We start from the raw sequence: 72,089 nt of genomic DNA on the forward strand, positions 1-72,089 counted from the left end.
CTGGGATCTGGAGATTTGCATTTCTAACATGCGCCAGGTGATACTGATAGGACTGGTCTAGGGACCGCTTTTTGAGAACCACTGACATAATCCATGGGGTTTGGAAAAGAGACCACAGACAGGGAGGCCAATGCAAAGCTTGTCCTTTACTAGAGATTTTACTAACACTGAAGGTCTAGAAAAGGGAATGATTTGTCAGCCATTTCTAGAGTAGGACGAACATTTCTTGGTGACCAACTGAATGTGAGGAATAAGGGAGATGGGATGGACAGTTGGAAGATGACTCTGAGGTTTGAATGTAATTGAGGATATGGGTGGTGAAGCCACGAACTGAGATATAGAATACAGGAAGAGAAATCATTTTAAGGAAGAATCAAGGACAGTGCCAAGGTAGGAGAGATGAGGGCAGCAAGGTGAGGCACCGACCAAGTTCATTCTGAACATGTTGAGTGTAAGGCAGGGGTGTCCAGGGAAACAGTCAACAGGAAATGGGAAAATCATGAGGCAAACCAGGACAGAGCTATAGATTAGGGAGTTAGCCCTACGCAGAGCGTGAGTAACGCCATGGGAATGGTTGGAGTTTTGAGGGATGAAATTTATAGTGAGAAGAGAAGAGGGGCATGGATAGATCCTTGGGGGATGTTATGGAGTGAACTGTGTTCCTCCCCAAAAGATATTCCATGCCCTAACCTTAAGCCCCATGACCTTATCTGGAAATAGGATGTTGGCAGATGTAAATCAAATTAAGATGAGGTCATACTGGGTTAGGATGGGCCCTGAATCCGATGCTTGATGTCTTTATAAGAGAAAGGAAAGCAATATTTGAATACAGACACAGAGAAGAAGGCCATGTAATGATGGAGGCAGAGATGGGAGTGACATAGCTATAAGCCATGCCTTGCCAGGAATGCCGGAGATTGCCAGGAGGCACAAGAAGCTGGAGAGAGGCATGGGACAGATTCTCCTTCAGAGAAGCATGGCCCTGCTGACCCCTTGATTTAGGACTTTCAGCTTCCAGAACTGTGAGACAAATTCCTATTGTACTAAGCTACCCAGTTTGTGGCACTTTGTTCCAGCAGTCCCTGGAAGCTAATGGAGGCAGCAGCAATGTCTCAGGGGTGGAGGAAGAGGAGCTGCAGGAAAACGAGAGGGGGAGGGGCAGCTGAGTCAAGGGCAAAGAGTCTATCAAAGTTCGGCAAGTAGATTTTTGCAGTGGACAGGTAGGAGAGGAAACTAGATTTCTAGGAGTTGGAGAATACATAAAAGACAAGGATGTTGTAAAAGTTAATGCAGACTACTCTATCAAAAAGTTCTAAAGGAAAAAATTGAGCCCTCTCAATGTGAGGAGGGAAAGCACCCCCAGCCTGGGCACCGGCACCAGTTGAGTATTGTAGGGAGCCTGCTGGACTAAAGGTACTGCCCCAGATGAGAACAGTTTAGACAGGGGTGGCCTTACACTTACTCTCCAAAGAGTTCATGACATTGTCCAGTCAATTAGTACTGAAATTGATAGAATGTTCTATGTATCTCCTTCCTATTTTTCCCATGCTCCCATTTAGAAGTTTCTTTGTTCAAACTTCTGAACATTTTCAAATTGATGTTTCCGTGAGAACTTCCCAGAATCCTTATCTCATGCAGAAAGACTGTCCTATGTCACAGAAAGGGTCTTCTTCCATCAAGCAAGTCAGAAACAGTAGTACAATGTCAGCGTAACTTGTGTGGCCAACACGGGGACCCTTGCCAGAGTCCCGGCCGCAAGCAGACCTTATCGGTGGGGGCCGTTCAGCACGAAGGGTTTTTGCTGGCATGCATCCCCGTCTACCACCAGTTTTGTGGTCTCCAACATGACCCATCACCTTACTTCATGTTCCCAGTTCTGTTGTGGCTGCTACTGTGGCATGTTTTGGTGGCAGGAATAAAATCTTGAGAAGGAAGAAAGCCATTCACGGTGAAGATCTGGCAGGTAAAGAGGACAAGCCCAAGGGAGTCCAATGTGGACCTCAGCCTCACCAAACACTAAACTACCTGCATGAGTTGTCCACAGAGGACAACATCTGAAAGGCTGAAACGGTGGCTCATAGCGGGCTGATTGTGCTCGTCCTCCTGACCGTGGCCTAGTCTGGCCATGGAGCTCACAGTAGCTGCTGTCTCGAATTCCCTGAGGAGAAAAAAGCCAACATTTCCCCCTTTACTGGGCAGTGTCTTAGGCTCCGAGCTCCCCCCGTCCACCCGCCCCGGAAAAGGCTCTTGCAAACTCCAGGGCCCTGTGGAAGCCAGGTGAGTTTGAACTCTGGCAATCCTTATTACCAAGCCTGGTGGGATTAACCTGGATCTTTGCAAATAAGCATGGCACCAAGCTGTGAAAATATTTGCTAAATTAAGCTTTAGTTAGCCTGTATTGACCTCCTTTGCTCTCTACTCTTTTTTAAAATACCAAAAACAGGAGCGCCTGGGTGGCTCAGTCGGTTAAGCATCTGCCTTCAGCTCAGGTCATGATCCCGGGGTCCTGGGATCGAGCCCCACACTGGACTCCCTGCTCAGCGGGGAACCTACTTCTCCCTTTCCCTCTTCCTCTCTCTCCGGCTTGTGCTCTCTCTCTCTCTCCCTCTCTCAAATAAATAAAATCTTAAAAAATAAGTAAGTAAATAAATAAAACATCAAAAACAAGACCAATCAGTCCAAGTAACAAAATCCTTCATCCTATCTAAAATAGTCTAAAGATGATTATGTGAATTCTGAGCAGTGATAATTATTACAATAATCACAGAAGGGACTATTGATTCCTTAAGCAATGCACCGAGTGCTTCGCTGACTTATCTCCTTAGGTCCTCAAAGGAGTCCCAGTGAGGTAGCAACTGACAAGATCCCAGTGAAGTGCTTCTGTTGCCCCAATTCACACTAGCTCCTGAAAGGGTTTCCAAGTCACATTCCCATAAACAGTAACAGTTACGAAGGGCAACCAGCATTTACATAGATAAAATTGATACATTTGATTTCTATATTTGAATAGATACTTATTGAACAGTGGACTTTGGCAGTGGAGCTTGAAGCCAAAACCTTCCGCTGCAGAAAATGGTCAAAGGCGGTGGTGAAAGATGGTGTGAGCAGAGGAGGAAGAGAAGAGGCAGGTCTGCAGCAGGACAGAAGGGGACCAGTCTTGCACAATTCACAGAGGAGTAGCAGATGCTGGGCAAGACCCCTTGGACCAGGAGCCCTTGGTCCTGACTAGCGAGGGCCCCCCGTTCATCCCTGGAAGACGCAGCTGGATCAGAAGGCCTGCCATAGGGGGGCCCTGAGGTCGTTGTCTCTTTGGCCTTACCATAAATGCCCCCCACCTCTCTTTCTTGAATAATTTTTGTGGGTTTTTGGCCCCTTAAAATCAATAGGCCTTGACAAAAATACCTAAAGTACCATAAAATCTGAAAAAATTATATATGTCTGAAAAATACCTTCAAGACTGTCCATTCCAACCTGTTTATTTTAGGATGAGACCTGAGGCCCAGAGATGATAAGTGATGTCCTCAGGCCACAAAGCTCGTATTTAGTCTAGATTCCTCTGGTGTGGCACTCTTTCTAAGATGTCACAATGCCTCTCACTTGGAACAGTGTTGTTAAACACACAGAAGGACCGAGAGTTGTAAAACTACACTGGTATCACTTTTCTAGACTAGAGAACAGAGTAGCTCTATGTCTCTATATTCCATTTGGATCTCATGAATTAGGAATTGATAACCTTTTCTCATTGTTCTAAACTGTATTTTTTAGAATGCCAGATGGCTTAGAAAAAAGAGATGGTTTTCTACCACTCTGTACCCTTTTTAAATTTTATTTTGTTATGTTAATCACCATACATCGTTAGTTTTTGATGTAGTGTTCCATGATTCTTTGTTTGCATGTAACACCCAGTGCTCCATTCAATACGTGCCCTCTTCAATACCCATCACCAGGCTAACCCATCCCCCCACTCCCCTCCCCTCTAGAACCCTCAGTTTGTTTCTCAGAGTCCATAGTCTATCATGGTTCGTCTCCCCGTCCGATTCCCCCCCTTCATTTTTCCCTTCCTACTATCTTCTTCTTCTTCTTCTTCTTTTTTTTTTTTAACATATAATGTATTATTTGTTTCAGAGGTACAGGTCTGTGATTCAACAGTCTTGCACAATTCACAGCGCTCACCATAGCACATACCCTCCCCAATGTCTATCACCCAGCCACCCCATCCCTCCCACCACCCACCATTCCAGCAACCCTCAGTTTGTTTCCTGAGATTAAGAATTCCTCATATCAGTGAGATCATACGATACATTTTGTACCCATTTTTATCTAAAGAAAATAATGTTGCTAATTACCTGTAATTCTAGTCTGTTTATCTAAATGGAATCTCTATCTTATAAATCGTGTTAACTAATATATACTGTTAGTAACTATTTGTAAGAGAAAATGATGAAATACCACCCTAATGTTTGGATTTTGTGTGGGTGCGCAAGCATGCATGTACACATGCTGGGTATTTTTAAGTTTTATTGTTGTTGGTTTAACTTTTGCTATTTCAATTTGGTCTTCCCCTCAACACATGTAAATAATAGCCTCAAACTGGGAAAAATAAAAAATGGATAAACAGGGGCACCTGGGTGGCTCAGTCAGTTAAGTGGCTGCCTTCGGCTCAGGTCATAATACCGGGGTCCTGGGATCTAGATCCGCATCGGGCTCCTTCCTCAGCGGGGAGCCTGCTTCTCCCTCTCCCTCTGTCTGCTGCTCTGCCTACTTGTGTTCTCTATCTTTGTCAAATAAATAAATAAAATCTTTTAAAAAAATGGATAAACAAGCTGAGGCATATTCAAACAAGAGAATACAACTCAGCAATAAAAAGAAAGGAACCACAGACATGGATCTGCCAACCATTGTACTGAGAGAAAGAAGCTTTACATGAAAAAGCACAAATGATGTTGTTCAACTCACGTGACTTTTTAGGAGAGGAAAAACTAATCTGTAGTGGAAACAAATCAGAAAGGAGTTCTTCTGGGGGTTGAGTGGAGGCCAGAATTGACTGGGAAGGGGCACAGAGCAAACTCTGGGGGTGAAGGTAAAAGTTGTCTATATTGCTGGGGATTTGGGTTACAAGTGTGTGTGCACAGCCCAAAACTCAGCCAGTGCACACGGAAGATTCGTGCATTTCATTGTACATAAACTCTACATCAAAAACAAAACAAAACAAAACAAAACAAAACAAAAAACCCTGCAAACAAATATTGAACTCTCATTCATGATATGCATGCTGGAATACTTAGGAGATAGTGTCCTGATGACCGTAATTTACTTCACAAAGCATCATAAAAAATAAGATAGATTGGTGAGTAGATAGGGAGATGAAAGGTACGCCATTTCAACACAGTGAAATGTTGATGGCAGAATGTTGTGGAAGGTGTCCATTATAAAATTCTTTCAAGTTTGGTGTACATTTGAACATTTTCATAACAAAACACTGGGGGAGGAAAAGCCATATAAGAAGAGGGCAGAAGAGAACAGGCATCCTCATGTCCCTTCTAGAAGGCCTTGGCATCGGTAAGCAGCAGGGGTGCTGGGCTTGGCACCAGGGGCCATTGTGGGTCATGTTTTGATACCCTAGAGTATTTCTATGGCAATGACAGACAGAAAGACTACTGGAGACAAAAGATCAGTTCCCTGTCCCAGCCTGGGGGAAAACAAAACAAACACCTGCAGAAAGGCAGCAGGAAAAACACAAACGTACCCCAAACCCCACACAAGATTAGTACACGTTATCAGCGGAGACAAGCCGTGTGAAGGAAAGATAGCGCCTGAGCCAGCATGCGGGCTAATCTCTCCAGGAATTAAAGCTTCGTTAATTTGTTTGCAGTATTTCTCAGCAAGAATCCACAGATTTTGAACTTTGACCATTTGCGTATTATTTCTTCATATTTCCAAGAAGAAAAAAAAAAAACCCAACATAATCTGCCCCACAGATTGGTAAGGAAGACATGATGCTATTTGGATCTTGTCACTTACTGGCAATGTCCTTCCTTTTCCCTCCGAGTCTGCCCCTATCCACACTTCAGGCAGAGACACTCACTGTCCCCCTTCCCCTCTTTCCTTTATTTGCTCCTTGAAGGGATCGTAGTGAAGGAAGGGTTGGCCAGGAAGCACCACTCTTTTTCTCCTCTCAGATTCTCTTGCCTGGGCTCACTGCCTCCCAGGAATGGGGCCATCGTCCCTCATGGAGGCGGAGGAGCACCTTGTCCCTCTGTCTGGGGGCACTGCCACCTCCTGAGACAGGCTGCTTTGGAACCACAGGAGGAAGACAGAGGCCAGAGGATCTTGGGAGCCTCTAAGCCCCTCCCAAAGGGAAAGCAAGTTTCCTGGAGCGTGCGTGTGTGTGTGTGTGTGTGTGTGTGTGTGTGTGCGTGTGTGTGTGTGTGTGTGTGTGTGTGTGTGTTCTGGGGAGGAGTGAGGTCAGATAAGGACCACAGAGAAGCAGAAACCATTCTTGGCACACCTGCCCCGTTCCAGGGACTTCCTGCGGCCAGGCCCCTTAGCTCATGGGTTCTTACGCTGCAGTGTAGTTTGTGGTTTGGGGGATGCCCCTCTATAACACTCAATCGAGATATCAAGCCTTTAAAAAACGCCTGCAATTGCACAGTGCACACAGCAGAAAGAGCCTGGAATTCTGAACCCAGTGTTAAGGCCTCAGGCAAGGGGGTCCCTCTAGGGGGTCAGTGTCAGTGACCTGTGGGCCCACATACAGGCAGGATCCCTGTGAGGCTTCCATGGGATTCCCAGTGCAGCACACCTGGCCATGAGGGTGGCCACAGAATGTTTGTGGTTTGCAAGAGGAGATGATGGTATAAAGGGGAGAAGACTGAAGGCATGTTCCTGTTCAGGGAAAAGTACTGCTCGGTTGTCCACCCTGAGGCAAGGGCCACTGTCTGGTGGGCACTTTCCTCCTCCCAACAGGCTGGGAGCTGTGATGGAGGGGAGGGGCTTATACCCCTGTTCCGTTGTGAAACTAATTACCACCAACAGTGGCCGAAAACAACACATGGTTTCCATCTCACAGTGCCTGGGGCTCGGGCATCCAGAGGTGGATCAGAGTCTCCCCAGGCTGGAATCAAGGTGTCCACAGGAGCTATGATCTCATCCAGGGCTCAGGGTCCCCTTCCAGGCTCTTGGGCTGTTGGCAGAATCCAGTTCCTTGCAGAGGTGGGACCGAGGTGCCATTTTCTTGTTGACTGACTGTTGGCAGGGTTCTCTCTCAGCTTCTAGAGGCCAGCCTTGGGTCCTGCCCTCATCTGCTCACCTACATGGATGCTTAAAGCTGCAGGAGAATGGCTCTCCCTTCGAATCTCCCTCCAGGCAGGTACAAGACGTCTTATACAATGCAACACATGTACCATGACCCAAGTACGCCATCTCTACCAATGTAATGTAACCTTATGCTGGAGTGGCTATCCCATAATATACACGCCCCACTCTTTTCAGCTGAAGGGTTATACAGGACGTGTACACCAGGGGTGGAATCTTGGGGTTCATCTTAGCATTCTTAGAATTTGGCCCCCACTGGGAGAAACTGTTCTGAGCCTGGGTGGCAGGGAGGGGCAAGGGCGGGACTGCCCACAGTTAGCAGGAGGCCTTGGTGCCTTCTTGGCTTCTAAAAAATACCACTAAAGTGACAGGACTTTGAGAGGGGTGGGGTAAAGCCAGAGCAGGCCCAGCCAGGTTTATTTCCTGAATTCCCTTTAGAATCATGGATGCTTTCGTCATTTTTTAAAATTCTTATTTATTTATTTATTTTAAAGATTTTATTTACTTGACAGAGAGACACAGCGAGAGAGGGAACACAAGCAGGGGGAGTGGGAGAGGGAGAAGCAGGCCTCCCGTGGAGCAGGGAGCCCGATGTGGGGCTCGATCCCACGACCCTGGGGTCATGACCTGAGCCGAAGGCAGACGCTTAACAACTGAGCCACCCAGGCGCCCCTTATTTTTTTAAAAAGATTTTTTTATTTGAGAGAGAGAGACAGCATGAGCAGGGCAGAGGGAGAGGGAGAAGCAGACGCCTGCTGAACAGGGAGCCCGATGAGGGACTCGATCCCAGGACCCTGGCAGATGCTTAAACGACTGAGCCACCCAGGTGCCCCGTTTTCGTCATTTTTAAAGAAAGAAAGGCTGTATATTGAGGAAGTACTGGTGAGGGTTGGGGGATGGGAGTGGAGCAGGTTGTTTTTAACGCTGTGTTTCTGAATAACATGGCCCAGATCTATTTCTGAGACACATGGCATTATCAGACAGAGAGGCGTCTAGAAGTTGCATGTGTACAGAAATCGTGCCAGCCAGCAGAGAAGTTATCTCCCCTTTAGAGACCTCCTTTAGAAGAGATACCTCCTTTTAAAGAGAGTCCTCGAGCTGCTTCAGGACCCTATGGCCCTAGTTCGTATCTCTAACTGGCAGGACTGTGTTTGACTGAAATCCTTCAAGCTAAACTTTCTTTTCGCAGCCTTGGTGAAGGCAGAGCAAATGATTCATAGATTCACAGATGAGAGGGAGAGGAAGAAACAAAGTTACAGAGAGGCAGAGAGAGGCAGAGACTTTTACATCATCCATCCCTCATCTTAAAGACTAAGAAAGCCTCAGTTTGGGGTTGGGTATCTCCAAAGACCAAGCTACAAAGCAGGCTAACTCTCTCAATGCCAGAGAACAACTGAGGCAGGGAAGCAGAAATTCAGGCTAGCAGTGAGGCCTCCTCTCTGAACACCCATGTGCTCCAGCCCTATCTTTGTACTCCTCCCTTGGGCTGTTCTAGGTCTTTCCCGTCCACTTTATGGTAGGGTTGCTTGGAGCAACAGCATTCCATAGGAGCTATTTATTGCATGCTTACAATGTGCTAGGCTCTGCGGGAGCTCAATAAAGAGGCAGACATAAATATGTGGAAAATTAAATGGCAGGGGTGAACGCAGACAAGACAAGAGATGCCAGGGGCTGGTGAGTGATTAATTGCCCGAGGGTGGGGATAAAAACCTTCAAGGAGTTCAGAAGAAGTAGTGATCGCCTCATGCTGGCGTGCTGAGTCCGAGACTGACTTGATGAAAAATTTTAGCATGGGCTCGGTCCAAACTTTTTTTCCCCCTTTCCTCACCCTCCATTCCCCTCTCCCCCAAGCTTCTGGATGTCTGGAAGTAGAGGTGTTTTCCAAGCAAAGTTTGAAGAACAGTTGTCAGTTGGGGGTTCAATCTAAACTGGCTTCCAAAGAACAGCAAGGAAACTCAAAGAAGTAGCAGGGTTTTTTTAAAGTAATAATTCTTTTTTACCTGATGCAGTGTCTTCGTTTCAGCAGGAGGTACAGAAAGGCACGGATTGCCACCTTTTCCTTTCATTAATGACTTCTATTCAAATAGAATCAAAACACTTAATCACTCTGTTTAATGTCAGCTGGTCACAGGTGGTCAGCAATGCTGTTGAGTCTGACCGAACCTGAGGGACTTAAGAAGTCATTCAAAAAGCGTTTAGTGAGCCCCTACTTAGAGAACAAAGCACACTCTGAACTTGTCTTTCTAGAACTTTAGTTTATTGGCAGAGAGGGAAATAACAGGTAATTACAAAGCAGTGTGTTCTGCTTATCTATTGCTGTGTAAAATCATCCTAAAACTCAGTGGCTGAAGAAAAACCAATGATTTTTCTTTCTCACAATTCCGTGGGTAGACGGGGCACAGCTGTAAGCAGCTGCTTTCAGCTGGGAGCTTGTTGGGGGCTGAAAGGTCCAAGATGGCCTCTCCAGGGTCATGCAGTAGCTTAGCTTGGGCTTCTTGACAGTGTGGTGGCTGGCTTCCAAGGGAGAGCATTCCAAGAGAATGAGCCCCAGTGTGCAAGTCGTAGCAATCATTTGCTTGTATCATTTTGACTAAGGTTCCAATGGCCAAAGCAAGTCACATGACCAGGCCCACAGTCAACGGGGGAGAGAACCACATAGGTTACGAAAATCAGGAGATGTGGTTCTTTTGGGAGCCACCAACATAATCCTTCACAGTGTGTGATAAATGCTACTAGAGTAGAACTAAAGGCACACCCGGGAGGGGGACCTAAACCAGATTTCCAGGTCAAGGGTGACTTCCTGGAAGAAGAGACATTAATTTGAGACATGAAGGATAGGTAGTTATGTCTGGGACATCCATAGTTTTTACCTGTTGAGCAACCCCACAATTTGTTCTTTCTTGGAACACTACTTGTAAGATTCGTATTAGGTATACCAAGCGTATAAAGTGATTATTTTTTCTAGTCACAAGAATTAATCAACAGGCAGAAGACAGAGCCATGAACATGCTTTTCACACGGCTGATTAGATTGTCACTATTTTTCTCCTACTTGCTCCATCTGGGTTCCCAGCAATACTGACCCTAACTTTTGATTCTACATAGCATTTCCAGCTCTCTCCTTCAACTTGGTTGCTTGGGGTTTCAACTCCTTCAAACTAGCTATGTCCTTATATTGACTGTTAAGGTTTAATTCTTGTAAAATTATGACTTCCTGATTTCTCAACTGATTTTTCTCGAGATTCTGAGAAACATGTAAATTCCACCAGGAATGGCTGAGAAGGGATTCTTGCATAGGTAAACACTACTATTGTGGCTGAAACTAAGAGGGGGAGTCAGTCAAATGAGGTAGGAGAGGTAGATATCATAGGAAGAGGGAGGGTCTCATAAGCCATTTTAATTTAGAGCTTTATCCTGAGATAAATAGGAAATCACTGAAAAGTTTTAAAAGGGGAGTGACACGATCAGAATTGTGTTTCAGAAAGACCTCCAAGGCTGAGGTGTGGACACTGAATTGAGACAGGGAGATCTGCTAGAAGGCTGATGAAACCATCCTAGAAGGAGGGCGTGGGGGTCTGAACTAGGTAGGGGCCAGGGAGATAAGGACAAGTAGACAGATTAAAGAAATACTTAGGAGGTGGAGGGCTCCTGGGTGGCTCAGTCCGTTAAGCATCTGACTCTTGATTTTGGCTCAGGTCCTGATCTCAGGGTCATGGGACTGAGACCCGTATCAGGCTCTGTGCTGGGCATGGAGCCTGCTCAGGATTCTCCCCCTTTCCCTCTGCTCCCTGCCCCCCACTGCTTGTGTGTGTGCTCTCTCTCCCTCTCTTAAAAAAAAAAAAAAAAGAAAGACTTAGGAGTAACACTTAACAAGGCTTCCTAATTGACTGGGCACAGGACATGGGGGACTGGGTTGAGTCTTTGCAGACTTTGGTCTCCTGCCTGATGACCTGCCCAAGATGATACCCTAGGTCTTAACTGTTCAGAGAGCAGAGATCAATATCATTTCCTTTTTTAAAAATCATTCATTCATTCATTCATTTAGGAATGAATATAACACCATTTCTTCTTATAACTACCCTTCTGCTCCCCTGGGTATTTCCTTTCATGGACTCTCTCCCTACCTCCTTATTCAGTATCTGCCTTAAACTTGGAGTATCTTAAACCAAAGTTGTCTTTAAAATTATGATTTTTCTATCATAATACTCAAAGGATCTCCCAGAGACAAATCTGTCCCATCATGTCTATTTTAAGTTTAAACTTAAACTTAAACTTTCTCTCCTTCTTCTGTCAAGACCGAGCCAAGACAAATTAGAGTGGAATTCCAAGATAGAGGAAGGCAGTAGAGAAGATGTCTTTTCACGGAGCCACTGCTAACCTATGTGAAGCCTCTGTGCTTCCGAAAAAGGCACCAATTCTGCTTGGCCCATGCAGTGCCCCGTGATTGAGTTTCTGGGGCTTACAGCTGAGAGTGCTGCCTGATTTGATGAGATAGGGCAATGAGAAGCACATTCATGACCTCTGCCTTCTGCAGGGAGACAGTCCTCCACGGGGTCTTGTGTTTCCGCACTTCTTGCCAGCAGAGGCTCAATCTTTTCAAGGATGTATATGCAGCAAATAGCCTGAAAGACAAAGATAGCATCTGTCCAGAGATAAAGGCAAGTTTGTTTACCATACAGTATAGCAAAGATGACTCCCTCCAAAGCCACAGGCAGGCAGGTTTGCTCACTTCTCATTAAAAAAGATGGGGGTTCCCTAAGCATGGGGTTCCTCAGCTGTGACGCCAACCTGCTGTGTGGGTGGCATCCACCTGGACGTCTCCATCGGGCACCCTCCATCCTTGAGGAGCCAAGGGAACTGAGAGGCAAGCACAGAGCTCATGCCGCCTCCTATGCTATAAACCCCTGTCCCTGACCAGGAGCCTCTTGCCTTCTGCCAGCATCCACTAACCGGTGGCAGGCTAGCTTGTTAGCTTGTTAGCAGAGTAGAACCTCAGATCCTTCAGATTTCTCATGGAGCTGATGTTCTCATTGGGGAAGAACAAACCAGTAAACAAATTAAGTAATTGTAAATTGTCCGAGCGGCAATTAGGGGTTAGATAGAGAGTAGGGGTTAAGATAGAGAACGTGGGGCGTGGCAGGGCACAGAGATGGGATGGTGAGGGAAGACCTCTCAGAAGCGGTGCCATTCCAACGTCTACAAGAGGAGTCAGGCAGAACCACCATGTGAACAGAGAGGCCCAAGGAGGCCAGGCAGAGGGAACAGCATGCACGTCCTAAGGCGTATGGGAGGAATGGAAAAAAGACCAATTTGGCCCCGGGATGGCAAATGAGAGCGAGCTGTGGTCTGAGAGGAGGTGGGAGATGGAGGCGTGGCACCATCTCGCACAGATCCTTGTGTGTCGTGGATGGAAGCTTGGCCTTTTGCCGGAGTTTTCAAGCACGGCGTGAACTGACCTGGTGGACCTCCTAGAAGGTCACTGTCTCGAGTGGTGCTCCGAGCGGCACGGGAGAGGAGTGGAGACAGGGATGGCCAAAGAAACACTTGGGAGAAAATGTAAACAGCACGTGGTAATGTGGGGAGGTGAACACCAAGGCCAGAGATCTGGCGGTCACACGCTGATGACGGGCTAGAGTGCTCTAGTTTTTAGAAATGAGCCCGAGCCTTTAGAAGAGGTTGAGGGTTGTAGTAAAACATCTATAGACACATTTTATAAAACTAACATTTCCCCGTCCCGCATCGGGCTTCCTGCTCCGTGGGGAGCCTGCTTCTCCCTCTCCCTGCCGCTCCCCCTGCTTGTGCTCTCTCTCTCTGTCAAATAAATAAAATAAAAATATTAAAAAAAACCCCCGCATTTCTCCAATGACTTATTTTCCCAATGGTTTTATCTCCAGTTTGAGCTTCCCCTGGCAATGTCTCTGAACACTTTTCTCTGACCACACTTACTAGTGGCCTATAGAGAATAACTTAACTGTGCTAGGGACGTTGCTAGGCACTTGCAAAATGAATTCCCTCTCCTTCCTTTGGTTTGCAAGCTCTGAGAGCCGTGTTCTTCAGGGGAGGGAGTGCACGTCACTCAGGTGAAGCCTGGCGGCAGCAGTGCTAAGTCTACACCGTGAGCCGTGCAGCCTGACAGGGCACCTGGCTCCACGCAGGCATTCAGGGCCTGGTGGGTGGCCGCACGGGCTCCCGCAGCTGCACCATCTCAAACACGTGCTCTCCAGCAAAGGGAACCGAGGAGATGAAGCCCCCTGGTTTTTAACTACCTCAGCTCAGAAATGGCACATATCACTTCCACTTACGGTCCGTTGGCCCAAAGGAGTGATCTGGCTTCCATGTACTGGCAAGAAAGCCTGAGAGATGTAGAAAGCACGTGTAGTGGCTGGGGAACACTGTTTCTGCCACAGTGTATCTATAACGCATTCAGGAACCAAAAGGGAGAGAGGCATGGAATGGACTAAGTAGTGCCTTCTCCATGTCAGGCACTTTGACTTTTGTCCCCATATTCATTTGCTGTTGCTGCACAACAAAGGTACCAGGTCGCCACAGTACCCTAGCACCCATTTATTTGCTCACAGTTCTACAGGTCAGAAGTCTGGGTGGGCTCAATTGCGTTCTCTGCTTGAGGTCTCCCACGAAGCTGCAATCAAGGTGCTGGCCAGGCTGGGCTGTTCCTTGGGGCCTCTGGAGAAGGATCCATCTCTGAGCTCATTCAGGTCATTGGCAGAATCCAGGGCCTTGCAGAGGGAGGGCGGAAGGGTGTCTCTCAAGCTCCCTGGCCCTTGCACATGAAATCCTCTTCATGCTTCAAACCTCTCTGACTTCTTCTGCTACCAGTCTGAGGAAACTCTGCTTTTATAGAGCGAGAGAGGAGACTTTATGAGATTCTTAGGCCCTGGCAGGTCTCAAAGAGCTGGGTGGGGTCCTGCCCCCCACTTCTTAGGCAGAGCGCTTGGAAACAGAGCCGCTAGTGTTGTAGCAGGTCAGGACCAGGGGCTCTGCCATGCTCTTAGAGCGTCTGAGCCCCAGCGTGGAGCAGAGGCGGCGACACTGTATCTGTGTCCCTGAGTGCTGGGGAAGGAACAGAACCACTACAACTCAGGGGGCGTGTGGGTGGAAACGAAGGGCCTCTCTGTGGCTACCTTCATGATCAAGGACAAAAGCCAGATGAGATGCCATAAATTTTAGGAGGTACCTGTATGAGCTGACGACAGGTTGGGCCACCCACTGGCTCCTTTGGTGTAACGTAAGCTCTCTGGAACTTGATATAAGCCACAACCTCAGGGAAAAGAAAGGGTGAGTTTCTATCATCCAGGATATAATCTGGAAACAAACCTACTTGAGATGTAGACAAATGGGATATGCTGTATTTCTTACACACCTTGATTTTTGCAAGGAGGTCAGTACGGATTTCATCACTGGCAGTCTTTAGGTTGTTGTCCACCTTGGAGACAGTGAGCTCCCAAGGTCATCCCAAATGCACAGTGCACTCAGTGTCAAGCCCAGACAGAAAAGGGGCTTTTACTTCAAGGGAGACAATTATTCAAGAACTATCTGTGCATCCACTTGGTACTATTCTAGGCAGTGGAGGTGTTGCAAGAAACATTCAGGTATGGAGGTTATAGTCTAATGGGGGGGTGACGCCCAATAAATAAGTAATAGACGTAAATGGTAGATTGTGTGAAGTGCTACAGAGGGAAATAAAGCAGGGCGAGGAGGTTGGGAATAGAGAAGTAGGTGTGCAATTTCAGACAGGTGGTTGGGGAGGCGTCACCTGGGAGGGGACATGTCTGTGTGACCTGAGGAAGTGTGGGAGGGAGCCTTGCAGATATCTGGGAGAAGGGCCTTCCTAGGAGGAGACACAAGAGCCAAGGCCGTGAGACAGGTGCACACCTGACATTCGGGAACAGCAGGGAGACTGACGGCCTAGAGCAGGGAGGACCACAAGGGTAACTGTAAAGATGTGGTCACAGAGGCACCAGGGACCCAGTACTGTGCGCCCACTATGAGGATTTTGGCATTTACTCTGAGTGATATGGGGAGCTCCATCGGGATTTGATCTTTGGAAATTAAAGAGGTAGAACCTGGGAGAAAACAAGGATTAGGGAACACAACGGTCAGCAGCATCCTGACATTCTTAGAAAACTAGGGTGGTATTTACGACTCTGTTTCTAAGACAGTTATCTCTATGTTTTGCTACACTTCACCATTTTCCCCTTGAAGAGATCATGCGATGACCAGAAAAATCACTGCCCATCAGTGCTTACACCAACTGAAACAACCCCCTGCTGGCCTTCAGCAGTTGCAGAACGGCAGCCATCTTGCTTAGGCCCAACGGTCGCCTGTGGGATCCCTCACTCAACAGGTGGCGGCGGGGGAGGGTTCTATTTCTTTCCATTTGATTCCTTCCCCAAAGGGCAGCAACCCTGCAGGATGAGTCCACGTGGATGAACCCACTCTGGACAGTGTGCCTCATGGTGCCTCTCACTGGCTTTTTTGGGGGTTTCCCATGAGGGACCCTGAGGCCTATTGCACTGGGAGGACACCAGGACCTCCCATCCTCAAAGTCTTCCCAGGGCACTTTTCTGGCAGCCCATGGAGCTGCGTGCCCTCAGGGGCAGGGGCGCTCACCTTGACTTTTTGGTGGGTCCCAGACCTGAGGCTGGTCAGGTGGCATCTCCTCCCTCAGGGTTTTGGGCATCTGTTTAAGACAAACCAAGTCCTCAGGAGGAGGAGGGGAGAGGTCAAAGTTTGGAATGGCATGGCTCTGATCCTTCTGCTCTCTCTAGCTCCAAGAATGTCCTTTCATTGGTGTTCCTCCCCTACCCCACTGCCATCCAGGATTCTGGGCGAAGACAAAAAGGTGCTGTTTCTGGGTCCTATCCAATGCTGGAGCCACCGGAACTCCTACTATATGCTCCCCGCCGCCCCAGCTATCAGCTGAGCCCTGTGTAACTGTGTGGACCATGTCCGAGGTCTTGCATGGCTCTGTCTGGGCATGCTGTGGCCGCCGTGTGTACATAGCCACAGTCACAGGGATGAGTGTCATCCGTGGGCTGTGCAGTGTCACTGTCAGGAACACCTGTGCACCTACTCAAGTGTACCTTCTAGAGCTTGCTACTTTATACCTGTTACAGAATAGACTGTGTTCCCCCCAAATTAACCCCTCTTATGCAACTACATAAGGATCAGGACCTTTAAGGAAGTGATTAAGGCTAAATGAGGTCATAAAGGTAGGACCTTAATCTGATATGACTGGTGTCCCCGTAAGAAGAGGATGGGATAGCAGGGAGGCAACTGCACAGACAAGAGGCCATGTGAGGTCACAACGAGAAGGTGACCATCTGGGCACCTGGGTGGCTCAGTTGGTTAAGCGACTGCCTTCTGCTTAGGTCATGATCCCGGAGTCCCAGGATCGAGTCCTGCATCGGGCTCCTTGCTCAGCAGGGAGTCTGCTTCTCCCTCTGACCCTCCCCCCTCTTGTGCTCTCTCACTCTCTCTCTCAAATAAATAAATAAAATAAAATCTTAAAAAAAAGAAGGTGACCATCTGTAAGCCAAGGAAAGAGGCCTCAGGAGAAGCCAAACCTGCCAATACTTTGATCTTGAACTTCTAGCTTGAAGAAGCAGAGAAAATTATTTTCTGTTGTTCTGCATCTAGTCTGCGGTATTTCATTATGAATGCCCTAGAAACTCTTAGAATACTCCTAGCTTTTTATGATGGGGATACTGACACATGGCAAAAATGGTGGGGGGAGCGGTAGGGGGAGAGAGAGGGAGAAGGGGTAGGGGGAGGCATTCTAAAACATCCTCACTTTTTAGTAAGACAGAGCTGGGCTGGGAATGAAAAGCAGGAAATGGGACTAAAGGCTGTTCAGTTTTATCATGACCCCACAGGATCTCCAACCTATGGGTTGCACCCTGATTCTTTTCCCTAATTATCATCAGGAGCCTGCTACAGGGCCAAATCTTCTCCTATAGTCTCCCATTTGCCAAGAGAACACTTCTCTAGCTGGGAACTTCTGTACTTCTCACTGTGGCTGGGACTCCCCAGCACCGCCCGGGCCTCGGACAAGTCCTTATGGTCGAGCCCCTACTTTCGCACTGAAGTTGGAAACACTGGCATCCCAGGCAGGCATGTGTTAAGCTGGGACTCGGCACAAATAGCTCTCCGCATTGTTCAACTAGAGCACAGCTCCATGTGCCTTTTAAAAATAGCAGCACTGTGTTTGAAATTTTCTAGAGAAGACATGTAGGGTGTGTCTGTGTGTGTCTACCACGCCCTCCTCTGTGTTCATTCTAAGGAGGTGCAAAATTAGAACATTTCCGAGGGGAAAGGGGAAGGAAAGACCATGAACACGTGGCCACACCCACACACACCCCCTTCACCCCACTTCCTGGTAGGGTTCTCACCAGGCACACGGCCTAGAGACAGGGCTCTACTAAGGGCTTGTCTTCTCCAAGCCATGAGCATGGGCCCATAGGGGAAGTTGCATGAAAATAAATATGAAGACTTAAAACAGTCTTACTGATTGAAATCAGTTGAAGAAAGCAACACTGAGAGAGACAAAGAGGAAGAGAGAGAGTGATTTTATTAATGGGCTACAAACTGCAAAGGCAAAATCCTGTCCAAGCTACCCCAAAAGCACGAAGCCACCTGGGCGGGTGCGGGCTGCGGGGGGGCTGGCTCCAGTCCTTCACCCACCCCCGTCCCTGCCTCAGCTGGTGACAGCTCTCTACCCAGCACGGGGTGTGACTCCAAGTGAGAGGACCCCCAGGCGTTCGGACCCTCGTGAGCGAAAATAGTGGTGCTTGCAAGTGACAGCTGGGATAGCTGGAATTGTTATGAGAAATTCCAAGAGAGCCAGACACTTCCAGGGGAGCCTGTGGGTGGAGGTGGGAATGAGCCCTCCATCTAGGGAAAGAAAAATGTTTCAAGAACCCTGTCATTCCCAACCATCAGCTCCAAGTTCCAAACTGAGCAAAATTTGCCTTGGAGAAGGAAAAGAGAAGCTCGGCTACGAACCCCGTGTCCAGGAGGTGGTTGGCGTCACTCCTGCAAGGGCTTCGAGACCTTTCTACAAACCAGGCCACCTGATTCCTACTGCCATCAGCATCACTGCAGCCGCTTCCAGAAGCAGCTCTGCTTATGCCCCAGATGCTCCAAGAAACAGCTATTTTCTGCTGTTGGATCCCTCACGCACCAGACATTTTACCAGAGGCCAAGGCTCAATTCCCGTCCTCTTCTGCTGCCGTTTCAGCCAGTTTTCTTCCCCTTCCTGCTTCCTGGTGCTCCCTCCCTTCTGTTTTCTACACAAAGCTGCAATTATTGAGCACTTAACTGCAACAGCATACTAGCCACTGGGTCAGGAACTGTGCAAACTCTCAATCATCACAACCGCCCTCAAGAAAGAGATACGTATCCTCCGTCTACAGAGGAAACAATGGGGGTGCAAGGAGAGGTGCCTACTTTGACCAAGACCATACAGCTAGTTAGTTATCAAGACAGGAGCCCTGCACTGTCCCGCCTCACAGCCCTGTGCTTCTCCAAGCCTGCACCGCTCCCCACATCCTTTTCGGCCTGCCTGTGGCATCAGGACTGTGGGGGGATGGCTTTGGCAGAGTGTCCCAGGCAAGATTTCAAGATTGCCGCCAGATCTGAAGCCCTCACCAGTAGATGTCCAAGCCAGGGCCTGCTGCCCCCTCCTCTGAGCCTGGGACTCCCCCACAGGCCCAGGGCCCCACCTTCCCCACCCAGGGCCCTTCACCATCAACACCACCACAGACTGCAAGCTTTTGGTGGAAGGCAAAGCAACCCCTCTTACAGGAAGGTTTAGGGACCCAAGCCCAGTTAGTCACAAAAGTGAAAGTGGCCCCAGAGAGACGGGGACGGTGTCTTCTAACAAGATCAGAAAGCTGACTCTTTAAGCACACTGTTTAACAATCTCAGCAGAAACCTGGAGCTTCCACGTGGGAAGAAAACCACCTGGAGCTAGCCCCTCTCAGACACACTGCTCATGCCCACACTGAGCCCCATCATCAGCCCCCAGTCCCTCTAGCCGCCGGCGGGCCCTGAACACAGGGCATGGCTGGCCCTGGGTGGGGCACAGCTGGTCCCGGCAGGGCTCTGGTGAGAAAGCATCAGAGCCCAGGGTCCAATATGAGGAGGAATCCAGGGCAAGGGTTGGGCCCTGAACAGAGTTGAAGTGTTAACCCTTGTAGTGCTGAGTTTCACACGTACCCAAACTCCGTAACATTCAGCTCTCCCAGAGCATGGTGTCTCCCCCAAAACAAGTATTGATTTGTATACTTCCTTTAGTCCCCAGTTTATTCCCTAATCTTGCCCATCATCTTCTTAAAATAAGCAATAATTGATTTAGGTGACTTCCCAAAGTAGAGAGGAGGGGAGTTAAGCCCAGTAGGGAACTCCAATTAACTATGGGATCAGTGTTACAATAGATCCTGTGGGAAACACAGTGATTTTTTGCACCTGCTTGGGTTGCAAACACCCTCTCGGGTTGCAGGTTAGCACTTGGTGCAGCCTTGCTTCTGAGCAAAGGAAATGCAAAGAAGGGAACAGGCTACTCAGCTCCTGGGGGCAATTTTGCAAAAGATAAAAAGCCCTGGAGGAGAAAACCGGAAAGAGAGAGGTGTGCATGGAGTGAGAAGTAGAGAGAGAAAGAAGAGAGACACGGGGAGGAAGGAAAGGGGCAGGAAGGGCTTAGAGGAGAGAGGAGATGAAGAGGAGGGGAGGTGAAGAGGAGGATGAGGAGGAGGGAGGGAGGGAGACGGGGGGGGGGAAGAGGGAAGGAGAGGGGGGGACAAGAGACTGATCTGTGCTCCCAAACAGTGGTTTTCAGCACTCCAACCAGAGCAGCTTTCAGGAGCCAGCAGTCAGGGCTAAAGCTCTGTGCGGCAGGAGCAGGAGGCTTGCAGGACCAGCACCTGGCTGTATTTGGTCCGGTGGCCTGCTGCCTTCCTCAAGCTCTGCGCAGGTCGCGCACCATTATCAGCTGGCTGGAGGATTTGCTCCGTGAAAAGTAGCAGCTGCTCCTGATTGGACTTTGCTCGGGTTCCCTGGCCTGGGAAATTTCATGCGCATCTCTCTGGCTCACCAGGTGAAACGGAAAATGGAGCACTTCTTATCTAGGAACTACCACCATCCTTGTGGCTAAGGAGGAAGCAGATCAAAGCAAATGAACACTTTCTTTAGGAAAAGCACCAGCTGTAAGGATGGTCTACCGTCTGGGTGAAGGGCAAGCCTGCTTATGGAATCCGTATGCTAAGCTCTGACCCAGGGGATTCGACAGCATGTCCAGGGCTGTGGTTGACACAGAAATTTTGCAATGACACAGTCCACCTGATTTGCTGAAATGAAGTGATGTGGTTCCAGAAGTACTAAGGTGTGCCTTTCTGAGGGCTCCCACCATGCTTCTGACATTTCATATACTATGTTGGGATATAGGAACAGAAATTTAGAATTTTGTGAGTAATGAAAGAAAGGCCCGGCTTAAGAAATATCACTATAATGCTGTGATGTGAAGACTGATATCACAATAGTATTAAGAAAATCAGGATTGCCTTATCTAAAGCTTTGCTGCTTCCTTTCCAAGCCATTACTAAGACCAGAAATGAAATGGACTCCCTGTGACTTTAACCTTCATAAAGTATAAACTTGGCCAATCTGTCAAGCAAACAGCACATAGTTATGGTTGGCTTCTGGCCGGGTGTTACTGGGCAAACATCACGGAAGTAGGAAGAAGGGTCACAAGGCCTTCTGTGCTACAGCCAGGACAGTTCCAGGCAAAGTGGGACAGCTGGTCACCCTTGGTATAACATGCAAATGGGCCCAACACGGGCATTCCTCTACTCTCTGCCTAATCAACTCTTGCCCCCGTGTTAAGACTCAGTTAAATCTGTCCACTCTCAATGCCTGAATCTCAGGGATTTCCCCTTAGAGAATCTCCATGACTCTACGATCTACCTAAATGCTCTCCCACTTGGCACTAATGATATGCGTGCTCTTGTGCCCTGCTCTTCTAGAGATTCCAGCCTCAGCACCACCTGGGAGCTTGTTAGAAATGAGGAATCCCAGCCCCCACTCCAAATCTGCTCATCTAACAAGATCCCCCAGAGGTTGGCATCCACGTTGGAGGCACAGTCCTCGCTCTTTCTCCAACTGATCTGAGAGATGGTCTCATTTCTCCCAACCAGGGTATCAACGTCTGCACAAAATAAGGCTCCATCTCCTGCCATGCAAGGCACACAGTGGATGCTGGAATACCTTCCATGCTTGGATTGGAAAGTAAATTGGCTGGGTGCCATGAGGAAATTATCATCCTCTCTTATTTACCACTGGATCCCCAGTGTCTGAATCTGGAATGCCAGCTGGGATGGGAGAGCAAGGTGGAGGCTCCGGAACAGCAGGAGGCATGGTGGTTCCCTCCCCAGGCTAGTCTGAACAAAGCGCTTTTGTCTGTAGCAATGAAGTCTCAGGAGCCTGGTTCTCAGACTTTCCAATTCTTCCAGCGACTCAGTATACTTTCAATACATCCCATTTCTGCTTATATAGTTTCTTTTAAAAGCCCTGACTTATAGGAGATAGATGTTCATTTGTGAGGGTAAGGACCCCCTTTCCAGATAAAGAGGATTACAGATATCAAGGAAACAGGAGAACCCACGGGATTCAGGGTGAGTAATTAGTGCCTGAGAATCTAATCCAAGAAATTACATTTTTTGCTTTCCTACTACATTCTCTAAGCACGGACCAATCAATGATTTGATTACACTGGAAGATATTCAGGCAAGTCCCAGGGACCTATGGAATATCGCACACATTGTACTCTTTAACACAGGAAAAGAAAGCCATAATTATTTTTTTCACTTTGGAAACTGCTTGATCTGGCACAACAGAACTTAGTCAATCCATCAAAAACTATGTATTGAACACCAACCATATGGAGACTTGGCTAAAAGTTTGCCCAGTCTGCTTGGCGGAGAATATCCAAGCCTAGACTCACATCACCCCACAACTGGAATTAGTTAGGCTGATTTGTAGTCTGCTTTAGAAACTTTTGAAAAAGTAAACGTCTTCCTAAGCCTTCCATTCCCCCTGCAGTTCTTTTTCCTTCTTGTTGGGTGATGTGAGAAAGAGAAGGACAGAAACAGCATCCCCCCAAAGGGTTTATTCACTGCGACCAGAGCTTCACTATTAAAGAAACAAAGACAAAACCAAAAACCACAGAGAAAAAAATATCCTCTATTGGCCAGGAATTAACTGCAATTAGCTTTTCCAGTGGAAGCCTGACTCTCATGGCTAGAGGCTTCACAACTCTACAGCACAGGCAGGGAGAATTCCCTCCAGGAAGAGGGAATAATGTTCCTGAGCTTGGCCTGCTCTGACCTGGAGCACCCTTGGAACACCTCAGAAGAATGGAACTCACCAGTCCACAGAACAGACACCTTGCGGAAACCTGGAGGAGGTCAGTAAGACAAAACCCGTTCCACGTGGGGATCAAAGGGCGTCTGAGACACTGAAACAAAACGGACCTGCTTCATCCTTCAGGACATAAACGAGATGTTCCTTCCCAGAGAACGATGTCAACTCTACAGACACCGTGAACACACCCACTGGAATGCTGCCGTAAGCAAGGCAAGTGGCCTGTTTCCTGTCTTTTCCACCTGCAGACTGGCTATTTGTGGAGTTTACATCTTAGTGCTACTGAGATAGTAGTTACTACAGAGTGGTAAAATTTGGTCTGTCCAAAAGACTTTTTTTTTTTTTTGAACTTACTTGAAAGACAGAACTAACGAATAATTTGAAAAGTTTGGCTAACCCTTGTATTTGGCTATTGTTGAATAACACCCAATCTTTTTTAGTAGCCTTTGAAACACAATCAATTTGGAGCTTCTGCTTCCTGTGTGGAAATTTTGCTGTAAATGTTTGGCACTCCAGCAGCATTTATAAGCCTGTGGATGGAAGCTGCACACGGAGGTGGAAGGAGACCATTCCTAATGACTTCACGGAGCTGTCCATGTCTGGGCTCCTTTATACAAGAGAATAAAGCCTGTATGTTTAAGCTACTGTGACCAGGTTTTTAGCTGAGTATGATACTTAACTGATAAAGGCTTTTCACAGTGGCATTGTTCAAAGGAGAAAAAAAAAAAAACACTTAAATCCCCAACAATAAAGGATTGACTAAATACTTTACAGTAATATATTGCTGACCAAGCGGCTCTTCAGTCAACACTCATTCATTCCTTCCTAAATTATTTGTTAAGTGCCTACTATGTGCCAGGAACAGTCCAGACACTGGGGATCCAGATATGGCCCTGCCCTCAAGGAATTGTAGGAGAATGAGAAATGGCATGGAAAGATGTTCCTGTATGGGCTATGATCATGTGACATTGTGCTTCCAAGGTCTGTCCTTTGGGCAGGACACCCCAAGTGGTCATCCTGGATCCCTCCATTGTGAGGACATCTTGGGATATTTCTCATTCTTCTTTTCTGAACCTCATTAAAATTCAAGTTTGAATATCCCATAGAACTCAAGAAAGACCTTTCCAAAGCAGTGTCTTCTTCGGTACAGGCATGATTGTCTTGGGCAGGCCCCCCTTCTTACACAGGGTGTAAGATGGGCTAGGTTTGGAGGGCAATGGGGGCACAGCTGCTGTCTGGAAGGCCACTGCAATCACTGGGGTGAGAAGAATTCCCTGATGCATTGAAAGTAGGCAGGAAGAGAAGGGGACACATGTCCAAACTGTTACAGAAGGGGTTTGCAGACCACAGAGACCCTGGATGCAGGGGGTGAGGTGAAGGGGAGATTTGAAGGTGACTCCAGATGTCCAGCCTGAAGACGCAGGATGGCAGGGTCCAGCGTTGGAGCAGGGAATGGGGGAGGAGGAACAGTTCTTTGGGATGAAGATGAGTTACCAACAGAGAAAGAGCGGTAGTTTTACCTATTTCGCTGTGCAAAAGCAAAGCAAAGCAAACCAATTCAATTGGCAGGCAATATGTGTGCACCTGCTCTGCACTTAGCACAGCAGATTCTATAATCTTGTTATCAAACACTGCTGGGAAGTAAGCCGTCTACACCTCCCCTCCACCAGTGCTTTCCTTTTTCAGATGTCTTAAAATTTTTTGCTCATCTTAACTATTTTGGATGGGAAATTTCCAAGCTGTTATTATAGACTTTCTAACTTGTGAGTTCCATTCAAACAAGCATCTTATTCATCTGTACCATCCCTACACCATTCATAATTCTCTGAATATGGAAGGTACTTGGATTGAATGAAGACATAGCTTTTCATACTGACTCAGAGACAGTGTTCTGTACATCAACTATGTCTTTGTGATGCTTTAAAACACAGCCAAGTGTGCCCAGGACATTCTGTAGACACATGTCTGCGTTGCTGGCTCTATCCTTCCTTGATGGGTCTCTCAGCAATCATTTATATATCTGTGGACTCTTCCTCTGACAATCTCTGCATCCCTGACTTTGTATGCCAAAACCACACAAGAAAGGGGAGGAAAAACCTCTTTTTAGTAGAGCCAGTACGCTCGGAGTGCCAAAATAAGAACTTGTCTTTTGGGGCACCTGGGTGGCTCAGTAGTTAAGCATCTGCCTTCGGCTCAGGTCATGTTCCCAGGGTCCTGAGATCAAGCCCCACATCAGGCTCCCTGCTCCGCGGGAAGCCTGCTTCTCCCTCTCCCACTCCCCCTGCTTGTGTTCCCTCTCTGGCTGTCTCTCTGTGTGTCAAATAAATAAAATTTAAAAAAAAAAAAAAAAGAACTTGTCTTTTGAGAAACGCCATGAACTTCTGTGCTGAAGCTCCAGCAGCTTTAGCGAGCAGGGAACACAAACTGACCCGTCACTATGCAAGGCCACCACACAAAGGTCTTCGAGAGTATTTGCATCCGGTTCCCCTCCAGGACAGGCGCTGCTGCGATGCCCATTTTGCCTAGGAGGAAATCAGACCTGAGGAGGCCCCATCAATCAGTCACAGATCAGGATTCAAACCTATGTTGTTGGACTCCTAAATCCATGCTTTGTAATAGGGTTTTACTGATTCCTGGAGGCCTTCCCGCTGTGCCTCTTTTCTCTCTTCTTCCTCCTCCTCCTCCTTCTTCTTCCTCTCTCTCTTCCCCTCTCTTTCATTTTCATTTGTTTCAATATTCAAGGTTTTATTCCCAAGACACAAGTATGCCAGGGCCCAACCTTCAGATGAGCTATTTTTATATTACTTTATACTTGCCCTCAAGTAGTTTAAAACGTGGTTGAAGACTCTGGGCATGGAACACAACATGAGAACTACAGAGATCGTGTCTGACTCTGCCACCAGCTGCGAGTGAGGAAGAGCCAGTAGGACTTTAATCCCCACCACAGTGTTTTCATTCTCATCGCCCACCACCTTAGCCTCTGGCATGCTGCATCCAGTCTTGATTGCTTTCCAGGTTTGTACTGTTTCTTTCCTGGAGTGCCCACCTTCCCTCACGTCCCTGTCCATCAGAAATTATATTTAGTCTTCAAGACACAGTTCAGGTCATACCTTCTGAGTGCCTTCTAAGCTCCAGCCTCAATTAGCAGCATGCTCTGTGTTCCTTTTCTACTTGATCGGATCTCTGCTTGTTCATCTTCTTTGGAGCTTATGATGGTGTGTTTCTCTCCCACTAGATTATGCCCATGAGGCAAGAGCAAACCTTTCCTGAGTCCAGAAGAGGAGCTAGTGCTGCCTGTTAGCTGAACTCTTCAGAGGGGAACACACTGTGTCTTTCAGCATGATCATGCGTACTTAATCTCCAATACAAACAATGCAGCTTTGGGGAATTTTATTTACTCTTGCCCTCCAATGTCCCTATCAGTAGGAAATTGCTTCTAGCAACATAAGCCTTGGGATGTGCTAAATTAAATTGTGTGTCTTTGTCCTGTTCATGCAACAACAGGCACAAATGGTATGACACTGATTCTTCTCAGTAAAGGTCAAAAGGTTTTACAATTTAAATTAATAAACCTTCAAAATTTATTTTAGTGGGACTTGATGACGCTTGCTTTAATCCAATACCATATTCAATGTAAGTGACTTTTTAGCATATTTGCTTGAGACTATGACCTACACCAAAAATTACCAGAAAGGTCAGCAAAATAAATTGGTGGTTGTACTTAAAGGTTTGGGGGGCACTGCCCAAGATATCTCAGCAGTAATGGTCCAATATTTTTTATGGCTGCCCAATCAATATAGGAAAGGTCAGCTAGTCAGTCTTCCCTAATCTGCGCTGAAAGTAATCTTTACTTATTCCTTCTTACAAATGACTGTGACCTATCCAAATATATGGACTGAAAACACACCTCAATAAAATTTTCAGAGGATTTCTGTGTGTTATTTAGTTAATTCAAATATTTATCAAATGTTTACTCTGCGCCAGACACAATTCTGGACACTTGAGATCTAGTAGTCCATAAAACAGGTAAAAATCCCTGCCTCACAGAGCTCTTTTGAATGGATCACCTAAGCACTGTGCTGGGCAAGCTCACATTCCTGTGAGGTAGATTTTTGTGGGCTCATTTTACTGATGATGTACTAAAGCTCCTGCAGAATAGGTAGCAGATTAACCAGCCAGTCAGCCAACAAGTCGGAAGCCACATCAGTTCTTCTGGTTGCGAGTCTTGCCTCTGCTATACTACATGTCCCAAATCTGTGTGTGAATACTTTTCTGAGAGATAGTGAATATTCCATATTCCAGTATGTTTGGGAAATTCTTTTTGTTACAGGCTGGGTTCTCCTAGAAGTAGCTGCCGAGATGCAGTTGTGCGTGGAAGAGGATTCTTCGGGCATGCTCTTAAGATCAACCCCTGGGAAGGGAAGGGGCAGAAGGAGGATGACACAGGGAGAAGGTGAGCTGCCGTGCAGTCTTAGGGGCAGCCTCAGCCGACGATGCAAGGGTTCTGAAGATGAGATGGCTCTCCGAAGCTGGCCTGAGTTGGGGGCAAGACAACCAGGCCTTTCTATCTCCATGCCAATCAGTTTCTGGATATGGTCCATTCCCGGAAGGGAGCATCACTTGAACAAGGCAGCTCTCTTCAGCTGAGAAAATCCCCAAAGGGGGCCAACAGCTGAGGTGGAAGGGATGCTCCAGGGCACTGCCAGCAGTTGAGGCAATGAGTCCTTCATTCCTGAAAAGGTACATCATAGTGTCCACCACACTGTGGTATTTGTAAGCATGAGATTAAATGGAACAAAACAGGATTCTTTACTATTGTCTGCTGAGAGCCTTTCATGGGCAAATATGTGCTGTGAACTTCAAGAGGGGAATTTACTGTACAGACTTCCCTAAATTTATTTAAGCTTGGGGGTCCATATTAATTAACATGTTCTGATGTTAGGATACTTAGGACACTTATGTACCAGAAATCATAGTGCAACTGGGCAAGTGCAAAATAAAGGAGACACACAATGCACTAGGGTACAAAAATGGACTCAAAATGGATCACAGATCTAAAACTATGGGACTCTTAGAGGAAAGCATAAATGTAAATCTCTGTGATCTTGGATTAAACAATGGTTTCTCAGATATAACAACAAAAGCAAAAGTGACACAAGAAAAATAAAGAAATTGGCCTTCATCAAAATGTAAAACTTCTGTTCTTCATGGAATAAAGACAGTAAAAAAGCGACCTACAGAACAGGAGAACATATTTGCACATCATATATCTGATAAGAGACTTGTATCCACCATGTATGAAGAGCTATTATGACCCAACAATAAAAGGCAAATAACCCAGTTTAAAAATTGGCAAAGAATTAAAACATTTTTCCAAAACAGATTTACAAATGGCCAATAAGCATACGAAAAGATGCTCCACATCATTAACCATCAGGGAAAGGCAAAGCAAAACTACAATGTAATGCCACGTCACACCCATTTGGACACAGTCAAAAAGGCAATAATAAGTGTCGGGGAGGATGTGGATAATTCAAACCCTCACACACTGCTGGTGGGAGTATAAAATGGTGCAGCTGCTTTGGAAAACAGTTTGGCAGTTCCTCAAAAGATTAAGCATCAAGTTACCAAAGAATCAAGAGTTCAACTCCTGGTTATATACCGAAGAGAACTGAAGACCAATGTGTATTATATCAAATTAGAAGCACTGACTGAGTCACCAAGATATAATAAACAAACACTCTGTAGGGCTTGCAAAAAGAATTAGCCAAACATTGTTAAACTCTCAAGCCCCTCCCTCACTTTGAGGCTATAAAGTAAGTCAAAAGTAGATTTGAAGAGGAAGGCTTTATGAGAACAAGTTCTTTGGAGAGCTGTGCTAGCAGGCCCCCCCACCCTCGAAGCAGGCAAGGTGAGGGATGTGCCCCCATGACCTAGAGTTCAAAGCAGGTGGCTCTAGGCAACTACTCAGAGACTTTAATAGGTGTCCCTGATCTGGGGGAATAAGGGACACAGTAGACATGACTGGGGTCTGACTTTCTACTGAAAAGTTTAAAATGGAAGGGAGGCTGGCTAGCGCTGATGAGCAGATCAAAACAGAGGTGGAGGCCTGGGATCAGCCTGCATGTCTAGAATTTGTTGGGACAGATGAAATAAGAGGCTTCCATGGGCCTGATGTGGGCCACGAGCAAGAGTAAGCCAAAGATGTCAGCTTAGGGCAAGTTATTAAAGCCTTCTGGCAGGGTGTGTAGACCTCATTGTAAGTGTGGCAGAAAGAGTAAATGACCAGCTAAATCAGAGGAATATCCACTCAGGTAAGAGATCTCTGTAATGGGGAGGGGGATGGGGTTGAGAGAAATGGGGTCTCCAAATAACATAAAAAGGTGTCCCTCAAGATAAAAGTTTACAACTGCCAACATTCAGAAAGCACAAAGCCATACTATGACCGTGTCAGTTAAAAAACTTTCTCATTCCCGAGACCTGTCCTCCACCCCTGAACCTGCACTAGCTCAAGTGATAAAAGCTGGGGGAGAAGAAGAACAAAACCATTTCTCAAGAGTCAGGCAGCCTTCTGTGGAAGGCCAGATAATAAACACGTGAGGCTTTGGGGGCCATTCAGTCTCTGTTGTAACTACTTAACTCTGCTGTTGTAGTGTGAAAAGAGCCACAGACGATCTTTCAATGAATGAGTGTGGCTGCGTTCTAAGGAAACTTCATTTATAAAAGCCGGTGCAGGGCTTGATTGAGCTCATGACCCATGCTTTTTGGATCCCTGCCCCAGACTGTAGGTTTCTTGAGGGCAGGAGCTTTGTCTGGTTATTACTGTATCTGAAACGCCCTGCACATTGTAGATAACAATGACCAAAAAAATAGTAGCGGCTTCTCCATTACGGATAATGCAGATCCATTTAAAGACAATGAATCCTTTCATTATCTTTCCATTAAGTCCTAAGAGAAAAGAGGCAGTATCCTCGGAGAGAAGAAACTGAACTAAAAGACATTTGACTACAGTCAAAGAGCTTCTCTCTCTGAGGGTGAGCCACATACTGCAGGAGACCGCAGAGCAGGTAAGCTTATATAAGTTACAAAGAAGGCATATTCTAGCATATTAAATGCGATGCATAGGCTTGTAACTACATCACTAAAATGTAAGCTTCCCATTGGACATGGCCTATCTTCTTTATCTTTTCAAGATTGACCTGGCATGATATTCTGTCCATAGGGGACAAAGATAAATGGAAGATAAATAAAGGAAGGTCAATTCTATTTCTAAACAGCCAAAAGGGATACTCAAAAATGCATATATGATTGAAGACAGATCTTTACTGAGAACATTCTGTTAATTAAATGTGTGGTAGTGGAAGAAGGAAAACAGAAGTTGAGATCAGTCTAGCAGCAAGAAGTACTATCTGATGCCCAAGAAGTAGTTTTATCACTTGAAAGTTTATTGTAACTTTATTTTAGGACCACATGACATTTTGTTAATGACACATACTTTTATGAAGATCCTTTTCACTGACCATGTTAATAGCATAGGTATTACTGGCATTGAGCTGCTAAGATCTCTGGGCTATCTATATAGAAATGCTAGGTTTACACTTGAATTGTTCAGGTGCAATTAAAATTAACTGAATACCTACTATGTGCCAAACATTGTGTTAGATACTTCCACCTGCATTATCTGGGCAGAGGATATAGCATACTGCCTGGGGGCACCAGTCCTGAAGCCAGATTGCCCAGATTTGACCACAGGTCCCATCACTTACTAGCTGTGAGACCTTGAGAAACCTAACCTCTCTATACCTGAACCTCAGTCTCCCCATCTGTAAGAGGGTGAAGAAAAATAGTTGCTTCCTTGGAAGCTGTTGTAAGGATTAAATGAGAGAGTATGTGTTCAGTCCTTAAGATCGTGTCCAGCCCATACTAAACTCTCAAAAATCATTAGCTATTATTATAGCTGATTTAATTAATTAGCTATTTAATTTATCCTCACAACATTACACTGAGTTTGGTATGATTACCGCATCTGACCAAAGAGGGAGCTGAGGCTCAAGCGGTAACATCCCCGAGGTCACCAGCAGCCAGTAGTCAAGGATAACTGGGTCAAGTTCATCATACCAGGAATCCTCCTGGAGGAGAATGGGGTCAAGTGCCATTGCATGTACATCTCTAGCTTTGGTTCCAAATTTGCTTTAAAAAGCAATCTAATCCCTGCATTTCCATCTCCTCTAAAGGTTAAAATTATTTATGAGAACCTCCAAGTAAAGTCTCCATTAAAAGTACTAGATTTTCCTCTATAACAAATGAAAAATTTATTATTTGAAAATAACATTGCTTTGTTAGGAAGTGTAGTAATAGTCATCGTTTTGTGTGGTGTCTCTGGCTGCTATTCAAAGCCAAGCCCACTGTCCTTTCATTGTTTTTTCTTTAAATCAGGAAAGACCTGAAATTTGGCTCAGAAAATTTCCTTAATTTGTAAGAAGAAATATTCCCCTGGAAGTCCAGTTGTTATGACCCAAGAGGAAAAACAAAGCTCTAACAAGAAATGACCAGCACTGAAACCACGGGGTTTTCAGAATTAAATCATTGAATTCATGTCACATCCTTTCTTGGCCATTCTCTAGATGTATCTGCCAAAACTAACAAAAATTGTTGCTCCAAGCAAAAATCTTCATAGGTAGTGACACTGATAATACCTCCCCATGCAGCGCCTCAGGGAAGCATCTGGATGGAGCTCAAAGGCAGGGATGTGCTGAATCATTCCCCTGGGGAGGGGATTTCTTTAAAGCAGTTTCAGACAGAAGAATAGCCACCCTCTGACCTCTGAACAGCCTTCTCTGGCAATTTCCAGAATGTCTGCTTCCAAAAACATTTCTTCCTTTGTTTCACCCCCCATCAAAAAGCACTTACAAGACACTCATTCACCTCTGGGGAAGCGTCAAAGATGCAGGGGAAAAAATCATACATATGGTCCCTGTGGCCTCAGAACTTAAAATCTAAGATGGAGACACACATAAAAAAGGTGCATAGACCGGAAGAGGTATTATGTCAGTACATGGCCAGACAGTAAATTATAGTACTTATATCGTATTTACCTAATCCACTTATTCGTCTCCAGCCTCAGTTTCCTTTTTATAACTGAGGGAGGTAGGGATTCCATTCAGCACTAACATTCTGTGAGTCGAGGACAAGTAAACTTGGAAATTGATGCAAGCAACACACAAACTCAAGCAATCCTCTGTCCAGGCAGATAAAGGAAACGCACAACCTGCATGGATTCCAGAAGAGACAAGCCTGCCGGAACTGTCAGAATGACAGAGGAAGAGATTGCTCTGGGCCCGAAGTGAGAGACAGGGAAATATAATTTTCAAAAGTTTAGAATAAACTTGTGTCAAAGCTTGATTTAACTCATCAATGAGGAAATCAGGAGGGCAGTCAAAGCTGGTTCAAGGAATATTTGAGAAACAGCTTTTATAGAACTGAAGAAAGAGTTTTGGAATAAGACTGCTAGGTTAGGTTCAAAAGTGATTCATGTCCTACAGGGCAAAAAATCAACATGTGGAGTTTTTGTTTCTACTGCAGTGAAATAATTTGTATTTTTATCAGGCAAAACTTTAAAAGTTAACACATTACTTCAGAGAGTTTGGGACCCAATCAATGAGCCAAACAACAGGGAAACCCCATCAATAAATAATCCTTGGGTGGGCCTGTTAGCTGTGCTAACAGCTCATTTTCCTCATTCCCAAATTTTGGATGGAGCTGGTGATCATAAATAATCTCCAAGAATAATTTTTGATTACACATACAAAAAAAAAAAAGGGCTGCTCTCCCTGTGTTTTTGTCTTAATTTACATAAGCATAGAAAGAGGGATCAATTAAATATATAAGCTTCATTGAGTATGGTCAGCAAACATAGTCATAGAATGACACTCACAAAATGGTTGCAACTTCATAAGCAATCTGGGTTGCATTTTCAATGGCCTCCATAACCTCTATTATTTCGTAGTGTTTTCTTTGTTTTGTTTTGGGAGTTTTTTTTAATTGGCTCTTCTAGTCCAAGCTAGGAAAACATACCTAAGAAATTCATCTCCCCTGGTTTCACATGCAGTAGCTACACATTTGAGTGACTTCTCTCTTTCTCTCTCTGTCCCCACACTCAGTGAAAGTTCCTGGCTGCCAGGAAGTGATCTTCTTTACAGGTGGGGACCCTGCAAGCTATAGAACAGATACCAGATGAGTTTCCTAGAAAGGTTTTATGAGTGTTAGTCCCACATGGGAAGCACAGCTATTCTCCTTTAATGGCGAGTTTGGCATATCTGATGATATAAAATTTATTTGTAAGTATTACATTCCAGGTATAACCTTGGTTATATAATTATTTTTTCTAATTATATTCAGGTTAAAAAAAAAGTCAGATTCTTAATGAACCTATGCAAATAACTATATTATCATGAGAAGGAAAGAAACTCAGTAAAAGAATTTTTCCTGAATTCTGAGAGGTCACAGAAAACAATTATTTCATTTCAATTGTAAAAGTACAGTCTACTGTAGTAAGTGCTAACAACAGATCTAAAGGAAGAGAAAGAAACAACAAGGGGGCAAAGAATTTAAATAGATTTTTCTCCAAAGAAGATAAACAAATGGCCAATACACCCCTGAAAAGATGCTCAAGATCACTAGTCATTCAGGAAGTGCAAATTAAAACCACAATCAGTGGGGTGCCTGGGTGGCTCAGTCGGTTAAGCATCTGCCTTCAGCTCAGGTTATGATCCCAGGGTCCTGGGATCGAGCCCCGCATTGAGCTCCCTGCTCAGCGGGGAGCCTGCTTCTCCCTCTCCCTCTGCCCCTCCCCCCGCTCATGCTTGAGCACTCTCTCTCTGAAATAAATAAATAAAATCTTTAAAAAAAAAACAAAATTCAATACCACGTTGCCCCCTATTACGGATTTAAAAAAAAAAGAAACTAAGACGTGTTGGTAAGGGAAGTGGAGGCCTTGTGCATCACTGGTGGAAAGGTACGATAGTGTGGCTGCTATGGGCACAGCATGGCATTCCTCAGAACATTCAACAGAACTACCATGTCATCCAGCAATTCTCCTTCTGGGTCTATACACAAAAGAAGTGAAAGTAGGGACTCAAACAGATATTTATACACCCGTGTTCATAGCAGCATTATTCACAATGACAGCCAAAAGGTGGAAACAACCCAAGAGTCCATCGACAGCTGAATGGGCACACAAAATATGGTATTACGCACAATGAATTATTATTCGGCCTTACAAACTGTGAGTAAATTGTGACACACACTACAACATGGCTAACCCTAGAGGAAATTACGCTGAGTGAAATCAGCCGGTCACAAAGGACAAATACTGTCCTGATACCACTGAAGTGAGACAGCTAGAGTAATGAAACTCACAGAGACAGAAAGTAGGCCGGTGGTTGCCAGGGACTGGGGGCAGTGAGCAAGGAGAGGTAGAGTGCAATGGAGACAGCTTTTGTCCGGGATGAGGAAAAAGCTCTGAAGATGACTAGTGGTAATGGTTGCAACGTGAACGGACTTAATGCCCCTGAATTGTACACTTACAAGTGGTTAAAATGGTGGTGCCTGGGTGACTTCATTGGTTAAGCATCTGACTCTTGATTTTGGCTTGGGTCATAATTTTGGGTTCGTGGGTTCGAGCCTCGTGTCGGGCTCCGTGCTGAGTGTGAAGCCTGCTTAAGATTCTCTCCCCTCTCCCTATGCCCCTTCCCTGCTTGTGTGCTCTCTCTAAAAAAAAAACAAAAACAAAAAAAAAGTGGTTAAAATGGTATTATATTTTACCACAGTAAAAGGAAATGTATACTAAAGGTAAAGCACAAAATGTGCTGGGCATCCAGGACACTTAATGTACTTAATGTGAATGCACTTAATGCCACTAAATTGTTCGATAATAAAACCGAAAGGAACAGCTTCTCTGTAATGTATAAAAATAATAAGCAAAAATATGTATACACATACTTAGAGAACTGATTACATAGTTTGCAGGGCTTAGTGCAAAATGAAAAAATATATATACATATACACACATACATATAATATCTGATTCAATAAAATTAACTTGTAAAGATGACATCCCAGGTATGACCTTGGTTGCCTCATTGTCTAATTATATCCTGGTAAAAAGAATCTCACATTTCTAAAATGTAGTTGGCCCAAAAACCATCCATTCATTACTTAATTTAATATTAATCCAAGGTTTTGATTTTAACTAAGGATTCTAAGAATTATATTTAAGCTGATAAAATATAGAAAGAATACAGTAATAGTTGATATAAAAATGGTCAGAACTATAATTCAAATTAGTGAACACAGAATTCTACACTTCTCTTAATTTTAAACATTACACAGAAGTGACATTAGGTTCATGTCATCAGTAATCCACTGGAGACTCACCTTGGGAACCAGGAAAGGCCACTCCTGGGCCTAAGCAGTATGTGGGGCACTTCTTGGGCAAGTGAGCCCCTTTGGGTCTTTATGTGGAACAAGCTCTAAAGCTGCCAATTTTCCAAAATGTTAAAAACATGAATACATAAAAACAGAGTAAACATGTGTCAAAGATTTATTTTACTCATTCGTGAAGGAACAGGCAGATAGACAAGCCGATTCAAGGAGCATTTGAAGTATGGTATTTATAGCCATTGAAGAAGAATGTGGGATAAGACAGCTACTAGGTTAGATCTTCAAAACTGGTTTAGGTCCCTCCATAAGCATACCCTTTGGGGTTATCTTTTCTACCAGACAGAAATCATTTGTGTCTCTATCTGACATAAATCTCCAAGTAACTTCAGTGAATGTAGGTCCTGATCAATAGCAAATGGTGAGCTAAGCAAAGGTCCGGATCATTGAATAATCCTTGGAAGGGCCTTTTGGATCAAACTCCAGCATGACATTGAAAGGACACGCATTTCTCCTTTGCCAGATTTTCACATTATGGATGACTTTTCTTAGCAAGGCAGGCAGATGGTGCAGTTAGCAGAAGGGCTATTTGGGCAGGTGAGCCTGGTATGAAAAGCGAGCTGGCTGAGAAGGCATGGGCATAAAGCAAATGTCCTCATAAGATCGCCCCTGGACCTGCAAGGCCCAGGGCAGCACGGTTCTCTGGAAGAGGAGCTGGGCTGTCAGGACTGACAAGGGGAAGTCTGGAGCTTGACCTGGGAGCTGACTGGCACAGACGCCCTTGGGCAGGATACCCAGAACCACTTACAGAGTTTTCTCAGTCTGACCGCTCTCTGGCCTGAGCAGCTGATGCAGGTCTATGTCAAATGCACTTCTAGTGTGTGGTCTAGAAAACGTATTCACATCGCCATGCTCCACTGTACCTGTTGAAAGGACACCAAACCACTGCCCCCAGGTGACTGTGTGAGCCTTCCCTTGCCTGAAGAGGGCTCTCCCTGAGGCTCTCTCATTGCATATTGAGCTTGCTTCCTGATCCCATCCACACCTCTACCCTCAGCTGCCCTCACCACAATACCAGCCAATACTCTGCAGTTCAAATTCACCAGCACTGTGCCAAAGACAACCCCCAGTGCTCCCCACCCCATCACAGCCCACCCACCGCCCCCACACAAGCTGTCTGCTTGTCTAATGCTTTCTGTCTCGTCTGTCAGCCCACAGGTCCTTGCTCTGTGCGTCCCCTCCTAATACTGCTCAGTCTGTCTTCCTCTTCTGAGCATGCTCAGCTACTTTTCCCCACCACCAGCCATTTCTTGACTCTGGGTACCTCCCCCTCCAACTAACTCCTGCTCAGCATAATCCCACACCTCTAGAGGCTGCATACCACTGTACCAAAGTACTCTGCTTTCAGCTTCTCTGTGTTCTAAATCTTCCTTGGCTAAGCCTTCAGGCTTGCCCCTCCACTCTGCTTTGCGAGCACATCCACTTTCTCCAAGGTTTCAAACGCACACCAGGTGGTCTGTGGATTAGACCTATTGGTCCCTGGTGTTATTCAGGACTTTGGACCATATCCATTATCTTTGCAGCTGTGGCTTTCCCCGGCTGGCTTCAATATCCGCACATGACCCAAGGCTGGGGTGGGATTAAATGTGGAACCCCTCCCTTGGCCCATGTCCACCTGCGTTTCAGGGCCCTGAGGCTGGATCCCTGGAATCAGCTCATCACCTTAGGTTCTCAGAATCCCAGAACAACCCTGTGTGAGTCTCAAGACAGCTTTAAAATGGATCCAGGCTTCTTTCTTTTCAAACAGGCTTTCCAATTCCTGGAAAAGCTTGAGATATAATTAGGGGAAGTATTTGTGCCTATCATCCAAAGCCTTTAGAAAAACCCACACAGGCAAGAGCTTTGCTCACCCCTTCTACTGGCCTAGGGACCAAAGAGGTAAACAGAGGGAAGAAGAGATGCCTTTCTGGCTTCCCTCCCTCTCCCCCAGCCACCCAGCCATCCTCAACTCTTCAGGCTGCCAGGGGAGCCCTCACCGGGCACGAGCTCCCACGGTCCCTTTAGCTCCGGCTATGGGCAGTACACAGGCCAAGCAACAGGCATCGGGGGAGCCTTTCCTCTGATGCTTCCAAAGGAATCCAGAGGCCCTGGTCTCTCCTGCTGATCTTCCCCCCAGAAAGGGTATAGTCATAGAACCACAGAGCTGCTGGTTCCTCCCAAAGGGCCAAAGACTTACAGCCCAGGTTCTGAGTCCCTGCTCTGGCATCTAATGGTATTTGAATTTGAACGACTGACTCATAACTTAGCACATCCACAGAGCGAAAACTATTAAGACCCATTATACAATTCACAGAGGTTTCATGAGGACCAAAGGACATATAAATAATTTTGTAGATGATAAGCGTTAGCTAAATGTTAGTATTTCCATTCATGGTAATAACATAATAAATAATAATAGTAAAATTTACATGTATCATTAACATACTAATCGTAACAACATCTATTCTAGCAACACCTATCACAATAACACATCTTCTCAGTCTCCCCACAGATGACCTTTTCTTAACCTCACAGAGTGAGCCTTTATTTCCCCCATTTCTCTTGCCCATGCAAGGCATCTATTATTTCCTGGGGATTTTTTTTATACCCTTTTTCCCACTTCCTCCCAAAATTTCTCCAAAGACCTACACCTTGGACAGTGGGGAGAGTTATATAGCATGGAGGATGCCTCACCCTGCCCTGTCCCTCGTCCAGCGAGCAGTTCCTTCCTTAGCCACGAGGCATGGACTCAGCTCCAGAGTCACCCAAGATACCTCCCAAGTGACGCCCAGGCATCACACGAGCAAGGGTTTTGTGACCAAGCACATCTGGGAAATAATGGACAAAATTAAACTTCTTTTGGTTTGCTTGTTCAACTGCAAGACTTTTCAGACTTTTATGCACTAACATACGCTAACACATTTCTAGGTGAAGGATGCAGCATGCTGCTTCCCAAACCTACTTGGCCACGGAATCCTTTTTTCCAGCACAGTATCTCATTGGGTCAGTGTCCTGTGGACACTTGTCTTCCCCCATCAATGGGGATCACTCTGCTGATCTACCAGACGAAATCTCACCCTGCAGAGAGGTTTCCTTCCACACTGAGCACCCGGTGCTGCCCAGCGCATAGTTCTGTCAGCTCACAAGCTTAAGGCAGAGTCTTTCATCTTCCTGCCTCCCACACATTTGGTCCACAGACAATCATGAGGAACTCAGCAGAGGGAGGACTCCCCTGCCAACCTTAGCAAAAAAGCCAAGGATGAAGTCACTGAGGCCAAGAGATGCAAGCAGGATTAAGTCTACTGGTCCCTCTGGCACCGGCTTCCCTAGAGAAAAAAATCCCAGTTCGCCAAGGGGTCCAGGCCTATGGGCTCCTTGGTGGCCCTGGAGACCAACCCCAGAGAAACTCCCATCCCTGACAGACAAGGGGAGATTTATTATCCCATCCCAAGCAAGCAAGAATGCACTTGTCTCCGGGGCATATGGGGGACATTCCACCTCCCCTTTGAAATCAGTTTGGGAATTTCAGTCCTACTTGGGGATCTGGATTTCTCCTTCAATTTAATTTTTTACTTCAGCTTGTATTCAGCCACGTGCTGGCTGGGTGCCAGGTACTGTGCTAGGCCCTGAGGGAGGCAATGCTGAAAGAAGACTGTCATCAGGGGAGCATGATTTGCACCTGAGGGACTTGGGACACATGCCTTCTTTGTCTTGCCCTCTGTAACAGAGATTCCAGGAGCAGCCCTCGTGGTTGGGGGAACCAAAGTCCAGTCAGGCCACCAGGGGCCACTGTCCCTGTGTGCTATGACTCTATGCCTGAAGGGTAAGTTTGGAACAATAGTCTAATTGCCCTCTGCTGATAATCCACGGCAGGGGACAGAGATAATTTACTGTGAAATTATAAGAGCTTAAGCTTTGGAGCCTCTGCCCTGAACAAGCCCTTTCCAAGATCCTGTCCCTGACTTTGGATTCATAATTTAGCTTCTTTTCCTTATTCCCCAATAGAATAGGTATGGGCTCCACAAATTCCGTATCAACCTTTGGTGGGTGAGAGGCACATGCTTCTCTAATTTGGTCCCATTTCGTGGAACGTTACTGGACCAGAAGATGGTTCTGAACTTGATGTAACATGACAGAGGTTCCTATGACCAGCTCTCAGGCTGGGTACATTTGCAGAGAAGACCATTTCCTGGGCAGGCACTGGAGTTTCTAGGTCTGAATCACTGAGAAGGCCCCAGCACAGCCATGGGCGCCATGAGACAACTGAAAACCCTATCACTGAAAACTCAGTCTTGAGCAAGGCAACGTGCTCTGAATCCACCTGGCCAGTTGGCCAAGCCACAGAATGAACAACTCTTCCTACCCAACCTCATTTTCAGGAAAACTCTAGTGAACATCAGGAATCTTCCAGCCTTCTCAGCTTGTTACTATATGTGTATGTTTTCCCCAAAACCTTTTTTTTTTCTTGAAACAAGTGCAACTCATTATAGAGCTTCCACAGCAAGCAATAGGCAGAGACACAAATAATGACCAGTGTTCCCAATGACAGGACTTCCCAGCCAAGTCACAGTTGTGTCTGACCAGCTTGGGGCTCATGCCCTTTGCCTCAAACATTCCCACCAGGGTCAGCTTCCTGGGGCACAGCCCCTGTTTGTGTCCTGAAACTTCAAAGCAAAATGGTTCCTTGTCTCAGGCATGTCGGGACTCACTGGATTCCCTTTAAAGTTCTCTAGAAGCCCATTCCCCTACTTACTGCTCCTAAGATAAAACAGAGATCTCCATCCTTTTGCTGTAAAGCATGTTGGACAAGAAAATTCCAACTGATGGTTTCAGAGCTGTAATTTATTTGTGCTTTTTCCCCATCCCTTTGGGGATTAAAATAAAAACCCAAACCCGTGCTGCTGCCCAAGTGAGCAGCCTCACTGGGAGCGTGAGATGGCTCCACGGGTGGAGAGCCAGTGCCAGGGAGACAGGCGACTCACAGATAAGCACAGCTGCCGCCCTAAAGAATAGGAAGGAGCCCCAATAAAAAAGGCAGGCTTTGAAAAAGAACCCCCGGGGCCAGGCCCACTTGGTGGCAAACAGATGTGCCTGGGACCGAAGGGGACCGGTGGGCTCCATTTCTCATCCCCCACCCCCCCAGGACAGCCGCACCGAGCACCTCCTCGTTGAGCCCAGCATGGAGCCAGAGCATCCGGCTTGCTGAAGAGTAGAACTGCCCCTTTCAGCTTTCAGTTATTGCTGGGTGATTGGAAATTCCCTGCACTTGTGACCCTAATAAAAGTGTTCCCAATTAAAAAAAAATGTCTAAACAGGGATCAGGGAAAGGACCTCAGATCCAGTACCTGGAAGAAAAGTTAAGAAAAAGTGTCTTAACAATGTGTCCTCCTTTGCTTTGGGGAAAAAGGAATTGATAGCTTTCTCTTTTTACTATTAAAGTCCTCTCCCTACAGAAAAGAAAGAAGGTTTCATGGCTGACTTCTTCCCATACCAACCTGCCTCCTGTCTGACATCACATTCTGCCCCCTCCCACCCTCAGGTTGCTGAGCCATGGGGGCTTCTTCCCAAGTCCCAGTCCTCAGGTCTAGGGCCTGAGCACTGTCCTTGTCCTGTACATCGTGAGCTGCAGGTCCCCGCACGTGCTGGCAGCCGTATCCATATTTAGAAGGCTTACCTCCGGTTCCTGTTGACTTTATAATACATTATATATATATAGTATATATAATATATATACTATATATATATATTTTTTTTTAATATTTTATTTATTTATTTAAGAGGGGGAGAGAGAGAACACGCAAGTGAGAGCATAAGAGCAGGGGGAGGGAGAAGCAGACTCCCTGCTGAGCAGGGAGCCTGATGGATGTGGGGCTTGATCCCAGGACGCCAGGATCATGACTTGAGCCAAAGGCAGACACTTAACCAACTGAGCCACCCAGGCCCCCCTATGATATATTATATGTTTATAAGAATGTTGACAGTCTCCTGATTTTCTCCTAGTGTTATATTGTTGAGATAGAACCTGGGTCCCCCATCCTGTCCCAAGTCCCTGAAACAATGTTTACCCTGATTCTTTTGAAGCCTGACTTGGAATGGAGGTTTGGTTGACAGACATACCTTCTCCTTCCCTCCTTCCATCTTTGACCATTTGTTTTCTCTGTACTAACCTAGAGTGAGCCCTGGCCCTGAGGCAGGCACCATGCTAAATAAGCACTGCACATTCCCTCAGCCTAAGGCTCTCAACCGACCTCCATCAGAGAGGGAGGCGCTCAAAGCCCAGAGAGGGTGCACGGCTAGGCCAGGTGTGCCCAGCTCCAGAGGCAGGGCCCTGACCACTGCCCCCATACTGTCTTACTCCACTGCCGCCCCACTTAGAAGCACAGCCGAGGGAACAAAGTTATTTGGAGAGGATCACAAACTGTTCACATTAGAAGAGACCCCCATGCTCAGACTAGTGCCTCAGGATCAGCCAACTTATTAATTGAAGATGGAAGGATAATATGGAAATCTAACAATTTTGCCACTTTGTGATGCCTCTGGGAGAGATTTTATGAGGAAGATGGTGGAAACCATGACTGAAATTAGGGACTGAGGTTTGTGTACGAATTGGGTTTTTCCAATGCTTCTCCTTTTCCCACATGGTGGAAATATTGAGCTATGTATAAGCACCCCATAAAAATATGGGACTTCTGCATGGAAGGTGAGTGGGGGGGGGAGCTACTCTCTAACAGCCTTGTGGCTTTTCACATAATGTCTCCTGTAACCCTCCTTTACCTGCCCCACCTGTGACAGCTGAGGTGACAGTGATCTCATCTTCACTTGAGGTCCAGACACTTGTTCACAACATCCGGCCTCACTACTGACGGCAGGGTTAGCCCTGGTCAGCCAGGGGAGTGTGCTGCAAATCAAAGCTCCGTGGTGCCCCCAGAATAAGCCAGGACCTTTCTGTGTCTCCTCTCTGCCATCCTCTGATGGGGACACTCGGGTCCCCTCTTCCATAAGGCTGGCACCCCACAGCAGAAGCTGCTCGCAGTGAAAGAAGCTCTCTCCATGCTCAGAGGGGAAATGGATCACGTTCAAAAGCAAGTTGAGCCCCCTTCCAAATCTCGGACATAGTATCTGGGGGATTCCAGCCTCTTCGCCTCCCTCGGCTGATCGCAGGCTAATTTCTTTCTTTTTTTTTTTTTTTACATTTTTTTTATTATGTTATGTTAATCACCATACATTACTTCATTAGTTTTTGATGCAGTGTTCCATGATTCATTGCGTATAACACCCAGGGCTCCATGAAGAACATGCCCTCTTTAATACCCATCACCAGGCTAACCCATCCCCCACTCCCTCCCCTCTAGAACCCTCAGTTTGTTTCTCAGAGTCCATAGTCTCTCATGGTTCGTCTCCCCCCTCCAATTCCCCCCCTTCATTTTTCCCTTCCTACTCTCTTCTTTTTTTTTTTTAACATATAATGTATTATTTGTTTCAGAGGTACAGGTCTGTGACTCAACAGTCTTACACAATTCACAGCGCTCACCATAGCACATACCCTCCCCAATGTCTATCACCCAGCCACCCCAGCCCTCCCATCCCCCACCACTCCAGCAACCCTCAGTTTGTTTCCTGAGATTAAGAATTCCTCATATCAGGGGTGCCTCGGTGGCTCAGTTGGTTAAGCGACTGCCTTCGGCTCAGGTCTTGATCCTGGAGTCCCAGGATTGAGTCCCGCATCGGGCTCCCTGCTCAGCAGGGAGTCTGCTTCTCCCTCTGACCCTCCCCACTCTCATGCTCTATCTCATTCTCTCTCTCAAATAAATAAATAAAATCTTAAAAAAAAAAAAAAAGAATTCCTCGTATCAGTGAGGTCATATGATACATGTCTTTCTCTGATTGACTCATTTCGTCAGCATAATACCCTCCAGTTCCATCCATGTCATTGCAAATGGCAAGATTTCATTCCTTTTGATGGTTGCATAATATTCCATTGTATATATATACACCACATCTTCTTTCTCCATTCACCTGTCGATGGACTTCTTTGCTCTTTCCATAGTTTGGCTATTGTGGACATCGCTGCTACAAACATTGGGATGCATATACCCTTCGGATCACTACATTTGTATCTTTGGGGTAAATACCCAGTAGTGCAATTGCTGGGTCATATGGTAGCTCTATTTTCAACTTTTTGAGGAACCTCCATACTGTTTCCCAGAGCGGCTGCACCAGCTTGCATTCCCACCAACAGTGTAGGAGGGTTCCCCTTTCTCCACATCCCCGCCAACATCTGTCGTTTCCTGACTTGTTAATTTTAGCCATTCTGACTGGTGTGGGGTGGTATCTGAGGTTTTGATTTGGATTTCCCTGATGCCAAGCAATGTTGAGCGCTTTTTCATCTGTCTGTTGGCCACTTGGATGTCTTCTTTGGAAAAATGTCTGTTCATGTCTTCTGCCCATTTCTTCATTGGATTATTTGTTCTTTGGGTGTTGAGTTTGATAAGTTCTTTATAGATTTTGGATACTAACCCTTTATCTGATATGTCATTTGCAAATATCTTCTCCCATTCTGTCGGTTGTCTTTTGGTTTTGTTGACTGTTTCTTTTGCTGTGCAAAAGCTTTTATCTTGATGAAGTCCCAATAGTTCATTTTTGCCCTTGTTTCCCTTGCCTTTGGCGATGTTTCTAGGAAGAAGTTGCTGCAGCTGAGGTCGAAGAGGTTGCTGCCTGTGTTCTCCTTTAGGATTTTGATGGACTCTTGTCTCACATTGAGGTCTTTCAACCATTTTGAGTCTATTTTAGTGTGTGGTGTAAGGAAATGGTCCAGTTTCATTCTTCTGCATGTGGCTGTCCAATTTTCCCAACACCATTTGTTGAAGAGACAGTCTTTTTTCCATTGGACATTCTTCCCTGCTTTGTCGAAGATTAGTTGACCACAGAGTTGAGGGTACATTTCTGGGCTCTCTATTCTGTTCCATTGATCTATGTGTCTGTTTTTGTGCCAGTACCATACTGTCTTGACGATGACAGCTTTGTAATAGAGCTTGAAGTCCGGAATTGTGATGCCGCCAGCTTTGCTTTTCTTTTTCAATATCCGTCTGGCTATTCGGGGTCTTTTCTGGTTCCATATAAATTTTAGGATTATTTGTTCCATTTCTTTGAAAAAAGTTGATGGTATTTTGATAGGAATTGCATTGAATGTGTAGACTGCTCTAGGTACATTGACATCTTCACAATATTTTTTCTTCCAATCCATGAGCACAGAACGTTTTTCCATTTCTTTGTGTCTTCCTCAATTTCTTTCATGAGTGTTCTATAGTTTTCTGAGTACAGATTCTTTGCCTCTTTGGTTAGATTTATTCCTAGGTATCTTATGGTTTTGGGTGCAATTGTAAATGGGATCAACTCCTTAATTTCTCTTTCTTCTGTCTTGTCAGTGTATAGAAATGCCACTGATTTCTGTGCACTGATCCTGCCACTTTACTGAATTCCTCTATGAGTTCTAGCAGTTTTGGGGTGGAATCTTTTGGGTTTTCCACATAAAGTACCATATCATCTACAAAGAGTGAGAGTTTGACTTCTTTGCCGATTCGGATGCCTTTTATTTCTTTTTGTTGTCTGATTGCTGTGGCTAGGACTTCTAGTACTATGTTGAATAGCAGTGATGATAGTGGACATCCCTGCCGTGTTCCTGACCTTAGGGGGAAAGCTCTCAGTTTTTCCCCATTGAGAATGATATTCGCTGTGGGTTTTTCACAGATGGCTTTTATGATCTTGAGGGATGTACCCTCTATTCCTATACTCTGAAGAGTTTTGATCAAGAAAGGATGCTGTACTTTGTCAAATGCTTTTTCTGCATCTATTGAGAAGATCATATGGTTCTTGTTCTTTCTTTTATTAATGTATTGTATCACATTGATTGATTTGTGGATGTTGAACCAACCTTGTAGCCCAGGAATAAATCCCACTTGGTCGTGGTGAATAATCCTTTTAATGTCCTGTTGGATCCTATTGGCTAGTATTTTGATGAGAATTTTTGCATCCATGTTCATCAGGGATATTGGTCTGTAATTCTCCTTTTTGATGGGGTCTTTGTCTGGTTTTGGGATCAAGGTAATGGTGGCCTCATAAAATGAGTTTGGAAGTTTTCCATCCATTTCTATTTTTTGGAACAGTTTCAGAAGAATCGGTATTAATTCTTCTTTAAATGTTTGGTAGAATTCCCCTGGGAAGCCATCTGGCCCTCGGCTCTTGTTTGTTGGGAGATTCACAAGCTAATTTCTTAAGGTCAAGGTCAAGTCCTTCCTATCCTTCTCCTGGACTCTTGGCTGATAAGCTAGTCCACAGCGATGTGCCCCCCACATCTCACCAGCTCTCTCTGAACTGTTCTGGCATTGAGCCTGAGCTAGCTGGAAACTTCATTTTGTTTTGTTTTATTTATTTCTTTTCTTTTTTTCTTTTTCCTTTTTGGTAGCTCCCATCACACCATCTGAATTTAGAGCCACTTGAGGACCAAAACCTGGCATGTCTTAGTACCTGGTATGCTTATACAGCTGAGAAAGGGCCTCGGGATGACCCACCCATGACAACACAGCCACCTGTGCTGTGCTTCCTGCGTCTTGAAAGAGGAAGCCAGTGACACAGGTTTATAAAGAGTCTGTCTCTCACTAGAACACTGGCACTTGTGGGCCAAAGAAAGCTTTTTATACATCAAGTGGTACGGCTTGGGGCTTGCAAATGGGGGGCTGGGCCAAGTGAGGAGAAGGAAATGCTTTTTCTCTGCCTCACCTGTGTGTTGTGAAATTGTTCTTGTCACTCTTGTCTGTGGGGAGGGGAAGAACATTCACTGCCTGGCCAGAAGCTTCTCCAAAGGCTTCTGACTGGAAATGCAGGCCAAGGAGGCCCAAGCGGCAAGGACTCAGCCTTCCTCAGCTGACTCCCCCCAGGGCGAGTCAAGCCTGTTGCTCAGGCCTGTCAGGCAGGGCTTTCATTCCCTTAATAAATAGTGCGGTGAATCTCACCCCTGCTGACATTTGTCAAGATGACATTTCATGAAAAGTCCCAGTTGAGAAAGAATGCTGCCTAGGTTCAAGCCACTTCTGAGAACAGGCAGCTACACAAAACCCCTGTGACCCAAAAGGATGTCACAGGCTGGACTTGGGAAACAAGGTACTGAGGGAGTCTTGGTGGGGGCGGGGGGCAGTTCCCAAGGTGGACCTGGCACTGAAGGGTGGTTAAGATGGAGATCCTGTTTGGGAATAAAGGAATCTAGGATGTTCCCATTTCCGCTAGATTAAATTATTTTGGTTTGTTGGTGTGCAATGAGCCCAGCATGATGTTAGGTGACACCTGAAACTAAAAAAAATACTGATCACTGCCAGAATAAGTACTTAAGAGGCAGGCTTCCTCTGGGCATTCATAGGGGAGAGACAGCTATGACCGAACATGGTCAAAAAAGGCTGGTGGAATTTGTGTGAAGTCTACAGGATAGTACATGAAGTATAGGTGTGTGTGTATAGGCGGGTAGGGTATATCTGGGGGTGCATCCCAGGACCAGGCCATGGCATGAAATGCACTATGTTTAGGGGTATCGGGTACGGTAAGGTGTAGCCAGCTGAGGCAGAGGGGTGACTAGTAGCAGACAGGAGTAGAAAGGCAGTGTTCGTCATGTTGTGGGTCCTGTATGACAAGCAAGGAAGAACCACTGGGGGGGCTGCAGCACAGGGAAGGGAATGACGGGACAGGTGTTTTGGAAAGCTGGCCTGGATAGAGGGCCCAGAGTTTGAAGGCAGAGGCAGAGGGCAGCTGCCGTGATTCAGGCAGGATATCAGCCTGCACCGCTGTCCCAGAGACTGCTCAGCAGAGGACAGAGAGAGCAGGCATTTTGGAGGAAGATTCAGTGTCCTTCCTGCCTGTACAATGTGTTTGTTTCCCTTTCCAGCCAACTCCATACACCAATGAAGAATTTGAGAAGAGCTTTGAAAAAGCGTTGCTTTATCTTACTGCTCTTCCATCCACATCCCCATAGCTTCCCTCCTATTCACCACCTGAAGCTTAAACTCCTCAGCTTGCCTTCAAGGCATATACCAGTGATTTGCACACTTTTTTTTTTTTTTTTAAAGCAGCAGGACCTTTTCTTCAAAGGTGACCTTAAAGACCAAGAGGTAAAATGTCAAAAGCAGAGGATCTCTGCTTAAATCTGCACACAGGCCTAGGACATTCTCTCTCCAGGCAGCTTACCCCCATATGCTTTAGTTTCCAGTCCTTTAGCCATCCCACCCTATCCCTATTGCTGTGACCATGGAGTCTCTGAGACCCTGCCAAGAAAACCCCAGGGCCTTGAGCACAGCTGGAGTCCATTTTCCTGCCTGGTCAATTTCAATCTGCCTTTTCTCCCACTGTTCTTCATGCCCATTAGAATGCTCAATCTTTTGCCCTAAACACATACTGGACCTTGGCATTCCACTGCTGTCGTTTGTTCTCACCCTGAAATGATGGCCCTCATAGCACCTTACATGCTTCCAAACCTGACCATGCCCCGCTCATGCCTATCCTCTACCATCATTTTCATCATCACCATCACAACCATCATCATCACCATAATCATCATCCCCACTATCAATATCATCATCACTGTCATCATCACCACCATCATCACCATCAACATCACCACCATCAACATCACTACCATCATAACCATCACCATCACCACTACCATCATCACCATCACCATCATTACCCCAATCAGCATCATCACCACCATCATCAATCAAAAGGTTTACTGAACATTTACTATACCCATTTAATAGAGATTTTCTCATTTCATGTTCACATCAATACACCCAGGTAGGAATTATTATTTCTCTCTCTTTATAGACAGACCAAAACCAAAGTATAGAGTGATTAAGTAACATTCTCAAGGTCACCCAGCTAGGGAGCAGCTTAGCCAAGATTCAAACCCAGGCCATCCAACACAAGAGCTCCCAATCCCAATAAGCACTCTACACAGCCTCCACAAACACATATATGTAGGCTGGGTGATGGATTAATTAGGTTGATGAGTGAGAGAATACAAGTAATAACAGAGAAAATACATTTAATCATTCAGCAAATATGTATTAAGTTCCCCCTATGTGCCAAGCACTGTGCCAGGGTCCAGCGAGATGGTGGAAAAGGTGGACACTACTTCTGCTCCCCTTGGAGCTCAAAGTCTGGGGAAAGAAGTTAGAGATGACCATGAGTTTTCCAGTGTGCATGATTCAGAGATGAAATGATAGTGCCATTGGGAGAGAATCCAGGAAGAGGAGTGAACTTAGAGGTAAGAAGATTTTAGCAGGTGGTCTGCTGTGCTTCAGGTGCCAGGGTAAAGCATATTAACAAAAGAAATTGTTCAGCAGGTGATGGAGATACCCGCTGGGATCTCAGAGAGAGACAGCTGTGGGAGATGTGGGCCTGGGAATTACATAAATAATGTTGACAGATAAAGATAGGTAGGAGCTTACGCCAAGATTAATACAGAGAAAATTATCAAGTCTAGAGACAGAAGCCAAGCCTTGGAGAATGCTCCAGAGAGGATGGATACCTCTTGAGAGAAGAAATCGTCATAAGGTATCAAAGAGGCCAAGAACTGAGGTGTGAAGGAGAGGACAAGTGCCAAAGATCTCAGGTAGAGCAACAAAAAAGAACATGAGTTCTTTCCATTTCACCTTAAAGAAATTTTTGCTGATTTCTAAGAGCATGGTTTCAATAGAGGTGTGAGAGTAAATGACAGATTATAGGAGTCCTGAGGGGGGGGGGGCATGCATGATGAGGAAAAGGCAATAGCCATTTGCTAAAGCCACCTCACATCGAGAAGTTGGCATGAAAAAAGAGTAGTAATGGTCAGTTAAAGGAATAAAATAGTGAACAGAATCAGTTTTACTAATGATGTGACCTGACCCCAAATATGAGTATGTTAAAGTATGACAGTCACTGGATTTAAAATAGAACTCTTTAAAGCCATGCCAACTAAAATAGAACCCCCAGAGTTGACCTACCCAAATCCCGGGAGCTCCTACTCAAATGAATGGTGGTCTTTGCTCTCTGTTTTCTGTTTGGGATCATAACTTAGTTTAGTTCAGCAGATTCTTTCTTCCTTTTATAACTAAAATTTTAAATAATAAAAGAAACAGTCTGGTTAATTCCCCAAATGTATTTCTCCTTAGGGAAATATTTACATTCTTATGACCCCAAATGCTAAGCCAATGAAAGCAGTGGCAGAAACCATTATTCATTGTTAACGGCAAAAAAGCAGAAGGGAATGAAAGGCTCAAAGAATTTTGGTATTTTGGGGGGAGAAAAATGACTTTTTTGTCTTTGTATTTTTATCTCCTCTGCCACCATAATTTAGATAGACAGAAAACAGGTCTGGCAACTGGCCATGTACATAAGGCCAAATAGCTCACTTCCCAGAAGATGTAGAGAAAGATTGTTGGGGCTTCTTTATAAAAGCATGGTGGACTCAGACCTGGGACCACGGGAGATCATGAGAGGGAACTATTCCTTATTGAAAGAAATTGCTAAATTCACCACCAGAGTGCACTGATTTGGGAAATCATGAAGATACAGTCGTCCTAGAGTACTCATCACATACTGACCTCTGTTCCAGTTCAGGCCCAGACACTCCAGCAGTGGGCAAATCAGAAATCACAAAATAGCAACAGCCTTGAGGAGAGGCTAAGACAACTGAGGTCATTTGGACGGAAAGGGAGAAAATGGAGAAAAGATATAGATCACATGAATGGCTATTAGCTCTTTCTGTTAAGAACCAAACAAGAAGGGGGGCGCCTGGGTGGCTCAGTCGGTTAAGCGTCTTCCTTCGGCTCAGGTCATGATCCTGGGATCCTGGGATCAAGCCCCGCGTCAGGCTCCCTGCTCAGTGAGAGCCTGCTTCTCCCTCTCCGTCTGCCTGCCGCTCTGCCTACTTGTACTCTGTCAAATAAATAAAATCTTTAAAAAAAAAAGAAGAACCAAACAAGAAGGAATGGTCTAAACTCCCACAAGAAGTCTTTAGCTTGAGATTAGGAAAGACTTTCTGACCAACTGGTTTGTAAACATGAAGTGTATTGCTAAGGGTCATTAGGATTACTCAGGTTCAAATCCTATCTCCTCCTACATGACCTTGAGCAAGTTACTTAATGTCTCTGTGCCTTGATTTCCTCCAGAGTGGGAATTCAGTGGTACCTGCATTGTAGGGATTTCATGGGTTAATCCACGTAAAGCACTTAGCAGAGGAACAACACATCAACACTACGTGAGCCACCATTATCTCAGCCCACAGTGTCAGATGGGAGGGAAATGTATTACTATTTTTCTAAAACTGAATTTAATGTTTATTTTAAGCCCCCATTTGGAGAAAAATGCATCTTTGGCAATTCAGGGTCATCTCCTTTCCTTGTGAGTGGGGAGGGCTGTCTTCTGTATGGTCAAGGTGCTGGGGGAGTGGGTCTTGGGGTCATCGTCAGCCCACACTGGCATCCTCAGAGATCTGCTGTGGTCTCAGGCATCAGTCCACATAGGCAGGTACCATCCTTGAGGCCTCCTTGGGCCCCACTCTCTTTCAGCTACTTCCATGGTCTGCTTGGGAACAGATGGCCATGGGATCCTGGGAGGCTCCTCATACGATTCTAGACCTGAGCAGCCGTTTCTATTTGAGGATCTAGTTACCTCCCCAGAGTTGGACACAGGAGAAGTGAGACCCAGGATCCCTCTACGACCTGACTTCTCCAAGACCTTTTATTCCCTTCCTTAGGTCTCAGCCTAGAGAATGCAGGGTGTGGGACCTACTTTGTTTGAGACCCAAACCTCTACAAACACACCTCACTTCCCCTCTGAATCACTCTCTCCTACGGATTATAAGAATAAGTGATGGACTAGGGGTGCCTGGGTGGCTCAGTCGTTGGGCATCTACCTTCGGCTCAGATCGTGATCCCAGTGTCCTGGGATCAAGCCCCACATCGGGCTCCCTGCTCAGCGGGAAGCCTGCTTCTTCCTCTCCCACTTCCCCTCCTTGTGTTCCCTCTTTCGCTGTGTCTCTCTCTGTCAAATAAATAAAATCTTAAAAAAAAAAAAAAGAGTATGTGATGGACTAAAGCTTTGGTTAGTTCACAACATTATCCCACTGTACCCTGGACATTAATCTTTCACTTCAGCCCCCAGTAGAAGGCTCCTGGTGTGTTCTTCTTGCTGCTTCTCTTAAATAACTTCCAGCCATCTACATGGAAGGCTGCAAGAGACTCCCCAAAGAGCAGCCACAGAGGACGGCTTCCCTTTGTGCCCTTTTCCAAGAGCCCATGCAGAAGGTCGTGAAGTCAGCGACCTACTATTACAAAAGGGAACCTCAGGGCACTTACCACAGGCAAACAAGATAATACATTACACCTCCCATCAGGCCAAACGGTTCAAGTAACCTGTGGCCAGAAACATCACTTAATTCCATTCTATGTATATATCTAAATAATTTACACAAAACACATATGGTACAAGACAAAAATAAAGGGTGAAAATGGGGCAAAATGAAAATAAGATGAATTGGGAGTTCATGCCACATGCCTGGGAGTCTCAACTTACTACAGGACAGCCACAAAGAGGACCCACCTTCCCAGCAGCCAAGGCGTGAGTGTCCCCAGTCCTGAAATCCCCCCAGGGCTCTCAGCGGGGTACACTATACAATGGACAGAATTAAGCCTCAGTGATATCTTTACAGGAAATAATATAGTGAGCTTCCCATGCTACTTCTTATAGCCACCTGGCAATGCACCCAGAGTGTCCTGACAAAGGGAATTTCAGGGCGCCCGGGTGGCTCAGTTGGTTGAGCATCCGATTCTTCGTTTTGGCTCAGGTCATGATCTCAGGGTCATGAGATTAGCGCCATGTTGGGCTCTGTGCCCAGCATGGACGCTGCTTCAGTTTCTCTCTCCCTCTCCCTCTGTCCCTCCTGCTCATGTTTGCTTGCTCTCTCTCTGAAATAAATAAATAAATATTTAAAAAATATATATTTATATATATTAAAAAAGAAACAAAAAACAAAGGGAATCTCAGTAAAAATAATTCCACAGGGACCAGTACTGTGTAATTCACCCACACCTCTCTGCTGTTTAAATAACAAACAAGCTAAAAAAATTAAAAAATAATAAACAAGCTAAATAAACCTAAGTCAAGTTCAATAGGCTTAAGAAAAGTGAACAAACTATGTATTATTCAGGCAGCTCTTCCCATACTGTTCCTGCCGAGTATTTACCAAGTAGAAATAGTGTGAGCAACTGTCCCATTGGCCTGGGACTAAGGACTTTTGGTGTTAAAGCCAAGACAGTTCCAGGCAAACTGGGACGGTTGGCCACCCTGGGTCAACATGATGGTTCCTGTCTTTATACCTGGATCTCAGCTTTCTTGTGTTGGCGGTTAAGTACAAACAGACAGTTTGAGGTGGGATTGATGCCTTCTGTGAAGGGCTGAGGAGCTGACAGGAAGTAGCAAGCTACCAGACCTCCACAGGGAGGGGCTGAGGGAGCTGTGCAAGTAGGGCTAGATCCTCTTCCAGAAGCATCCTCTCTCCTGCAATGCACACACAGGTCAAGACTCCACAATATTCCCAGCCTAGTATTTTGTCCATTCTAGGTGCTCAATAAATACTAGGACTCAAATTAAATTGGGTTGACTAAGGGAGAATATTTCTCAACCTCTTCCAGATCCTTTTGCTTCATCTTCCCTTGCACACTTCTCTGGGGCACACATCTCCTTTGCTAATCTATCCTCGATTCTACCCTCCAGTCAGGGTCGAGCTGTGTGTCCTGGCTGCAGGGCCCCTGGAGACAGAGAGGCAGGTCCTCTTCTATGGGTGCCTAATGCTCTTCTGGGCTACCTGGGGACTGACCTAACACCTTCCCTGGCTTCTACTCCAAGACATTTTCTCAGTGGGGATCCCTTTCCTCCAGTCTCTGGGCTGTTTCTTTGCAAACATTGTCACCTACCCCTGCTTCTCAGGCACCCCAAAGATCTAGGATGCTGGGGTTATAGTACTGGGGTGTCAGACAGGAAAAAACCACAACTATTGTTTTACAGTCTAGTTGATCAGAGCAATAAGTAAATAAGTAAATGAGTCTTCTCAACTTTCTTTTGGAGATTTGGAAATAATAAGCAATTAAAACAAAACAAAACCAACCACAACAATAAAAAAGAAAACAAAACCCTCCCAGAACTCAGCTCTCATGCCAAAATTAAACCACAATAATTTAGTCCTCTGAAAATGATCTTAAACTACCTTCCTCTAATGACACCTCTTCCCTGGCTCTTCCCCTCCACTTTCTGGAAAAGAAAAAAAAAAAATCGAAGCAGTGGATTCTCTAACTCCTGATGTATTCATTTTGTACCTACTGATTGGTTACTCATCTTTTCAGGGCCTGAGCTGTTTGTATTTATTATATAAATAATAACACAATAACAACTATTTGAACAGTGCTAGTGATGTACCCAGGCACTGCTTTAAGTATTTTGCTTATATTAACTTACTTTAACTTACTTAACCTTCACAGTAATATTTTGAGGTACATGCTCTCATGATCTTTATTTTACAAATGAGAAAACTAGGGCATAGAGAATTTAAATAACTTGCCCAAGGTCACACGGCTGGTAAGTGAGAGGGTTGGGATTCAATGCAGACTGACTTCAGAATGCATGCACTAACCATTATGCAACAGTGAATGAATAAACAGGTGGATGGATGGAGGATAGATGATGGATGGCAGACGGATGGATGGTGGATGGTGGATGGATGGTGGATGGTAGATGGATGGATGGTGGATGGTAGGTGGATGGATGGTGGATGGTAGATAGATGGATGGTGGATGGTGGATGGATGGTGGATGGTAGATGGATGGATGGTGGATGGTGGATGGATGGATGGTGGATGGATGGTAGATGGATGGATGGTGGATGGTGGATGGATGGATGGATGGTGGATGGTGGATGGATGGTGGATGGATGGTGGATGGTAGACGGATGGATGGTGGATGGTAGATGGATGGATGAATGGAGGAAAGGGGGAGGATAGATGGTAGATGGATGAATGGGTGGTAGATGATCAGATGAAGGCAACTGGCCAGCCATTGCTCAGATACCTCTCTTAGATATATATGATGTCAATATTTAAAATTCGTGCTCTGAACTTATATAAAGTGTGGTTTTTAACATTCTTCTGTTTCAAAATGAAGTGGAGGAGTGTCCATTAGGAGGATTACCGACTCTGAGCTGTGTAAGACCTCAGCCTCTCATGTATTATACCTTCCTTGGAAAAGAAACATCTCCCGTCAATGCTCATTTAAATCTCTGTGGAATGGAAGCAAAGAAGTTATGTTTTTCCAAAATGAATTAATCTCAGAAGAGTTCCTTGAGAATCTTGGATATGAAATATTCCTTTAGAGCCAAGACAAACACATATCTTACATAAAAGTGAAAAGAATATTTCCAGTTACCCACCCCCCAAACATAGATTACTTTCTCCAGTCAACAAGAGCTTATCTTAAACCTCCAAAGAATTAGATGAGCTCTCCTTAAATTTTACTCTCGAATGAAGAGACCAACTTGAGGTTAGCCAGATCTGTGGCTTTGGCTTAGCAGTCACCAAACCTCAGTGATAGGCCTGTTTTCCATCCCCTTGAGATTAATCTTTTGACCACCAAAATTTTTCTTTAATAAAAGCAGTTTGTGTGCCTTACTCTTAGCAGACTCCTAGAGATTGATTAGATAAGAAAGGAAGGAAAACACCGTAGATCTACAGAATTGAGTATGACTGAGTACTTACTCTGCCCCAGAATAGCTCACATGCCATGGAAAGCATTATCTTTGAAAAACTTAACCTTGGTAGATTTTCAAAGAGGTATACATTTGCCTTTTTCTGATTTTAAGAGACAATAATTAAGTTTTATTTTCTTTTTAATTGTTCAATGGATAGATCTAATTAATGTCATCAGTATTTTTCATTGGTCTGGAATTCAACTGTGCCTATGTGAATTTAATTCTTACACCTCCCTTTCAGTTAGCTCATGTTCTGAAGAATTCTGCAAGGTGAACAGCACTGAGAAGAAGACTGGTACATTACTTGGGCTCTGTTATTTAGAGCCAAAAAACCCTCCATTTCTCAGCATTTAGAGCCACAAAACCCTCCATTTCTCAGCATCAGCTGTCCGACCAGCAATACAGAGATAATGCTATTCACCGTACTATCTAGGTATGATAAAGAATGCATCATCATCAAAGCTGGTGGCAAAGTGTAGTGATTAATACAGTTAAGTAACAAATAAGGGGAGGCATTCTGTTAAACAGAAGAAATCATGATAAAGTAACATTTACATCATTATATTAACATGATTTTGAATCTACAGGGTAGGTTGTAACCAAGCTTCATGTACCAAACAAAGACAAATTCCTCTGAAAATATCAGTGAGGCAAACAACAAAATAATTTACCGTCATATATAGATAATACTAAACATGAGTTTCTGTAACTGGTAATGGTATAGCCTACATGGCCTACATTTAGGTCTTTTGGTTTTATCATTAAAACACTATCTTAAAAAAACTCACCCTTACTCTTAGAGTGGGTAAAGAAGGGAGCAGGTTGGGCATCATGGTATTATCAGGAGGAGGGGGCACTGTTTGGGGGCCATCGGTGGTCTTTTCTCGATTTCAGTTCTTTACAAAAGATTGGGGGAATTTATGAGGGTGAATGAGCTGGGATTTATGGTAGTTATTGTTTCTAAGAGAGTTTAGAGCATCAAAGAATCCATAAGCTTTAATTCCACCCATCCCCTTCCTCCCTGTAAATAAAATTCTTCCCAGAGATGGCTGTATAAACTGCCAGGAGCAAGTACGTTCTGGAGCCACTAGATTTGCTTCCCTAGTACTATATCAGACTCTGCAGCCTGGCCCTCTAAAGACTCTTCCCAGGGTCTTAAGCACTATTTAGGGGCTCAAATACCAGCCAGATGAGCCCTGACCTCAGAAACCTCTGGGACTCTAAAGATGCTTTGTCCATGTCCTAATGGCCGAAGGAAACACCCTGCTCCTCCTTCACAACCTCTTGTCACTTAAGTAGTGTCTATTAGTAGCTCTTCCCAGTGAGCCTTGAATGGGCCCGACCTGCTCATTTCCAGTGTCTGCTGCTCCAGCTAAGAGAGGGAAGGATTTAGGAATCATAACACATGAGGGAAGGCTGAAGGAGCAAGAAAAAAAGTCTTAGAGGAGACAAGATAGCTGATTTCAGACACTTAAGGACATTTTTATCAAAAAGGAACTATGTTTATTTGGCATGACATCAGAGAACAGAGCTGAGACCAGTGAGTGGGAGTTATATGGAGGCAGACTGCTGGCTCAGTATTATGAGGAACAACCTCTTGAGTCAGAATGGACTGCTTTGTGAGGTGGAGAGTTCCTTAGCACTGAAAGTATGTAAGCAGTGGTACTCTGACCACGTATTAAGAGGGAGATCTAGCACTGAATAGAAATTTGGTCTAAGGGCTGGACTCGAAGACTCTGAGGCCCTTTCCAATGGAGATACCAGGATTCAAGTTCATCAGTGAGTTTTCTCAGACCTGGAAATTCCCCCATCATTTTTCTCAGGCCAGACCTCCCCTTTCAATCTTTGCAGAAAGCCCGGAGTAAGAACAGTTCACATTCTCCGGATGTCATTCTCCCCACCCAGTTGAAAAGGTGACTATGACAGACAGCCACCTGCAAGATGGGGCTCTTATTACTGTCCCTGGGGGCAGAAGCAGGAGGCCAGTAAATGAAGTTAGCATTCCCCCATTTGCTCAGAAGCAACCTTCTTTCTTCTTGTAAAACAAAGGAATTTGTTGAGTTCATCACATCTTTCTCGGGACTATATAGAGGCTAAAACAGGGCCTGGGACACAGTAGGTATTCACTAAAACTTTGCTAAAAGAATGCATAAATACATTTTAAAAGCAAGAGAAAACAGTGTACAATGCTTGACCCAGAACTTAAATACCTTAGCCATTCCAGGTTCATCTGTAAGATAGGGGTAAATATATTAATGGCACCTTGCTTGTAGGTTGCCCTAAGGATTAGAGGGTGCAGCGAAGGGGTAATGTTCTTAGCAGAGTCTCTGACACATAATCAAGGTTTAAGAAATGCTAGCTCTCTTCACTGTTGTGTTTTGTTATTATTACTGTTATTTTATTTTATTTTTATTTATTTTTTTTTTTTAAGATTTTTTTTTTTTATTTATTTGACAGAGACAGAGAGAGAGAGGGAACACAAGCAGGCGAGTGGGAGAGGGAGAAGCAGGCTTCCTGCGGAGCAGGGAACCCGATGCGGGGCTCGATCCCAGGACCCTGGGACCATGACCTGAGCCGAAGGCAGACGCTTAACCGACTGAGCCACCCAGGCGCCCCCTATTACTGTTATTTTAAATAATACCATCTGGGAGGGGGTGGAGAAGACAAAAAGATATTTAATATTAGAACAGAACTTCTTTCCCATTACCTCTTACATCACATCACAGCACTCCATCTGCAGCTGGCAAACTATTTCATGCTGATTTTGAGGAGGGAAATCTAGGACTTCAGCTAGCAAAAGGGATGCATTTCCTTGCTTTAGAGAGTTGGATTCCTCCGAGGACCTGGAACTGATGCTCACTGGTAATTAGAGATTGTCGATGGGGAATTACCCATGGAAATGAGCCTTGGGCTTCAAAGGGATGTAGGGGTAGCTTAAAGAAGACTTTATATAGTGAATACTTGCTGAAAAGTGTGATAAAAAATGAGTCCATGATTTAAATTTTCAAAGTACTTATCAACAGATGAGACAATTTGTGAAAAACAAAACACATATTTGTAAAATCTTGTCAATTCTAGCTGTGAGCCCTGCCAGTCACCCTGGGTGGGGCTGGACCCACTCCGACTGTGTCTCCCTTCTATGGATGCTATGTCTGTTGGACCCTGAAGGAGGAGAATGGAAACGTGAGGAAAGCACGATGTCGTCCCCGGTAAGCAGTCCACACTGCACCACAAGATGCAGTGACATCTTTCTTTTGTGCTAGCATTCCAGCAAATGATCCTTCCTTTATAAGCAGCAAAACTCCTCAAGCATTCTGCTGATTGAAGACTCAGTACAGAGGCAAATGATTTATCATTTAAAAAAATTATAAAGACCTAAAGAGATTCTATTATTTGTCAGTAGCCACAAATTATTCATTTGCTAAGTGGCGTGAGGGCCTATAATCCAGGCTCCTAATTAACTATGAAACCATATGCCCTGGCAAGTAAACCTCAAAAATTATCTAGTTACACCAATGAATATAAGCACTATAAAAGTACTGGATAAAAGCTCTAGGACGACCTGGATGTGACTTATTAGCAAGTTATAAATCAAGACCTTTCTAAACAGGCAAGTAACAACAGGCTTTCAAACACCTTTCCAATGTAACTAGTTCCACCAGGTCCTGCTATAGCATAACCGAAATCACCAAATGCAGCCTGCACTCCCTGCCTTATGAATTCAAGATGGTGCGTAAATAGTGATTCTCAGAAAAGATTTCTAGAAAAGTAAACTGTGTTCCTCTCATTCATCAGAGGAAACTGAAGCATGAATATAAGTAATGTGCTTAGTTTTAGACTATTCACATAATTAAAACCATATCCTAGAAGAGATCTTATAGAATTACCTTTTATTAAGTGTAGGTGGTCATGACATTATTGTCCTAAAAACAGAAGTTGTCTTTTTTTTTTTTTATCTGAGCTTCCTGAGTGCTTCTCAAAAGTAACCACTTCTGTTCCTCAACTGATGTGAGTTTAATCTAAATTCTATGATGAAGAAGTTCATTGTAATTTGCAATAAACCTTTGCCTCTTTATTTGTCCAATGTGATGGCCATCTGACATCCTTGTTTCCTTCTTCTAGACCTTGGCCAGGATGCCAGCCATTGTTAAAATAGAACAGCACATTCATACCTAATTTCAGTGACTGGCTGTCATCAGATAATCATGTAGTCCATTATTGCACAAACAAAATTCTAGTCTAACTATTAAGTAATGATTAATTAAATGGAGTGTGATGGGATGCTTAAAGTGACCCCAAGATTAAACTCTGACCTGGAGTTTGTTTGATGACTAACGACCACTATCACCAATTTGGAGATATTACAACAAAACTCTGCTGCTGACAAAAACATTAACCATAAATGATGAAACATTTGCAGCTGGGACAAGAACATCTGGAGCCCATTAAAACTGGAAAATTTTCCCTCTAAATCCTGATTGCCAAAGTTAGAACCAACCACCCAGAAACTGTGGCCCTCATGCTAACTCAATGTTTATGTTTCATTACAAATGATTTCAAGGATTTACATCTTGCTCTGTATGGCCCAGTTCCCATGATTACAGCCTCAAATCTCACCAGGCATGTCCTTGTGCACAGCAACGTTCCTCATCTCTCGGGTTTGGAAAGAGGAGCTTCCTGGGGAGTAATTCCAGGTTCCTTTTTCACTCCTATCAGGAGTCTGAAGAGCACACCATCCTGAGATAAGTAAGGAGAAGAAAACTTAGGATTCAAGATCCAACATATTAATATTAGATTTTAAAAAACACTATGCTAGGATTTGCTTCTAAATACATAATAAATCTGTAATATGAAATAAAAATCACTAATGGAAGTTACGTAATTTCAGCTATGTTATTAGTTTTCTATTGTTATCATAACAAATCTCCACAAATTTAGTGGCTTAAAACAACACGAATTTATTATCTTGCATTCTCTAAGTTAGATGCCCAACACAGGTCTCACTAGGCTAAAATTAAGGTGTTTGCAGGGATGCATTCCTCTCCGGATATCCTAGGAGATAATCCATGTCTTTGCCTCTCCCACTTTCTAGAGGCTGCTCACATTCCTTGGCTTATGGCCCCTTTGTCCATCTTAGAGGTCAGCAAGGTTGCACCTCTCTGACCCTGCTCCACAAGCACAATCTCCCTTGATTAATTTAGGCCTATCCAAACAATCTAGAAAAATCTCCCTACCTCAAGATCCTCAACTAAACCACGTATGCAAAATTCCTTTGGCCACAGAAGGTAACATATTTCAGGTTCTATGGATCAGGATATGGACATCTTTGGGGTGGGGCATTATTCCATCTATCATAATCTATTTCCAGACTCCAGAGAGTAAAGAAGTTTGAAATCAAAATTTCATCGATCTCTTCCCTCCTTATCATTCCTTTTAGAATTGAATCTTACCCTAGGAAATAGGAGAGAAGTTTTCAATGCAAAATGCCTTAAACACAGAACAATCCCACAAGTTTCACTAGTCCACAATGAATTCCTTGGCTGAAAGTTTTCCAAAATTTTCAAAGAGACAATTTCAATTTTAGTGGTAAACATGAAATCGATCTAGTTTTACTGTTGTATATCTATATGAGACACACCAACTAATGGCTCTTTTGAAATGTTAAAATATTCACTGAAAGCCTAAACTGGTCATGTCCCAGAATGTATGAAGGGTGCCTGTGGTTGATAAAGTGGTTTCTTAACACACCTTTCACCCTGAATTTACTCCTGGCATGCATTTCTGTGCATTGCAGGGCACAGAGCAGCCTCGGCTGGTGTGTGTGTTCCTAAGGAGGTCAGCCCTCCTCTCAGGCCTATGTTTCCTACCTGTGCCTGGCAAATGTCTAAGTTGAAGCCAGTGTCCAGGAGGTTAGCTCTTTCTGTTGCTCTCCAACACACACCACAATGATGACTTGATGCTTGGCAGAGGGTATTTCTTTTACCCTGAGAACTGAGGGTTTGCTCCTGTTTTTTAACAATGGGATCCTGAATCATTATTAGAAACAGTCTGAGCAGTATTAGTAAGTGTCCAGAAATGGCCTGATGAGCCATTTTGTGTCTTCGAGGATGTGGTTCTTATTGGCAAGAATACGCATTTCGGGGCACTGACCCATGTTCTTGCAAAGGTAAAGGCACCGGCTTCATTCTAGGCCCTGTGCTAAGAGCCTTAAGTGCATTAACTCATTTCACTTTACAAAACCCTGTAAGATGGATTCTCGCAATCACCCCATTTTACAGACAATAGAAGCAAGACTTGAAGTGACTTGCCCAACCTCACAGAGCTGGTGAGTGATCTGGCTGGGCAAAGTCAGGACTGGGTAAGGCAACTGAGGTGCTCACCTTGGGTGCAAAATGTAAAGGGGAGCTCCAAAACTCAGTAATCAGGGCAAAGAATAGGTTAATGGAATATTTTAGAAAATCAAAATTAATGAAAAAATCCTTGATGAAAAAAAATTGAAATTCTAAATAAAGACAGGATTTGAACCTCTACTTGTAGGACTCAGCCTTACTTGCCTGATCCTGATCCCAGTCCTGTCAGATCCTGTCCCTGCCCTGGCTGGAATTTGAACCCAAGACTGGCTGAGATCACATCCTGTGCTCTGACCCACTTTTCTGGGGCACTCATCTGCCTCCTTTGCTAGCAGGGAGCTAAGATGCACTTACATTGCTTGTCAATGATGCTGACAACCTGAGCTGAGTCTCACCCCACCCAACCTTGGGAAAGTCATTCCTGGACTGGACTGAGAAGGGCATCTGTGATGGCAAGAAATCATGTGATATGGCCCCCGATCCTTGCCATCAGCCAAGGTGACTCTTGGTAGAAGTCCTAGTTGAGGAAGAGAGCATTTCCCTGAGCAAATCAGTATTAATCAAGCTATGAACAAATTTTCTTTAGTGAAAGTGCTGTGACTCAGTTCAGATGGAGGGAGGGCCCCCTGGCAACTGACTGTTCCCAAGTGACCTTCATCTCCCCCTCCCTCCCAGCCCACTCCCTGCAGGTGCCACTGTGGACTAGGGCCCTCTGCTCCTCCTAGGATAGAAATCCCTTTGCCCAAGTCAATTGGAAAGCCATCCTCCTTGTTAACTTCTCAGACTTCTGCAATGTAAACAGCTGCCAAATGCTACCCTCTGCTCCCAGAGCCCAGGCCCATCGGTCCAGGACATCGGTCCAGGACAGGGAAGCAGCTTCTGTGGACCAGATGCCAAATTCTGCCAGGGAGGGTACAGTGAACACACTCCATGAAACTCATTTCCTCTGCCTCGTTCTCCTCTCCAGCCACGTCTGAATTTAATAGCATATTAATTCTTACAGCATCTCCTTGTGTACCTCAGCTAAAACTTTAGGCTTTAATTCTAGTATCCAAGCTTTAAAAAAATAGTGTTACTTTCTTTAAATGCCATCATGAAATAGGGCAGGGTGCTTTGCTCTGACATGAATCCACAGGAATGTGTGTTCACCCTCTGAGCGCCCTCTGAGCTTCAGCTGCACATGCTCTACTTCCCTGCTGAGTGCTCTGTTGGACACCTTAGTTCTTAAAGGGATAGTGCAGCTATTAAAAAAAAAAATCCTTGCTTTTTCTTCTGAAGGCCACAAACATGATTTTCTCTACTTTTTTTTTTTTTCTGCTAGGAGTGTTAACAAATACATTCTTCATTTATTCATTCAACAAATACTTGTTTACCGAGGGCCAAGTTCAATGCCATCTTGTAGATTTTCCTTACAGCAGCTCCCTGTCTCTGAGAGTCTAGCGGATACTCTCCGAAACACTCATTTGACCTTAGATACTGACTTTAGTGAAGGGGTATCTGGATAGTTAAAAAAAGAGAAAGAATGTTCTAGTCTGTCCTAAAGACAGCTGAGCTGAACAACAACAAAATAGGAGAATGTTCTTTTCTGAAGACAGCTGAACAGTTGTTCCAGCAAATACTAGCTAGCTAAGTTTGCCATGAAAAATAATGCACAAAAGGTAAGTAAGTCATGGAGACACACCCATTTGCATTTTAACCTACCACTTTCTACAGACTACTTTATTATTGTTTCCAATTAAACAATAATAATACTCAAAACAAAACATTTGGAAAACCCAAAACAGCATTAAAAAAGTCAGTCATGTTATATGTCAGTAATATCCCAATAAAGCTGGGGGGAAAAAACAGTCAGAAGCCAAACATCCAAGGTAACAACTCATGACATAATATGTTTGAAACTAAACTCAATATTTTTCCCCATGCATATGAAAAACACATGTATCATAACCAGAAGCTGACATATTGTTCCTACTACAGTATTTCCTGCACTGGTTAACATGAACTTAAATAGAAACTGAACAGTTGCATCCTGTCCTATGAATGTACCATGGCTTTCTCAAACAATCACCTTCAGTATTGGATACCTAGGCTGTCTCTAAAATTTGCTGTCATAAATAATGCTTTAATGAACTTCCATACACAATTCTTTGCAGGAATCTCTTAATTCCTCTTGGAGTAAAGTCCTAGAAATTGAAATGCTGGATGAAGGAATACACAGTTTTTAAAGCTTTTGATAATATAGTAACAAATTGCCCTTTTAAAAAAAAACCATGCTAATCAACACCCCCACACTGTGTAAAATTGCCAGGGAAACTTAGCTATCACAGAAGGGATCTTGGTTAAGAATGAGGCAATTTTGGGGGCAGAAGACACGAACAGACATTTCTCCAAAGACGACATACAAATGGCTAACAGACACAGGAAAAGATGCTCAACATCACTCGGCATCAGGGAAATCCAAATCAAAACCTCAATGAGATACCACCTCACACCTGTCAGAATGGCTAAAATTAACAAGCCAGGAAATGACAGATGTTGGCGGGGATGTGAAGAAAGGGGAACCCTCCTACATTGTTGGCGGGAATGCAAACTGGTGCAGCCACTCTGGAAAACAGTATGGAGGTTCCTCAAAAAGTTAAAAATATAACTACCCTATGACCCAGTAACTACACTACTAGGTATTTATCCAAAGGACACAAACATACTGATTTGAAGGGGCACATGCACCCCAATGTTTACAGCAGCAATGTCTACAACAGCAAAAAATATGGAAACAGGCAGATGTCCTTCATCAGATGAATGGGTAAAGAAGATGTGGTGTGCACACACAAACACACACACACACACACACACACACACACACACAGAGTGGAATATTAGTCAGCCATCAAAAAGAATGAAATCTTGCCATTTCCAACCATGTGGATGGAACTAGAGGGCATTATGCTAAGCGAAATAAGTCAGTCAGAGAAAGACAAATGCCATATGATTTCACTCATATGTGGAATTTAAGAAACAAAACAGATGAATACACAGGAAGGGAAGGAAAACTAAAATAAGATGAAAAAGGGAGGCAAACCATAAGAGACTCTTACTATAGGAAACAAACTGAGGGTTGCTGAAGGGGAAGTGGGTGGGGTGATGGGGTAATTAAGGAGGGCACTTCATGTAGTGAGCACTGGGTGTTATATGCAACTGATGAATCACTAAATTCTACCCCTGAAACTAATAATAGACTCTATGTTAACTAAACTGTATTTAATAAAAAAATTTTTTAAAAAAGAATGAGGCACTTTTTTTTGGAGAGTGTCAGAAATTTAGCATTGGAAAGGATTATTGATGAAGGTCATCCAATCTTTAACCTTAGCAGTAATACACTAGCGTCATCTGGTGAGCTGCTAAAAACTGCCAATACTGGGCCCCACTCTTAGAGATTCTGATTTTATTAGTCTTGGGTGGATTCCGGGCATAGTATCATCTTAAAAGTTTCCCAAGTGGTTCTAATGTCAGCCAAGGTTGGGAACCCCTGAACTCAAGGTATTTTTAAATGAAAGAAATTTGCAGAAGTTTGGGTTCAGATGTGTGTCAAACACATTCCTGAGGCTTTTCCTTTAATGCTTTGACTTTATAAAAATATTTCTGAGAAAACTGTGACGGTTTATAAACCTCTGAAAGGAAATCACAAACATGTCTATGACCGGTTCTTTTAGTGGTGTCCAGGTGAACAAAAAATGGTGGCCCCGGTGCCATCAGCAGGATTGCAATCGGAGGGGAGAAAGTAGGTTGCCTTGGGTGGCTTTGCTGTCACAATTTGGTCAGAGATGGAGAGAGCCCTGCGTGGACACAGACTGAGTCCTAAAGGACAGTATGAAGTAGGGGGAAGGGCGTGGCTCTGGGGACATACACACCTTCGACTGTATTCCAGTTCTGTCCTTTGTTCCTGTTTGACCCTGAGCAAATTCTTTACTCTCCTGGGTCACAGTTTTCCCATCTGTAAAATGAGGCCATATTGCAACTACCTCGTAGGGCAGTGGCAAGGTTTACACTATGAAAACAATGTATAGTTCCTGGCACTGATCAAAGATAACCACCTTTCCTTCCTAGCACCTGAAATGCTTCATGCACAGCCTTCTGTGCAGTGCACTTACTCCTTGGTTTATTTTCAATATAAGGGAACGCACTCGTTCTGACTATACTTCCGGTTCTAAGACCAGCTCTGCCACTCCCTAGAGTGCAAGTCATAGCTTTGCAGAGCCCCAGTTTCCTCCTGGAAACATCTCAAGACCCCTCCCAACTTCAACAATCTCTAAAGGAGATCTTTTCCCTTGCTTGGAACTTTTGATATTCAAATTAACTGTACCATAAGAGAACATTCCATGGCATGATTTAAACAAAAAAATCTATAATTTAAAGAGTGCCTATTATGTCTATCCTGCACATATGTGTTGTAGCATTTAAAGGTCACAATGACCATAGGAGGTACATATTTGTACCCCCATTAATGGGTGAGGGAACGGATCCAGTGAAAAATATTTCATCCGTAATTACACAGTCAGCATTTGGCACAACTGAGATCTGAACGCAAGTTTATCCCAAAACCCTTGACCCCAGCATGCTGAATTCCTAAGTGCTGCTGGTTATCGAAACAGGACTGATTATTCAGAGATAGACTCTTCCTTCAAGCTTTTTCATTTTCCTCTTCTTTCCCATTCTCTTCTTACCAATTGTTTTATTAGCCCCTCCACGAGAGGTTTTGTGGACATGGGAAAAACTCTGAACTCTGATTTTCCAGATTCCTTGGAGTGACCCACATCAACACATCCTACTAAATTCAAAGCAAGTGCACCCCCAACTCATCCTTTTTTAGCTGGATCCCCCAAATGTCCAAGACCACCTCAACCCCACCCAAGAGCTGAGGAAGTAGGAATGGAAGCAAATGGCAGTATTTACAGATTCCAGCTAAAATAATTGCACTTTTCCAGGTTTATAAAATATATGAACAGGTAATCAGATTGCGAAGGCCCCTTCCAGGGCCTTGGAAGGGGTCCCCTGAAATGAGGAGCCCCTAGGTTTTCGCTTCCTCAGCAGCAGGAAATCCACCTCCAGTGCTACCTTGCTCAATGGCATTTTGCAATTAGACTTGCTCTCATTCACACACGGCTACAGATGCATTCACGGTTAAACAGAAATAATTATTGCTATGAAATACGGCCTAATTTCTCTATTATTACCATCGTACATGATGGATTTTCCTTCTTGCCTTAAAATTCAGAATTATTTGATTTTAATTATTTTCAGGGCATTGTTGAATGCTTATTCTGCCCAGGAGAGGTGAAGGACAGGCATGTTCACCATTCCCAGGGATTTTGCTCTTGTTGGGGAATTTATGTATGTTTAATGTAAGATAGTAGCCAATAAAAGTAAAATTATTGTCAGAGGCAAGAGGTGTGAGCTCTACCCATTCAATACTTTCAACATTTAAAATATAAGAAGCTTAGTAGCTTCACCTATCAAACACAAGGCTCCTACCACTTATTCATCCAGCTTCTCCTGAACCAATGGGGCTATTAGTCCTGCTAAGACATCCCTTAGGTGTTGAAAATTGTATGGTTTGAAGAAACTTCCAAAGGTACTTCCTTTTTATCCAAACTTTATTGGTTTTGGCTAGAAGCGCTATAAAACTTTACTGCCAACAGACAGGTACAGCGTGTTCTATAAAGTACAGGTGTGTGTGTGTGTGTGTGTGTGTGTGTGTGTTTAAATAAGACAGACTATGATGTTTCTGAGAACAGAAATACAAAATAGTTGAGTTAATTCTAGGAGAAAAATGATCAACCCAATAAACTGCTTTCCAAATTAACTGCATCCTCTAAAATAAATTTTTGGATTAATTTTTAAAGAAATCTTCATAAATACAGAAACTCCATATAATGAATCCATGTCAATTTTCAAGTGCAAATGACTTATTGCTTCTGGTCATGGTCTTCAGTGAGAAACTATCTTGTCCAAATGATTTCCAGGAGATTATGGGAGGGGGCAAAGGAGAAGTGGGATGGGTACCCTCCCTCCAACCTTAAGGTTTTAACAGTCGTCTTCTTTTTAAAACCATGGCATCTTTCTTCAAACGGAATGGCATGAGCTCAGTAGATAACACAAATGGAGGAAGTAGTTCTAGTTAAGGCAGGGGTGAAGGTCCTTTTCCCCCATCTTCCCCTTGCACACATGGACACACAGACACACTTCCCCCCAGTTCTGGTCCCTAAGGCACCCGTGAATCCCCAGGAGCTCTTGAGGCACAGGTTTTTAAAGCCTAGTTAATGAGCACTACAAATAAATACAAGTTAAGGAGCTAAAGGAGTCCATGGACTCATAGACAAGGTGTGGAACAAGATTTTTGAAAAAGCTTATTTAAAATTGAAAAAGATCAGGATGCCTGGGTGGCTCAGCCGGTTAAGCATCTGCCTTTGACTCAGGTCATGATCCCAGGGTGCTGGGATCGAGTCCCACATGGGGCTCCTTGCTCAGCAGGGAGTCTGCTCCTCTCTTTGCCTGCCACTCCCCCTGCTTCTGCTCTCTGACAAATAAATAAATAAAATCTTTAAAAAAATTGAAAAAGATCAAAGACCCTAGAGCAGTGCTAATAAATTTTTGCAGTGATGGAAATGTTCTGTGTCTGTGCCACCAAATACATTCACCAGTAGCCATGTTTGGCTACTGAGCCCTTGAAATGTGGCTAGTGGGATTGGGAACTGAATTTTTAATTTTACGTAATTTTAATTACTTTAAATATTAATGTAGATGGCCTCATATGGTTAGTGGCTAGTACACAGAGCAGAGCAGTTCTAGAGCATTTCTCTTCTGTAGGTAAAACTACAAGGACAGACTTTGCAATGAAATACATGTCTATTCTCCTTGTGGAAACATCTGAGGAAGCCCATCATCCCCTCTTCCTAATCTCCTCTCTGTTCCACCAAAAGGGAGGCTCAGACAAGAGCCCCTCTGTATTAGCTTACTACTGCTGTAGTAACAAATTACTACAACACAACTTAATTCTCTTCTAGTTCCTCAGGTCAGAAGTCCACAGTGAGTCTCAGTAAGCTAACCTCAAGGTGTTGGCAAAGTTGCCTTCCTCCGGAGGCTCTAGGAGAGAAATGGTCTTCTTGACTTTTCTAGATTCTCGAGGTTGCAAGTATTTCTTAGTGCATGTCCCTTTCGCTATCTTCAAAGCCAGCAGTATAGCTATAGCATCTTCAGTCGCTCTGTTTCCATCATCACATTTTCTCCTCTGCTTCTGACTCTGACCTCCTGCCCCCCTTTTAAAGGACCCTTGTGATTACCTCGGGCCCATTTGGATAATCCAAGATAATCTCCTTAAACTCAAGAACCTTAGTTTAATGATAGCCACAAATTAGGAGGTAACATATTCACAGCTTTCTAGGTTGTGGGCATCTTTGGGGTAGCAGCATTATTCTGCCTATCCCACCTTTGTTTTAGATTAACTAGAAGTAAGGCTAGTGCATTTCATTAAATTCATTAATACCAAGCTTCTAAAAGGTAGCCTTGGTAGGTAAGGCTTCACCACAATTACCCACAAGTGAGGTGAGGTTTTCTCAGTGTTTAGTTTAATCTGGTGGTTCCCCAAATTTAGCCAGCATCAGATCACCCATGGGCTTGTGAAACAGATTGCTGTACTCAAACCCCAGAGTTTCTGATTCAGTAGGTCTGGAGTGGGGCCCAAGGATTTGCATTTCTCAGCCAGGTGCAATAATTTTAACATATGTCCACAAATTCTTTGACATTCCTCCCTTCAAAAGATGGGGTCTTATTTTCATCCTTTTGAGCATGGACTAGATTTAGTGACTCGATTCTAACTATATTTGATGGATGTGATAGCATGTGATTTTAAGACAAGGCTTGCTCTTGCACTCACTCTCTCTCTCTCCCTGAGCATTAGCTTCCAGCCCCAGTTGAGCCTTCAGATTTACTACAGCTCTGGGTGACACCTTGATTGCAACCTCATGAGAAACACTGTGCCAGGTTCACCCAGCTAAGTCACTTCTAAATTCCTGACTCACAGAAACGGTGTGAAATAATACAAGTTTATGGGTATTTAAAGCAATATATTAAGTTTGGGAGTAACTTACTACACAGCAAAAGATAACTAAATATGTCAGATGGTGCTGATACCATTGGTCTGGGGACCACACTTTGAGAACCACTAGTCCTACCCACACACTGTGTAAGGCACACGCATTTCTCCTGCCTGTGTTGAGATGCTCCAGAGAACCAGAGGAAGGTAATGTTCTCTGGTTTGTATGTACTGCATATTCATTTTCTGTTTTCTGCAGACACATTCCATTACTGCCAGCCATTCTCTTGTGGAAGTGCTTTTACTGGGAAGAATAACAACGTATGTCAACTGAAAGCTGTATTCTAGAAGCCCATTTCTGTCTACTCAGGCATAAAAAATGTTCTGCACATGGGTGCAGAACCAGACAGATTTAGGGAGAAGAGGAAATGATTGAAAGACTAGACCATCTCTCTCTCTCACACTCTTTTCAGCCTGGAGGTGAACAAGATGAAGAAAGAAAACAAAACTCTTCTTTTTTTTTTTTCTTTAAAGAAAACAAAACTCTTGACAAGAGAGGGAAAGACAGTACTAGGAGCCAGGAGAGCAAAGGGGTGTCCAACTGTTAAATAATGAGAAACTGAAGCTTCCCTCATTGTGTCAGAGAGGCCAATTCCTGAGCCAGCTGTAGAGGAAGTGGGGAGTTTACATTATCTTGGATGTCAGTAAGAACCGAGTGGACGCACTTCCTGTCTGCTTCTCCCCAAAGATTAGCAACCTCTCCAGCAAAGATGCTTTTCCAGAGGTTTCATTTGTTGTTTACTTTCCCAGTTGGCAAATATGGTCCAAGAGGGGAAATACAGCTCTAAGAGTGAGGGAAGGGAATGGTAGTGAATATAGAGCAAATACCCACATAGAAGGGAGCGGAGGGAGAAGGTGAGGTGAGGAAGGACATGATGGCAGCTCTGCAAGATGGCTGTCTCCAATTCGGGCAGTGCCAGGCAAGCTGGCCAAGCAGGTTCATTTCAGTGATTCCCATTCTCTTTGATGGGGTTTCTCTGGCTTTTCCATTTATTTCATAGAAACTTAAAATATGACATATGACTCCATTTATATGAAATTCTTGGAGAGGCAAAACTAATCTAGAGTGACAGAAAGCAGAAAAGTAGTTGCCTCAGGCCAATAATGAGGGAGAAGGTGACCGCAAAGGGCCACGCTGGGAAAGTGGAGTGTGGTGGCAATGTGCTATGTTTTCCTTGCACTAGTGGTTACATGGGTGTGCACATGTGTCAAACTTCATTGAACTATATGCTTAAAATGGGTATGTTTTATTGTACATAAGTTATATCTTAATAATATTGACCTTAAAAAAGTATGATACACGTGGGGCCCTCTGATGGGGCATCAAAGACTGGTTTGGCAAAAACAAGAGTTCTCTGGTAGAAAAGGGATTCAACTACTTCTGTGTGGCCTGAAGAATGGAACCAGAATAAATGCATACATGTTATAGGAAGCAGATTTCTACTCAAGGTATTTATGTCAATCATTTGTTTAACAAAGTTTCATTGAAAGCCCTATCTATAGAGATCTTGAACTCTCGGATATACAAAAAAGATAGTTTTTTCCAATGGAATTTCTATTTAAAAAGCCAATTTTGCAGAGAATGGAGTATTAATTAATTGGAGGTTTTCCCATTTTCCCTGAGGTTGTGTCTGAGTTCTAGTAGGTTCTCTCAGTGCCAAGGTATTGAGGGGATGTCTAGTCCTCAGTGCCGACTCTATACATCCATGCAGTGATCTTCCCATTCTCAGCCTTGGCCATGAGCCCTGTGGCTTCAGCGCTGGCCCTTGTTGCAGTCCATGTGACCTCCTTGGTCTTTTGCACCACCCCCGAGCCATGTTAAGGGAAGGTGTCATGGTCACTCTGCTGCTTAGAACGGAACAATATCCATTCTAAGCAATACAATGATGAAGGAAACAAGCCCCTGACCCGTGGGGCTCCCCTTTAATGGGGCAGACACTGCACATACAAACCAGTGACTGGACTGAGCAGAGGCACAGATTTCAGGGGATGTGAGGAACATGAACAGGATCCTGCGGGAGATTCAGGCCCACCTAACTGAGGCAGTGCGTGTGCTCAGGTGCTGTCTCTTGGGGGCCGATATTTAAGCTGAAACCTGAGAGTATGACCTGGCAAAGAGCAGATGAAACACCAAATGCAAAGGCTTTGAGGCTTTCAGGGGAAATGCTGGACCTTTTCAAGGACTGACAGAAAGTCAATGTGAGCAAATGGTGTTGTATGTAGAAGGTATCAACACGCCCAAGCCATCTGAAGATGGGGGAGGTCCTGCTGGATGGAAGTGACTTTCCAACCACCAGATATATTCAAACAGAGTGGACAGTCACTGAGGGGATTTTATACAAGGAATCCAAGGATAAAGTGTAGGATGCAGTATATACTATTTTTCCAGGATTGTCATAACAAATTGCCACAACCTGGAGGGCTTAAAACAACAGAGATTGATTCCCTTACACACCAGGTGTGAGCAGGGCCGATTCCTCCCGGAGGCTCTGAGGGAGAATCCGCCCTGTGCCTCTCTCCTAGCCCCTGGTGGCTCCCAGCAGT

At 44.7% G+C, this 72,089-nt stretch overlaps 1 long non-coding RNA gene across 1 annotated transcript; it reads right to left on the minus strand.

Moving 5' to 3' along the window:
• Window positions 1-9,549: 9,549 nt before the first annotated feature.
• Window positions 9,550-22,914, minus strand: LOC118540473 (uncharacterized). Its single transcript, XR_004919661.2, has 4 exons — window positions 22,756-22,914; window positions 14,509-14,592; window positions 13,890-14,165; window positions 9,550-11,935 (listed from the first exon to the last, which is right to left on the minus strand). It is a non-coding gene; the product is annotated as an uncharacterized LOC118540473 (long non-coding RNA).
• Between the last annotated feature and the right edge of the window lie 49,175 nt (window positions 22,915-72,089).

Source organism: Halichoerus grypus, chromosome 6 (genome assembly GCF_964656455.1).
Source record: "Halichoerus grypus chromosome 6, mHalGry1.hap1.1, whole genome shotgun sequence".
In the NCBI taxonomy this organism is placed as follows: domain Eukaryota; kingdom Metazoa; phylum Chordata; class Mammalia; order Carnivora; family Phocidae; genus Halichoerus; species Halichoerus grypus.